Here is a 69,351-nt window from a genome sequence, read left to right on the forward strand (position 1 = left end):
CGCCTCGCCCCGCGCGCCGCTCCACCGGCCGGCCGCTGTGGGCTTGCAGGGGCCCCGAACGCCCCTCCGAGGGTACCGCGGAGCCTCGGCCCCCCGCCGCCGCGATCGCCCGCTCCCCTCCCCCATACCGGAGCAGCAGCAGCAGCAGCAGCAGGAGGCGGAGGAGGGGCCGGTGCATGCTCTCTGCACGCCCGTTGCAGCCCGCCGAGGCCCGTGCACGCCCCGCGAGCTGCCGCCGGGCCCGCGGCTGGTGCTGCCACCTCGCCCGAGACCCCCCGCCCGGCCCCGGGCGCGCCCCGAATCCGCACACGCCGCGAGCGAGCGGGCGCCGGCAACAAAGACCCGCTGCCGCAGCCGGGTCGGCTCCGGGCTCGGGGGGTGCATGCGGCGGACGGCACCCTCGAGCACCCCCCCTGGGCCGGAGCCCCGCTGCATGGCTGCCACCCCGGGGAGCGCCGGCCCCTGACGCCTGGACGCCCCCAAGGCCTGGCCCGGCGATCCGGTGAGTCCCAGGGGCCCCCGGGCAGGTGAGGTGGGGCGGCTGCACCCCACTTGCCGCCAGCACCCAACCTGGGGGACCCCTGATCTTGGGGTCCGCTGCAGGAGATCTCAGGGTGCAGTAGGGTGAGGGGAGAGAGACAGAGAGAGGGAGAGAGGGAGGTCAGCCGCATCCGAAGACCAGCACACAAAGGTAGGGGACCCCACACCCCCAAAATTTCTCCAGCAACTCCCAGGGACAGCATCATCTTGGGGGGGACACCGAGGACAGGATGGGACGGTCCTGGACCCCCTCAGCTCCAGGGAGGGAAAGGGGATGCGATGGGACTTTCGTGTCCAGGCAGGGTCCCCCCCCCCTCTTGCAAACCTTCCTGTCCCCTAACCCCCAAAACTAGGAAGTCGGCTTCCCCGGCTGGGGAGGGAGGGAGGGGGTAAGGGGCGTGGAGTGACGTCACTGCCGGCCCTCTGACGTCAAGGGCGGCTCAACTCGTCTTGACCTCCCAGGCGGTAGCCAGGGGCGGGGCCTGGGGTCCTCAGAGTGCGGGATGCTGCACCCCCAGCTGCACCCCAGCTGCCGCAGGCTGACCTAAATCCCTCCCTGTGGTGGGGGAAGGGGAGCGGCGACAGCTGTCCCTGCAGACGTGGTCCCCGGGGTCCCTCCCCACCCCGAGAACAGGTGTTTGGCTTTGCGCCTCTCCCCTGGCCGTGCCTGGGGGACCAGGCAGTCCCAGACCGGCAACTTGTTTTCAAAGGGGACCTTCCTGAGCACCCCCAGACACCCAGAGACACCCCCGGACACCCAGAGACACCCCTGGACACCCAGAGACACCCCCGGACACCCAGAGACACCCCCGGACACCCAGAGACACCCCCAGACACCCAGAGAAGAAGGCGCTGCCGGTCCCAGGGTCCCTAGAGAGAAACTCCCCCAGCCCTATCATAATGTGGGCTTCCTCTGTGGCCTGAAACGTGGGTGCTCTCCAGCCAGGGACAGTAGCAGAGGAGCTGGACTGACACGGCGTCCAAGGCCACCTGGTTCTTGAACGGCTCCCAAAATGGAACTCCTGACTACCCCCACCCGGGCTCCTTTGGGGTTCAGGGGGATGACCATCAGAGGGCAGGGCAGGCCCGCCATGCCAGGGTCCGAGTGAGGTCACCTGTGCCAGGCACCTCGGTTGACAGGGTTCGGCCGGACCCTCTCATTCCCCATCTTCCACCATCACCCCCAGCGCTGGCCCTGGTTCTGTGAAGGGGCCCCTGGGAATTGGGGGGGAACCCACCCTTGCGCTCCTTCCCAAGGGACTGCACGTCCCAAGGGTATGGGGGGAGGTACCACCAGTGCATTTCTAGGAAAAGGCCAGAGGGCTGAGCTGGTCTCCCTGGCATGGCCCAGGCTGGCATCGGGAGCGGCTGAACCTTTGAAGGTGGGCACAGTGGGCCGGACTGGCTCTCTGGTCGCCTCCCCAGGTCTCAGACTAGCCATATGGGCCCATCTGTACATACATCAGTGGTTGGTGGTCAGGGGGTGGGGGGATTTCCAGCCGAAAAAATGGTGATGCCGCCGTTTCAACACAGCTTCCAAGGGCTGGTGGGCGAGGTGGGCGAGGTGGGCAGAAGGCCTGTTTGCTGCCTCGCAAAGCGTCCCAGTTTAGAAACAAACTCGGAGCGAGCCAGAGCTCCGCAAACAAGGGGTGGAGGCCCCTCCACTCGGTATTTACACTTCCGCCGCCAAGGCTGGCAGGACCCAGAGAATCCTTCTGTTCTCTTCCCTGGGCTTGGCAGAAGCACCAGGCGCTGAGTAGGCGAGGGGGAAGGGAGCCTGCTTCCCCGGCGGGCGGCGGGGGCTCCCTGGGTCCCCGGCTGTTGATAGGGTTCCCCGGGACTCCGAGAGTGGCTGCCACCCATTTTAGGGACATTCCTGCAGAGCCGTGCCAGGCAGAGAGGTTGGGGCTCTGAACTCCTTTGACTCCGGCACCCCAGATTTCCCCAGGCCCTGGAGGGGGGGGGGGGACCCTGAGCGCTTGCCTTTCGGTCTGAGGCCCTGGGTTCCATCCCTGGCACTGCTGGCCCCGACACCCTCCTGGCTACACAGGGTGTTCTTGCAGGGTTGACAACTGGATTAGAATCCCCTTCCGATGTCCTCCCCTATACGAGGCTGTGGGGCCAGAAGAGCCACCATGGCAGACCCTGGCTTGGCTTGACCCAGGCTGGCATCCCGTTCTGCAGCAGGATGGGGGAGGAAGGAACAGACAGGCCACCCCGCTGCCCAGAAGGGTGGTCTGGTCCTGGGCAGAAGGGGGCATCGGGACGGTGGTGAGGGGCTCTGTGGGCCAGGCCCACCCAGCTCAGTGCCAGGACAGGAAGCGGATGCAAAGGCGGGCAGAGTTCTGGGCACAGGGGTGTGCCCTAGAGGCCAAGGTGCAAAGAGAGGGCAGGTGAGCAGGGGCAAAGGGCTGTTGGAAACCCCCAACCCACCCATCCAGCAACCCATGCTCAGGGATGGTGACCAGGTTGGGTGTGGGCGGGCCTCCACGCTGAGCAGACCCTCTCACAAAGCTGGCTCCTTGCTAGCCTGTAATCTTCCTCACACATCTAATTCCACATAAGCTGGCCCATCCCTTCCAAACTTTCCCAGAGGCAGTGCAGCAGAGCCCTGTAGGGGTTTGGGGGAGTGGGGTCCCCAACTCCTGCTGGAGATACTAGAGGAGGCCGCCCGGTTCAAAATTCACCATCAGGCTGTTTGACCCGGGGTGAGTGACTTGACTTCTCTGGGCTCCAGAGAGCAGGAGCTGTTCTAACACCCTAACCCTGTCCTGGGCTGAGCACACGCCACGCCAACTCCATATACGCACCTTTCTTTTATTCGGTCCTTGGGTCACACCCGACAGTGCTAAGGGGGGACTATATGGGATGCCAGGAATAGAAACTCTTCGTAGTCGCCCAGTGCCAGGCCATCGCCTTACCCACTGTGCTACTTATCAGGCCCCCATCGCAGCGCATTCTTAGGGACGCTGTTAACCACAGCCTCAAAGCAACAGCACCTTGAGCGACCTTCCCAAGACCCCTCTTGGATTCAGCTAGGGGCCCCCAAGCTTCCGTCTCTGTGGGTGCTAAGGGGTGTTTCCTAGCCCGTCATCCTCTAGGTGAATGCACCCGGAGGCCATCAGAGAAAATGGGGGAGCCATCGTGGCTTGGCTGGGGTGGGGTATTGGGGGGGGGTCCTCCCTTTGCATGCTCCAGCTCCAGCAGCTCGAGTAATTCAATCAGGAATGGATTCCTTGGGGCGCTGCATTGGGGGGGGGGGGGCAGGCGGGAAGGCCGGGGCACACAAAAGGGGCCGTTTTATTACCTCCCGTTGGCCCAGGGATTGCGGCTCTCCACGGCTCTCCCTGCCTGGGTCTGAGCTGCCTTTATTGTGTTAACCCATTTGCGTGTCAAGAGCTATTGTGAGCCTCGAGGTGGGGGGGGCGGGCTGCGGGAGGGGGTGGTGGGGACCCTCACTGGCCGGTCACCTCCGTGGGCGCCGCCCGCCGCCCTGATTGGTTGCTAAGTGATCCGCATCCAAGGTAATCACTTTTATCTCGGAAGGATGTCGACTATAATTATAAGCTACTGACATCTTCTGAAATCTGCCTAATGATTATTTTAGTCTGCGAGGGCTGAAGGTGGGGAGCTGGGGGGGATGTGCTCAGGAGGCTGGGGAGGGGGGTTGGGGGTCGGAATGCGACTGGAAGTAGGGGGGAGGGATTGCTTCCACCTGGACCCGTTTGCGTCGCTCTCTGGGAAATATCTGGGTGCTTACTGCTTGCTGGAACAAAACAGGGGGTCCAGGAAGGGAAGCTGGCTGGCATGCCTGGTCCTGGGGGTCGGTCAGGGAGGGCCATTTTCAAGATGGGGAGATGGAGGTGCTCGGGACCCAGCTATATTCTGAGGCTCCCAGACCCCCTGATTTCTGGGCTGTCCCCCACCCCCAGCACATACAGTGGAAAGCAGATAAAAATAAGAAGGTAGTTCCTGGCCAGAGCTATAGCACAGTGGGGAGGGCATTTGCCTTGTATGTGGCTGACCCAGGTTCGATCCCTGATGTCCCGTAGAGTCCCCCAAGCATCTCCAGGAATGACCCTTGAGCACAGAACCTGGAATGACCCCTGAATACTTCCAGGTATGGCTCAGGAAAAAAAAAAAAAAGAACAAAAAAGAATGACAGTTCTTGCCCAGGAAGGGTCGCTTTGTCCCCATCTCTACCACAGCCCCAGAAATGCAGGTGCTGTGATGATTTCCATTACATCAGTGAGGAAGTGATCAGAGAGGTTATGGCACTGCCTGAGGTCACACAGTTACACAGTTCTGAAGTGGCAGAAGATGGTCAGTGACTAGGAGCCCCCTGGGGGCACAGGGCAGGCAGCAAGAACAGGGACAGGGCAGCCTGGGTTCCAGCTCTGGGCAGAAGGGAAGGAGGGGAGAGAAAGAGAGAGAGTTTAATTTAGTGGGTAAGGTCCCCTGCACCCCACTTGCACCTACCCTTTGAGCCCCTCACTTGGTCTCTCGAGCCCCGCCAGGAGTGACACGCAAACCCCGAGCCACGAGTGAGCACGGAGCACCTTGGGTTGAGTATGGCCTACAAATCAACTGCAGCTAGTCTTGGGGGGCTTCCTGCCAGAGGGGGGCTTTTTCTCTGGGCCCTGAGCATTGGGTGGGACTTGGAGTCCATAGGAATGTCCCAGGCAGAGGGAGGCTGAGACTCAGGGTCATGGCTGGCAAGCATCCTGGTATGACAGTTGGGAGGCAGAGGAACACCCCCCCCCCCCCCCCCGGGCCTTGAGTGCTGAGCTAAGGACTCTCTAGGCCTAAAAGAAGAGCCTTTGAGGGGCCGGAGCTATCATGCAGAGGCAGGGCATTTGCCTTGCATGCAGTCGACCCAGGATGGATCCAGGTTCAATTCCTGGCATCCCATATGATGCCCCGAGCCTTCCAGGAGTGATTTCTGAGCACAGAGCTCAGGAGGAACCCCTGAGCGCCGCTGAGTGTGGCCCCAAAAATCAAAAACAAACAAAAGAGAAGAGCCAGTGAAAGTGGCTGGCCCAGGTATGTCCCAGGCGCCCTAAAGTCCAGTCAGGCAACTTCTGTGGGAGCATGGGTAGACACCAAACCCTGACTCCTATGCCCTGAGAGGCTTTGTGTCCCCAACAAGTCACACATGGTCTCTGGGCCTCATGTTTCTTCTCGTCCAAAGGCTGTTTCCCAGCAGACAGATGTTGGGGGTGGGGTGCCTTTGGGTGTTCAGAGTTGGCCTGGGGAGCTCGGTTGAACCCCTCAAAGCTGGTGCATGGAACCTAGCTCAGCTCCCCGCCAGGCATCCAGCATCTGTTGGGGCCGTGGGAGGCCCATCTATTGTGCAGGGGGGCTCAGGGACAAAGACCCAGGAGGTCAGGGGGTAAGGCCTAGCTGGCTGCGAACAGGTTCTCAGGGGCTGGGAATTAATGATGCAGAAATTAATGGCGCAGAGTCTGGGCCAGGGTGGTGGTGGGGCATGGAAAACCACCCTCCCCTGGAGGAGGAAGAGGGAGGCCCAGCACCAGCTGTTATCCTGGCCTCCTTGGCCAGCCCTTCAGGATCTGGCCAGAGGGTGGTACCCCGGAGGGGTGAGGATAAGATCATCCAGCCCCCCTCCACATCAGGTCGCAATGGGCACTGCCCCCCTCAACATTTGCATGACCTCAGCCCCCCATCTGTGGGGTGGACCAAGGGTCCACTTCGAAGGGCAACTGTGCAGCTTGGCCGACCCAGAGCAAAGCCACCTTCAGTACACAGGATCTGCTTTCACTCCAGTCACGGGTTCATTCAGAGACCCGCTGCACGCACGAGGCTCCGGCAGCTGTGAGACGCTCAGAGAACCAAGCCCCACTTGCTCCCATAGGTGGTTAGACATGGGGGGCGTGGGGGCCAGAGCGATAGTACAGCAGTAGGGACAGACCTGGGTTTGATCCCCAGCTTTCCATAGGGTCCCCCGAACCTGCCAGAAGCAATTTCTGAATACAGAGTGAGGAGTAATCCCTGAGTGCTGCCGGGTGTGACCCAACCTCTCCAAAAAAAGACATGGGGGTGTGGCATGCACTCCTTCCAGAAACTCACAGTATGTGGGGGTACAGTGATCCCAACCCCTGTCTCCAAAGCCTGCTAGGATGTTGAAGGTAGAAACCATTAATCCCACCTAGGGTAGCCAGAGTGGGCGACCTGGGAGAAGAGGAAGTCTCAGATATGGGCTTTGGGAGTGTGGCCCATTATTGGGGATCGTAGGACCTAGGACAGCAGCATCAGCTGGGGTCCAGATTCAGTTTCTATCCTTGGCAGTTTCATTCTTTCATCCCTCCCTCTTAGGTTCTGGGAAGGTGTGTTAAATCTGTATCTTTTTGTTTGTTGGTTTGGTTTTTGGGCCACACCTAGAGGCGTTCAGGGGTTACTCCTGGCTCTGTGCTCAAAAATCATTACTGGCAGGCTCAGGGGACCCTATGGGATGCCGGGGATCAAACCCGGGTCTATCCTGGGTCAAATGCCCTACCGCTGTGCTATCACTCCAGACCCTAAATCTGTATCTAAGTGAACTCGCAGAGGAGCTTAGGTGTGTAAAATCACTCAGGCAGGGCCATTGGACAAGGCAGATCAGTCCATGGGGACCCTGGGCTGGTGGGACTTTGGCAGGGGCAGAGGGGACATGGGTCACCCAGTGCCAGCTGCTTCGTCTGGAGCTGCATGGCCTTGAGGCATGAGCCTGCCCCCAGCTTTGTCCTCGGTAAAAAGTCAAGGCTGGCAGGTCTGGCCGCACGCTCTCGCACTTGCCCTGATGTGTCCTTGACAGACATCACCAATCAATCGCTGTCCCCGGCCCCGCCGGGCTCTTGGCCTGGCCTTGGGTTCCTGCCAGGGCTCCGAGCAGACAGCAGACATCAGTCAGCGGGGACCCATGGCTGGGGCCGCTGCCCCTCTGCCCTGCCCTGTGAGTTCTGGGCTGCGGGGTGCTGAGGGTACCAGAGCGAGGGATTCTGGGTGCTATTCTCGAAGCATCATCTGTGCTCCCAGTCTTTGCCTGCTTCTCAGTGAGGCCGGACCGTCTCGGCAGCCCTGGCTGTGCCTGTAGTGGACACGTGGGTCACTTGGCAGATGTTTTCGGTTTGGATGGTCATCAGAGCCATCGTGGAGCTCAGCTGAACACCAGGCGCTCCCAGGGACCCTTCTCCCCCATCATTCCACAGAGCGCCAGGGCCACCCCAGGCCCTCTTGGGAGAAATCTCGTCCACTTCAGGGAGGAAGAAACTGAGAGCACTCAGGCAAAGTCTGGTGATGAGCTTTCTAGTCTCAGCATCCTTGTCATAGAGCAGGGCTGAACAGAGATGTTCTGGGGGCCTTCCTGGAGGAAGTTTCACTTAAGGCTACTGAGTCTTCCTTCCCTCCCTCCTCACTCCTGACAGGCTCCAAGGATTCTATGGGATGCTGGAGATTGAATGCTGGGTTGGCCACATACAAGACAAACACTACCAGCTGTGCTATCATTCTGCATTTCCTTTCCCTTTCCTTTCCTTTCCTTTCCTTTCCTTTCCTTTCCTTTCCTTTCCTTTCCTTTCCTTTCCTTTCCTTTCCTTTCCTTTCCTTTCCTTTCCTTTTTCCTTTCCTTTCCTTTTTCCTTTCCTTTCCTTTCCTTTCCTTTCCTTTTTCCTTTCCTTTCCTTTCCTTTCCTTTCCTTTCCTTTCCTTTCCTTTCCTTTCCTTTCGTCTCCTTTCCTTTCCTTTCCTTTCCTTTCCTTTCCTTTCCTTTCCTTTCCTTTCCTTCTTTCCTTTCCTTTCCTTTCCTTTCCTTCTTTCCTTTCCTTTCCTTTTCCTTTCCTTTCCTTTCCTTTCCTTTCCTTCTTTCCTTTCCTTTCCTTTCCTTTCCATTCCTTTTCCTTTCCTTTCCTTTCCTTTCCATTCCTTTTCCTTTCCTTTCCTTTCCTTTCCATTCCTTTTCCTTTCCTTTCCTTTCCTTTTCCTTTCCCCTTTCCTTTCCTTTCCTTTCCATTCCTTTTCCTTTCCTTTTCCTTTCCTTTCCTTTCCTTTTCTTTCCTTTCCTTTCCTTTCCTTTTTCCTTTCCTTTTCCTTTCCTTTCCTTTTTCCTTTCCCTTCCTTTCCTTTCCCTTCCTTTCCTTTCCATTCCTTTTCCTTTCCTTTCCTTTCCTTTCCTTTCCTTTCCTTTCCTTTCCTTTCCTTTCCTTTCCTTTTCTTTCCTTTCCTTTCCTTTCCTTTTTCCTTTCCTTTTCCTTTCCTTTCCTTTTTCCTTTCCCTTCCTTTCCTTTCCCTTCCTTTCCTTTCCATTCCTTTCCTTTTTCCTTTCCTTTTCCTTTTCTTTCCTTTTTCCTTTCCCTTCCTTTCCTTTCCCTTCCTTTTCCTTTCCTTTCCTTTCCTTTCCTTTCCTTTCCTTTCCTCTTTTCTTCCCTTTCCTTTCTCCTTTTCTCCCTTTCCTTTCCTTTCTTCACAGTTACAAAGTTCTTCATAATTGAATTTTAATCCTTTAATGTCCAACACCCATCACCATGGTTGGGACATCCTATGCAGCATTGGGAAGACACCCAGGGTCTGGCCATGTGCAAGGCCAGCAGCACCTTATCCATCTCCTCTCTCGGGTCCTTTCTCTCCAGCCCAAGGCTGGTGGGCATCTGAGAGGCAGATCAGGGAAGGGGGTTCCTGTGGGTGGGGGAACAGAAGGAAAGGAAGCTCAGAGGCAGGCAGGCAGGCCAGATGTGTGGCAGAACATCTTAGGAACCTTTACTGGAGGACTGGTGAGTGTGTTCCCCTGCCCTGCCCGGCCACAGGAGGAGAGGGGCCAGTAGACCTGGGAGATGGGACGGGAACCAGGGAGGGAGCTAGGCTGGAATTGGGGGGGGGGGAAACAAACACCCTCTGAGCACTCTTCTGTCAGGCCCCACGTCGGCCTTCCCACGGGGCCATCCAAACTTCGCCGGTCATGCCTGGCAGGCAGCCTGGCCCCAGCGCTTAGCGGGGATAAAAGATGAAGGTTCGTGACCATTTTTTAACTCAATAGAGGAAGAGACAAGCTGCAGGCTGCCGGCCGGAGATATAATTAGTTCGCAGCGGTGGCGCTTTCTTGATTCAGCTGCTGAGAGAACAAGACAAGGATGTTCTCCCCAATTAGCAGTAACACCCAGTCGGGCCTCAATAGGTAAGATAACGAGCTATTTTTATGACTTTTCCTTCCCAGCTTGCAGGGGCGGGGGGGGGGGGGGAAAGGGGGTATCAGGGCCTTATTTCTTTTCACCGGGGAACAATTATTAGCGATCGCAGGATTCCCCAAAGCCAAACGATGCATTTGTTAATCCAAACAAGCAGGCCTCCTTGGGGTGGGGTGGGGGAGAGCAAAGTGGGCTTTGGAGTCCAGTAGTAGTAGAACAGGGGTCAGAAGGCCGGGCCTTATTCCAGAAGCTTGTGACTCCCGGACCTGGTCCCTGCCTCCGTTTCCCTTCCCACTTCTTGGAGGCAGAAGGAGTCTGGACCGCTGCCTCAAGGCTGGGGAAGGAGCCAGTTCTGCCCTTGGCATCTCCTCCTGGCACACAAACCCCCCATCAATGCTTCCTGCCAACTGGGCCAGAGGTTCCGCCTTCTCAGCTGCGAACCTGTCACCAGGGCCTCTGCGAAAGGTCCGGTGGGACCAGGCCAGGCGCTGGCCAACCCGATCCTGCCCAGGCCCATTTCTGGCAGGGGCTGAGCGATGATGAGCTAGGCTGTCTCCACCCTCAGCACCCCGCAGTCAGGGCACCCAGCCTCAGCCAAGTTTGTGCTGGCCAGCCAGGAGAAGCCTGGCCAGGCCCGGGGCATGCCCGGAGAGGTGCTGCTGTGGCATTTCCCACTGCCCCCACTGGCTCGGGCTCCGTGCCCAGACCAGGTCCTCTGGCCTCCGGGACTCCGGTGCCAGGATCGGCCCCACCTGGCCCCAAGCCCCCTCTCTGCCAGCACTCAGCCCCCATCCATCCAGGTTCTCACAACTGACAGTCGACCATGCAAAGTGGGAGTTTAATTGCAAACAGTTTTTATGGATCATGGGCCCATCTGTGCCACCATATGCAAAAGGGAAAAAAAAAATCCCCATTTAAAATTGTTCTTTCCTCCCTGCCCCACCCCCCTCTCGTGCCTAGCTGACTCTGGTAGAAGCAGTTTCCAGACAGTTTGGCTGGTTGGAGTGTAGCTGAGTTGCAGGGTTTGCCGTGGGCTTCCTGCAAGAGGGGACCTTATCATAGAAGACCCAGCTCCTGCGCTGTGACCCCTTTTGGAGCCCTGGCCAGCCCGTCGGGGATGCTGCAGGTACAGCCTCAGCAGTGAGCCCTGGGAAGGTAGAACCACGAACCAGGAGGTTCCCTGCTGCTCATTCGTGGGGACTCCCTACTTCCCCTCACCTCAGCCCACCCAAGAGCGCCTAGAAAGAGCCTTCCCAATCAGGACTAGACCAGTGGCCCTAAGTTTCCCCTCAGCCATGTCTCCTCTCCTCGACAGGCCGCTTTGGGTGGGTCTCTCTCCCCTTCTCTCCTGTGAAACGGGATAGTCACTGGCTTGTGAGGTGATTTTCTGCCCACCTGCTGCATCATCCACAGGTGGCCAAGACTTTGCTCTTCCGGGCTCCCCATCAAATGTTTGCAGAGTGAGTAGATGGACGGATAGATGGACAGATGGATGAGTAGATGGATGGAAGGATGGATGGATGGATGGATAGATGGATGGGTGGATGGGTGAATGGATGGATGGGTATATGGATGGATGGGTATATGGATGGGTGGGTAGATGGGTGGGTAGGTGGATGAGTGGATGGATGGGTGAATGGGTGGGTGGGTGAGGGAGTGGATGGATGGACAGATGGATGAATGGGTGAGGGGATGGGTGAGTGTGTGGCTATATGGATGATGGATGGGCGGGTGGATGGATGGATGCATAGATGGAGAAGTGGGAGGGGGTAGATGGATGGATGAATGGATGAGGTGAGGTATGTGAAGACCTGGGGGAAGGAATGGGACACAGGCCCTTGGCTTGCCAGAACTCCCTGTTTTTTATGTTCTTCCTGTGGGTGTTAAGAAGCCACTCTCTCCCACCCACCGGGACTGAACCCCACCTACAGAGGAGGGCACATGTGTAAGTTGGAGCATCCCGGCGACCCTCCTAAGGGGACAGGCCCCAGTCCCTGGCCACTGTCACCTGGCTAGGCTGTGGTACTGCTGGGCCCCTCCCTGGTGCCAGCTGCAGAAACGTCCCAGCCCAGCTCTGCTGCCCTTCCCTGCGGTCTTTGTGCCCCCCCCAGCCTGTCCCCACTGACTATCGAGGGCAGCAGAGGGTCAGCCAGCAGCTGGGCCCCATGTGGGGTGTCCTGGTGCCTGCGGCCCCAGACAATCCCCTGGAACAGGTGGCAGGAGAAGCAGGCTCCCCGGGGATCCGAACTGGCCAGCCCCGTGCCCAGGAGCCCAGGGCAGGCTGGAGACAGCCCAGTCCCCGCCCGCCAGTGATCACCGGCTCCCCTTGTAATCATTAAAACTATTAGAAGGAAGCGTTCGCTTGAAGCAAATGTCAGGCGCCGCATTGTGCTTTGTAAACGCTCACAATTAATGCCAATCAGGCCCGGAAAAAGCCGGCCCGAATCCTGTCTGTTTCGTCTCATTTGTCAGCGGTGCCTCGCGTCGCACATTTTCCTACAATTGCTATACACATCAAAGGGAAACTCCGCCGCCGTGTTCTGGGCGCCTGGCTGCCGTGCTCGGGCTTCGGGACTCGGTATTCGGCTGTCCCCTTGGCCATCCTGGTCAGATCAAGCGGTAGGGAGGGGGAAAGGGTGATTGTGTAATGGAAGTGGGGGGTTCTGGGGCTTCCACTCCACCCTCTGCTGTCCCCAGTCTCTACACTCTTGTCCACTGAGCTCAGGGCCTCTGTGACACAGAAAAGTCATCAAGATGCGTTTGTAAGAATTTCCAGGTGATGGGCTGGAGCGATAGCACAGCAGTAAGGTGTTTGCCTTGCATGCGACCGACCCAGGACAGACCTAGGTTTGATCCCCGGCTTCCTATATGGTCCCCCGAGCCTGCCAGGAGCAATTGCTGAACACAGAGCCAGGAGTACCCCTGAGTGCCGCTGAGTATGCCCTCCCCCAAAAGAAAATCTCCAGATGGTTAGTTGTTGCTGGAGCAATAGCACAGGGTGGGGGGTGGGGGTGGCATCTACTTACACGCAGCCAACCTGGGTTCGATCCACGGCATCCCATAGGATACCCAGAGCCTGCCCGAGTGATTCCTGAGCACAGAGCCAGAAGCAATACCTGTGCACCGCCAGGTATGACCCCCAAAACCTAAAAAAAAAAATACCTCCAGGTGCAAATTTGAAAGGCAGGGTCCAGAGGTCACCAGACTGGGCTTCAAACCCCAAGTCTGATCCAGGAACGAAGAGTCAGATTTTACCGCAATCCAGGTCCTGGTCATGGGTCGGGATGGGGTGGGGGTGGGGGCTCAGTGTTTCTCACTGTGACTTGGGGGGGGGGCTACTCAGGATTCAGTGCTCTAATTTCAGGCAGGCTCAGCAGGGCTCTGGACTATGGGCATCGGACACCTATCCGGGTGTGGCCTGGTCTCGTCCCAAGAAGGAGGCAGAGGATGAGGGGGCCAGGAAGCAAGTGTCAGAGCCAGAACAGGAGCTCCAGGCCTGGCTGGGTGTAACATGATCGGCATTATAGGGCTGAGTCAAAGCCAGGCCAAGGCCTGGGAGATACCCTCCACCCCTCCCCGAGCTGTTTCTGCCCCCCCCCCTCCCAACACCACCATGTCTCCTTGGGCCCCGTTGATGGAAGAGGAAACTGAGGTCCAGCCTGCCTGGCGATTGCCCAGCCTCGAGGTGGGCAAAGGTCCATTCCCTGCCTTCCAAGCTTCAGCCCCGCCATGACCTGGACCCCATCTCTGCCAGGGTCCTCTGAGGCCAGGCTGCCTGGCAGGACACTGGGCCTTTGTGCAGGCCGGGGCAGGCTTGGGCCTGGTGGGACGGCCTCACGGCCAGGGACAATCACTCAGCGCAGGGAAGAGAGGCCCTTTTGTGCAGCCCTCAGTGGGGGAGGGGTGCTGCCAGCTGCTCCTCGGTGTGATTGGGGTCTGTGCCACCCCCAGCCAGCCAGCCAGCCAGAGGCCTTCCCCGGCCCCACAGCCTCCTGCCACCATTATTCACCTTGTCCATGTTTCCTGGGTTCAAGATAAGCAGCCTTCCTACAGGACTACTAAGTGCTAAACCAAGGATGCTCTATGTTTTGGGGGCAGGGGGAGCCTATGCTGAGGACATGAGGGTTCCCCATCCTTGGGGCCTGAGCAATATAGAACAGCAGGGAGGACGTTTGCCTTGCACATAGCCAACCTGGGTTTGATCCCCGGCATCCCATACAGTCCCCTGAGCCTTCCAGGAGTGACTTTTTGAGTGCAGAGCCAAGAGTGAGCCCGAAACACCAACAGGTGTGGCCCCAAAACAATAACAGTCAAAAAAGAATTTCCCGTCCTCTTCCTTTGGTCATGCCCCCTCCCCTCAAGTTGGCCCTGGTGCCGCCATGGTCCCAAAACTCAGGATCTAGGCCTGCAGCTTAGGGGCCTGTGCCAGCCACCTGGTCGCCTCAGGAAGGCCATCGCTTCCAGGGGGACATGGGCATGTATCTGTCTGTGCTTCCACCCGTCCTGGCAAGGCTGTCGGGGCGCCAAGCTCAGGCCGCTCCCCGTAACCCACCCCTGAACCTCCGTCTCCTTCCCAAAAAGGGGCCGCAGGGGCTGGAGGCAGCTAAAAGAAACCAGAGAGGCCCTGTGGCCTGTGCAGCGTGCCTGGCATTACAGAGCCCTGACCACCTCTGAATGACCCAGTGATCCACAACCCTAGAGGGCCACTCCTGGAACTGGCTAGCCTGTAGGGCCGAGCACCAGCCAGGAGTCTCCGTGGTGCCTCTGCTGTGGAGGGTCAGCATGGAAAAAGTAGGGGACGGTGGGGGCCGGAGAGATAGCACAGCGGTAGGGCATTTGCCTTGTGTGCAGCCAACCCAGGATGGTCCATGGTTCAAATCCGAGCATCCCATATGATCCCCCAAGCCTGCCAGGAATGATCTCTGAGTGCAGATTCAGGAGGAGCCCCTGAGTGCCATTGGGTGTGACCCACAAAAAAAAAAAAAAAAAAAGGAGAAAAAGAAAAAGTGGAGGACAAGTGGGAATTTACCATCAGAGCTCCAGGGCTGGCGTGTGGAGCTGGGGTGTGTGAGAAGAGCCAGCTTCCTGCATCCCTGCTTGGGGAGCGGAGGGGTGCAGGGCTGGGGGGTGACCCGGAGCATGACTGCGACACAGCTGGTCTTGGGGGTGTGAGCAGGCATAGCATGTAACAGTGTGTGTGAGTGTGTGTGACCATGTGAGTACATATGTGAGCCTGTATCTGAGAACACATGTCAAAGTGAGCATGTGTGTGAGTGTGTAAGCCTGCTGCTGCCTCATTTCACAGACTAGCAGACTGAGGCACACTTTGCTGGACACTAGAGTCTCCTGGAGCCTGAGCAGGTGTTACCTGGGCACCGGAGCCCTTCCTTGGCCTCCTTCGGACACACCCTGGTCTCTGGGCAACTGTCCATGGTAGACACCCCTTTCTGAGCAGGGGAGAGGCACAGTCCCAAGTCCTAGAATATTCTGCACAGGCCCCTCAAGCTGCTGTGCTCTGCCCCTGGGCCTTCCCCTGAAGCTCCGTCCCTATCCCTGGGTGCCCCTACTCCATAGGCCAATGGTGACTCATCCTTCCCAAATTGCCCTGCCTACCTGGAACTTGGCAGCCCTCTCCTGGGCCTTGGACCTGACTCTGTGTCCTCTGCTCTGTTGAGGGCACAGAGGTCACAGGCAGGAACCAGCACAAAATGCACCAATGCCCCGAGGCCCAGGAAGCTCCCCAATACCCAGTGGGGGAACCAGGTGGAAACACACGATTGAGCACCCAGGCTGGGGGCAGGAGCCGTACCCACCAACCCTCCCTCTGGCCAGTAAAAAGGCCCCTGGAGGCTAGAGTGAGAGCACATCCATCGGGGAGGGCATTTGCCTCGAACAGTGACTGGGTGGCTGACCCAGGTTCCATCCCCGGCATCCCATAGGATCCCCCAAGCCACCCAGGAGTGATTTCCTGAGCATAGAGCCAGGAGTAAGCCTTGAGTGCTGCCAGATGTGGCCATAAAACAAAGCAAAAAGGCCCCTCAAAATGTGCCCCGAACATTCTCACTCACCCAAACTAGGTAGGGGACTCTTGGGGGCCCAGGCCAGCGAAGCACACCAGGCTGGGCCCACACGGCTCATAAGAACAGCGCCTTGCCCCTGAGCCCTTCTCCAGGGTGGCAAAGTCAGAGCCATGGGCTTCCAGGTGGCATAGTGAGCAAAGCCTGGTATTTGAGGCTCATGGGCATGGGACTTCCAAAAGCACCTAAACTCTCCCCCCCCCTTTGTTTTGGGGCCACACTGAAGGACTCGGGGCCCCTCCTGGCTGTGCAGGGAAACCTGTAGTGGCCGTGATCAGACCAGGAGCTCCAGCCCTTTCAGCCCTTTGACTCCTCTCCCTAGTGCTCTGTTGTTGTTTGTTGTTTGTTTTGTTGGTTGGTTGGCTTTGGGGTCACACCCAGCAGCACTCGGGTTTCTCCTGGCTGTGTGCTCAGAAATAACTCTTGGTGGTGTAATAGGATGCTGGGGATTGAATCTGGGTTGGCCTCGTGCAAGGCAAGCTCCATTCCTGCTGTGTTATCGTTCCAACCCCATTGGGGGAAAAATTTTTTTTTTGCTTTTTGGGTCACACCCAGTGACGCTCAGGGTTGACTCCTGGCTATGCATTCAGAAATCACTCCTGGCTTGGGGACCATATGGGATGCTGGGTAATCAAACTGTGGTCCATCCTAGGTTAGCATCTGCAAGGCAAATGCCCGACCACCTGTGCCACTGCTCTGGTCTTCCCATTGATTTATTTTTAAAAGACAGACCAGATGAAGAGGATTTTAGTGGAATTTTGGGGTTATGTTTTTGTTTATTTTTATTTTTGGCATAGACCACCAGATTATGCTTTACATAATTTTTCTTTATTTTCCCCCCCTTTTTTTGGGCCACACCCAGTGATGCCCAGGGGTTACTCTTAGCTGTACACTCAGAAATTGCTCCTGGCTTGGGGGACCATATGGGACCCCAGGGGATCAAGCCGTAGTCCGTCCTAGGTTAGTGTGTGCAAGGCTGACACCTTACCACTTGTGTCACCTCTCTGGCCCCTATTTTCCGTTATTTTTTTTTTTTTTTGTGGTTTTTGGGTCACACCCGGCAGTGGTCAGGGGTTACTCCTGGCTCCATGCTCAGAAATTGCTCCTGGCAGGCACGGGGGACCCTATGGGACGCCGGGATTCGAACCGATGACCTTCTGCATGAAAGGCAAACGCCTTACCTCCATGCTATCTCTCCGGCCCCTATTTTCCGTTATTTTAATGCCACGGCAAACTAGGCAAAGAAAAGATGCTCGTGGGCAGGATCGTGCTCTTCAGGATCTTCTTCGGGAGGCCTGGTTTGAGGCTGGGGGGATGCCTCCCTCCCGGCCAACATTCCCAGCCAGCCAGCCAGCAAGAACCCCCAGAAGCCAGTCACGTGCCCCTGGGGACCCCCGCCCCCCAGCAGCTGCCGCCTCCGCAGCCGGAGGCAGGAGGCAGAGCCCAGCCCCATGAGGGTACCACCCAAATAGCTATAATCAGCAGCCTCGCCAAGACTTCAAACTCACCCAATTATCCTGCAAGAGAAAAAAACACAAAATGAAAACAAATTAACATGTTTGCATAGAAGCTGCAGCAGCAACAGGCTCAGCGCGCATGCCCGGGCTCGGCTCCCGGTCGCCGTTGCCAGCCCCACCTGGCACTGCCAGGCCAGGACCCATGGCACTGGGCAGCTCCCCAAACCTGGCGGGGCCCCTCCTTCCTCACTGCATTTGTGTGGCTTTCCTTTGGATGGTGGTGGTGGTGGTGGTGGTGGTGGTGGTGGTGGTGGTGGTGGTGGTGGTGGTGGTGGTGGTGGTGGTGGTGGTGGTAAAGCAGGCTACAGCTAGGAGTTCCTCCTGGCTCGCGCTCAGAAATCACTCTTCTTTTTTTTATTATTTTCTTTTTTGTTTTTTTTGGGGGGGAAGACCACACCCGCAGCCATCAGGGGTTACTCCCACTCAGAAGTCACTCCTGGCAGGCTCAGGGGATCAGATGGGATGCTGGAAATCGAACCACTGCCTGTACTGAGTCGGCTGCATGCAAGGCAAAGGCCCTACCACTGTGCTGTCTCTCCGGCCTCTCAGAAATCACTCTTGGCGGTGCTTGGGGGACCCTTTGGGATGTTGGGAATCGAACCCAGATTGGCCGTGTGCAAGGTAAACATCCTTCCCGCTGGACTATGGAGCCAGTCCTGCACCTGCTTTTCTTTTTTTTTTTTTTTTTTTTTAATAAATTTTTTTTTTATGTTTAGGGGGCCATACTTGGTGGCGCTCAGGGGCTTCTCTTGACTCTGTACTCAGGAATCACTCCATGTAGACTGGGGAATCGTATGGGATGCCGGGGATCGAACCCAAGTTTGTCCTGGGCCAGCCACATGCAAGGCAAGCGTGCTATCGCTCTGTACCCTGCTTTTCATTTCTTGCTTCTCTCTCTCTCTCTCCCCAGCAAAGCCTTTGGTTTTTTTTTGTTTGTTTGTTTGTTTGTTTTTGTTTTTGCCAATATTCAGCCCCGTCTCTCTGGACTCCCTTTTCCTCAGCTGTGAGGCCTGTCCTTAGCCTCATAATCTGACTTTTGGAGCCTTGTAGGTGGCAGTATGGGGACTTCAGTGGCTACTGTGCTGGACAAGCTGACCTTGGTGGAGGTGGGCAGTCCCTGCAGCTGGGAGACCCCCTATGGCCAGTGGAGACAGTGGGTTCACTCCATTTGTCTCCGGTGGCATCACTCTTTCTGCAGCCTGTAGTGCCTGCTGGCAAGGGCCAGGAGGCCACTAGGAGAGGTATCCCACTGTCCATCCCAGGGGTGGCCGGTCCTGAGGAGCACTGGCTGCCTACTCAGAACCCCATGGTGCTTAACACATCCTGACTTTGCGTCCAGTCTCCTCCTTGTGAATGATGCTGGTGAGGTCATATCCCAAGATGTAGAAGTCACTGGTGAGATTGGATCTCATAAAGAAGCATCCGCCAGTCACTTTGGCTTGTTTTTTTGTTTGTTTGTTTGTTTTTGGGCCATACCCGGTGGCACTCAGAGGTTACTCCTGGCTGGCCCTGTGCTCAGAAATCGCTCCTGGCAGGCTCAGGGGACCATATAGGATGCCAGGAATCAAACCCAGGTCTGTCCAGGTCGGCCGTGTGCAAGGCAAATGCCCTACCGCTGTGCTATCTCTCCAGCCCCATGCCAGCCACTTTGGGAGAATAACTTAGCTTTTTGTAAGTGGGAAATGGATATTTATATTGGGAGAGAATAAGGTGTGGACTCTGTCAGCCAATCGGATTGGATGTGAGAAGGCGTTCAAAGGGGGTGGGTGATTCTGTATTTATGGAAGTAAGGTGTGTGTTCTGGGTGTTAAAACAGGGTGTGTGCTGGGACTGGAGAGATAGCATGGAGATAGGGCATTTGTTTTGAATGCAGAAGGATGGTGGTTCAAATCTCAGCGTCCCATTTGGTCCCCTGAGCCAGCCAGGAGCCATTTCTGAGCGTAGAGCCAGGAGGAACCCCTGAGCGCTGCTGGGTGTGACCCAAAAACAAAAAACAGTGTGTGTCTAAGGTGATCAGCTATACCTCCTTATGGTCTGGACAAACCTCTGTCCCCTGGAGAACAGCAGGGTGGGTTGGGGCAGGAAAGGATGCAGGTGTGGCCTGAGGACTGGTCAGGATGGACTCACGGGGTCCCAGTATATCATCCCGGACCCCGTGTCACTTCCAGAACATTCACCACCCTTCCCCTGCACTTCCAGACTTGGCTTCAAGCCCCAGCCCTGACACATAGACAGGCATGTAGGGCTCTAGGCATCCTGGTGTCCACTGCGCAGAGGGAGTGGTTTGGTGGAGGAGGTAAACTGAGGCAGGACAGGCCCCAAGGCAGGTGGCAGAGCTGAGTCTTCGTCCAGGCCAGGGGCAGGTGAGTGTTTGCTGAGCAGCTGCTAAGTGGCTGCATGGTCCCCCCTGGGAAAGTCCAGCAGCTGCTCTGGGGTGAGGGAGACCATCAGGGAGGCTCAGGAGATTGGGAAGTTCCAGCGGTGCCACCCCTGTGACCCCCTTTTAGGACGAAGTGAGCAGCAGTTCCAAGGCCCTGGTGAAGCTGTGAAGAGTAGGGGCATGGGCCTTCTCCCATCTACACCTTTGAGGCTCAGAGGTCCAGAAGTTCCAGAAGCTCAGGTCCCTTCTCTCCCCGTTTCAAAGTGGGCATGAAGCATTGTCCACCTTTCAGGATTGGGGCGCAATCAGGTTAGATAATGAAAATGCAGCCGTTTCTCATGCTCCAGAGCTGTGAGTTCTGGGGTTCCCAGCAGGAACCAGCTTCCCGGTTGTGACATTTGTGGGAGAAGGAAGAGGCAAGGGGCCGCTGCTGACCTGTGGCGCAAATGCCTGTGCCAGGTGAGTTGGAGCCGTAGGGCTAGCTCTTGGCCGGCCCAGCATCCTGGGTCACGGAACCTTCCCGATGCGCCTGGCATTGTCCATGATGAGCCAGACTGGGGCAGCCGTCACAAGGCCCCCGCACACGCTTGATTCCGTCTCTCCCGCATCAGATCATTTGTAACCGTCACCAGGCAGGCGCGCCCGGCGCTGATTCAATCTCCGCTTTGTGCTGTCACAACCGTTTTTTCTGGGCTGGGCTGATTTTGAAAGGAGACCCGTCCTCTGCTCGCTCTCTAGGAGCGGGGGGATGGGGTGTCTGTGTGTATCTGTGAGCACATCCCCCATATATGCACACGTAGCCTCACATACATACACACAATACTCCACCTCTAGGCACCAAAACTCGGATTTAGAATGAGGCAGGATTCAGGGGGTGAGGAGGGGTGGAGAGCCACACCCCACCCTTCCCCAGCCCCCCTACACACAAAAACATTAGAATCTTTGCCCAGGCGGGAAGATGGATGCTAAGGGAGCATCAGTAAGAATCCAGAGCAGAAGTGACGGGGCAAGACAACAGGAGTGATAGGACAGTGGTCCCAGTGAAGGAGGTCGACTCAGATCCAGTGGCTACGGAGTCCCTCCAGGAGGAGGTGACATTTTGGTTGATGTCAGAGCAAGAGGCAGAACTGGCCCAGAGTGCTCGCTTCGGCAGCACATATACTAAAATTGGAACGATACAGAGAAGATTAGCATGGCCCCTGCGCAAGGATGACACGCAAATTCGTGAAGCGTTCCATATTTTTGTTATTTGAAATGGAAAAAAAAAAAAAAAGAACTGGCCCAGAAGAGCTCCTTTGCCCCCCCCCCCCAAAACTGAAGGAAGACGCCCCCTGGATGTATAAGAGCCGCCACCAGCGATGTCAAGGACTGGATTTGAGGGGAGGGCAGAGGCCATTCTTGGCAAGGCTCGGGGTACCTTGCCTGGCTCTGTCTAGGGTGGGGAGCCATATTTGGTGCTAGAATTCGAACCATGATCGTGGTTACAGCCTCCTGCAAGGTAGGTAGGTGCCTTCCCCTCTGTGCTCTTCTCTCCACCCCTCATTTCTGGATCTTTTAGGATTTGACTTCTGAACTTTCTGTGTGCAGAAATCGCTTCTGGCAGGCTTAGGGGACCCCATGGGATGCCAGAGATAGAACCCGGGTTAGCCGCATGCAAGGCAAACGTCCCCCTGCTGTGCTATCACTCAGGTCCCTCATTTCTGGAGATTTTGACTGGTTGAAGTGATGCTTTTTGGCGATCTGGTTCTGGTGGAAAAATGTTTCAGGAGGTGGAAGAGATGTAGGGAAAACCCTCACATGAAGATGAGCCTCATTCTCTGGGCGGGGGAGCCTGGCATTGCCCACCAGCACCCATGGTGCCATCATTCACCCCATTAAGAGACTATTTTTATTTCATTTTAGGCCACACACAGCGATGCTCAGCACTTACTCCTACTCTGTGCTCAGGAATCACTCCTGATGGTGCTTGGGGACCTTATGGGATGCTAGGGATCGAACCCAGGTCAACCATGTGCAAGGCAAATGCCCTCCCTACTCCAAACCTCAAGAGTCGCTTTTGGGGGCCGGAGAGATAGCACAGCGGTGTTTGCCTTGCAAGCAGCCAACCAGGACCTAAGGTGGTTGGTTCGAATCCCGGCATCCCATATGGTCCCCCGTGCCTGCCAGGAGCTATTTCTGAGCAGATAGCCAGGAGTAACCCCTGAGCACAGCCAGTATGGCCCAAAAACAAAAACAAAACAAAAAAAAAGTCCAAAGGGGCCCGGAGAGATAGCACAGCGGCGTTTGCCTTGCAAACAGCTGATCTAGGACCAAAGGTGGTTGGTTCGAATCCCGGTGTCCCATATGGTCCCCCGTTCCTGCCAGGAGCCATTTCTGAGCAGACAGCCAGGAGTAACCCCTGAGCATCGCCGGGTGTGGCCCAAAAAACCAAAAAAAAAAAAAAAGTCCAAAGACAAAATAATGAAAATAAAGTAAAAATTTTTTAAAAAAAGAGTGGCTTTTGGGGAGTATTTTTTCAGTCTTCCTCTGAATTCCCCTCCAACCCACCAGCCCCTTTTCTTAGCCACTAGAATCAAGATATTCCCAAGGAAAGTGGGGGTCCTGCCCCGTGGCCCCTGGATGGCAGCACCTGTGGCTGGCCTCACAGTTGGGGAGTTCCAGCCAACCACTACCTCTGCAGCTGCTCCAGGTTCTCGGTGCTGGGTCCACAGTCCTGCCTGACTCCTTCCTTCCCCCTGGCTTCTCCCAGCTCTGTCCCCTCAACCTCTCCATGACATCCACTCACGCTACCAGGCTTGGTAGCTACAGGTGACTGCTGTCACTAGGGGCCTCTGACTTCAGGGCCTAGAACTCAGGACTGTCTTCCACATGGCTACCCTCTCCTTGTGATCGCACAGGCCAGGGAGGGCCGCCCCACCCTGACTTAAAGTCTCCCATGCTCCCACAGTTTACCCCAGGACCGCCCCTCCCGCCCCACACACAGTAGTTGCTTAATTCACCCCTCTGACTTGGAATTTCCCCCAGCCCCATCTCCAGGCCCAGCTGGGAGCTGGCCATGGTGCTGACGGCGCCCGGCAAGTGGTCCAGGGCATCCCATAGCTCAGCTCAGCCTTCCTTCATTCCTGCAATTGTCAGGGTGCTATCCCTCGCTGGTCAGCACTCTGGGGGGCGGTCTCTCTTAAGCTGAGAATTCATGGGTGTGTGGTTTTTCTCCAGTACCTGCTCCGTTTCTGGGAGGTTTTGGAGGAAACGGCTTCAGGAGATAGTTAAGTCCAAGCTAGCCAGCTGGAGGGGGGTGGGCAGGGCCCAGGGTGCCTCCACTGTTTATTCTGCTGCCTGAGACTTGTATCCATTTGGGGGAACCTCTCCTAAGACCCCGAAATTACCAGCATGTCTAGTTCCAAGCACAGACAAGATGCTAGGAACGGTAAACCAGGATTCAATGGGGGGAGGGAGGGTCACTGACTGCCCACCTGCCAGCCCCGCCAGGCCATGTCTACTCTATGGCCAGATCTGCTTTGCAGAGACCCTGCTGGCCCAGGCCACAGAACTGGCACTGGAGAGGTCGCCTGTAAATGCCGGAGAAGGGAGAAGGGACTATCCTTAGGAGAAAAAAGCCAGAAAACCCCACTCCCCGCCTCCTCTTCAGTGCTGCAATGGGAAATACTTCTCACGCACCCCCTTACCCACTGCTGGGGCCCCACGCCAGTTTAATCAGCAGGGCCCTGTGCCAGGAAGATTCCAGAGTTTGAGAGATCGGGAGACGGGTTAAAGAGAATCAGGCGGCCTCCTCCATGCTAATGTAATCTCTAACCAGATCTGCCTAGCTGCAGCTCAAATTGCTTTTTAGATTAACATTTAATTATTAACAGGGTCCCCTGGAAGGCCTCTGGGCTCGAGAACAGGGATGGGGGGATTGGAAGGAGCGGGAGGAGGGGGCTGGGTTTCTACTCTGGCTACCTCCTGAAGAGACAAAACTGAGGGGGGCCGGTGGAGGGAGACAGCAGGAAGCAGGGGAGAAGGTGCGGGAGATGGCAGGGCTGAGAGACAGCTGGAGAAGGGACAGGATAGGTGGAAATGGAGGATGGGCTTGGGGAGCCCCGCATGACGGAGCACTGAGCACCCCTGCCCTCTGGGCCCAAAGCCTGCTATAGGCCTCCCTTCTGGGCCTTCCCCTGAGCTTGCTGTGGCCAGTGATGGGATCCCAGGATCAGTGGAACCAGGACTGACCCAGCTCTGCAGGCTCCCCTCTGCACCCCAATTTCCACTCACTCTTCCCATCTTTGGTGGTCCAGAGATTTGGAATCCAGTTAGGGGTGAGGTGTGTCGTGGGCGGGTTCCTGCCCCTTCCCAGAGACATTTGACAGGGTCTTCTTTCTCGCAGAGGGAGCCCCAATTGGCTGCTTGGGAGTTTCTGGGACCCTCAGCTTTGTCTTTTCCCCAGGAGTCAGGGCCTGCATTATGGGTGGTGGGTGGAGGGCTTCTCACCTGTCTTTGCACCCCTAGTGCCCTGAACTGGGCCCAGGCATCAGGGATGTAGTGAGGAATTTTAATTAGCCTCAAATACAAGGACAAGTATCCTTGTCTCTCTGGGAGCTAGGAAGTTTCCTCCACAACCTTCCCTTCTTTGGCCCTGAGAGGGGAGGTCAGAAGGGGTAGAAACTCCGCAGTCTTGCCCTGCCGTGAAACCCTGAGAGCAACACACTATCCTACCCAGAGCTTCTGGAAATTATGGAGCTGGTATGAAAAGTCAGGAGAACCTATTTTTGGGCTGGGCAGGCTTGGGAAGTAGATATTGCACCTGGCTAAAGGTCCTTCTCTTTATTTTTATTTTTTGAGGTAAAAAATGGGTTTTGTGCTCACTTTGGCAGCACATATACTAACATTCGAACGATACAGAGAAGATTACCATGGCCCCTGTGCAAGGATGACACGCAAAAAATGGGTTTTATGGGGCCACAGTGGTAGCACAGTGGTAGGGCGTTTGCCTTGCACGCTGATGGACCTGGTTTGATCCCCAGCGTCACATATGGTTCTCTGAGCCAGGAGTTGAGCACCACTGGGTGTGGCCCCCCAAAAAGCCCAAAAACAAACAACAAAAAATGGGGTTTGGGGAGGTGCTGAGGAAGGGATGTGTGTGAGAGAGAGTGAGTGAGAGAGAGAGAGAGAAATAATATGCTCAAAAAGAGCTGCTCCTACAAAGGCAGAGAGCCCAGTCTATAGCCCAGTATGCGAGTAGGAAGTCACAACTCAGAGGGGAGGGATGGGTGGCAAACACATGGGCACTGTGGACCTGGGCAGGACGTGTGCCTGCAGGTTTCTTCCTGGCAAGACATTCCTCTGGGTTTTTGTCCTTCGTCCAGTGCCAGTGGGCTGGCTCCCTACAGATGCTCAGGGTGATTTGGCTGCTTGAATGAGTGGATGGGTGGGTAGGTGGGTGGAAGGAGAGAAAGAAGATGGGTGAGCAGGTGGGTGGGTGGATGGATGGATGGATGAATGGATGAGTGGGTGTGTGGGTACAAAGAGTGAATGGATGGCTGAATGGTTGTGTGGATGGATGGATGGGTGTGAGTAGGTAGGCAGGTAGATGAGTGAATGTTTGAATCAAAGACACTCACTGAGGCCAGAATGATAGCACTGTAGGGTGCTTGACTTGCACAGAACTGTTGCATTAAGCCCATAGGATGGACTTGGATGGTGGATGGAGGCCTTTCTCTGCCATCCCAGGCCATGTGGCTCCATTCCCCATTAACCGGCAGGTCTGGAGGTTCATGAAAGTGACAGGTATTGAACTCACTCACAGGCAGGCTTCCAGAGAGATAACATCTTTATTGCCCTGGCCAACTGATGTGGCTGCTAACCATTTACACATGCCATTCTTAGCTAGCTAGCCCTGCGTCTTCTTTCATCCATGTCTCTTCCAACCTCCATCCTGGCCAAAGACCAAAAGCCTCTAATCCCCTGGGTCGAAGCCTTATCTCACCTTTTCCCAGACCCCTCCCAGGAAATGGGAGGGTTCTAGCAGGTAAAGATAATGTAATATTCGCTTCCCAAGACCCCTCCCAGAAATGGGTGGGTCTCAGGTAGATACACCTAAATCCAGGGTGGAGTTACACACAACAACCTACCCAGGTTCAATTCCCAGCATCCCATATGGTTCTCCACTGACAGGAGTAACCCCTGGCTACTTCCCAGTGTGGCCCCAAAACAAAACAAACAAAAAAGACATTTATTCACTCGAATAAAGTCCATAGCAACCAGACTTTATTCATCTGAGTATCAATCTGTCATTCCTGGATGCTGATGGGAGGGATACCTGGCTTCCTGGGGGACCCCTGGTCACTCATCTCATCTCCCTCTGCGATGCCAACCCTGTCTGGCATTGAACCAAAGTAGATATGGACAGTGTGTTTTTGTTTATTGTTTCTGAGTCACACCAGGCTGTACTCGGGTTCCTCCTGGCTCTGTGCTCAGAATCACTCCTGGCATGCTCGGGGGACCATATGGGATGCTGGGGATTGAACCTGGGTCTGTCCTGGGTTGGCCGTTTGCGAGACAAATGCCCTACCGCTGTGTTATCACTCCAGCCCCTGATCTGGGCAGTGTCAAGAAGCCAGCAGACACGGAATTGGGAATTCCCATACAAGAGAGCTCTGGTGGGGCTATAGAGTGTAGGACTGGGAGTGTGGGGTGGCATCCCCAAGCCTGAGGGGGGCAGCTGAGAGCCGGTCACCTGCTGCAAATCCTTTACCCTCTGGTCCCTAGTTGTGGTCAGGGTAGGTGGGTGGGCGCTGAAACGGGCTGGAAATGGAGGCCAACAATGAGCATAACTAGACAGACATGCTACAGGGCGCACAGGCCTCACCTCCAAAGGAACGTTCCACAGACACTCCTGCTCTTATCTGTACCAACGAAGATGCAGGCGGCCTTACCTCTGCACTGTCCTCTGCATGCCTGGTCCAGACAGGGACAGGGGAGATGACGAGCAGCAGGCTGGGCCCAGAGGGGTGGTGGTGGAAATCAAGACAGAATCAAGACAGTCTCGTTTTTCCTTTCTTCTGTGCTCCCGCACCCTGAAGCACACGCTGGAAAGTTCCTTCTTTTCTCTCCCTCCGCTGTCACATTTTCTTTATCTAAATCCACAGCTCTGAAAGGGCATATCGACACGGGGGACCTTCTCCTCTGGGTGCTTCCAAGATAAGCCATCTTATCGGACCCCATGTCAGGGAGAGTACCAGAGCATCCTAATCAAGCATGTGTCCCCACCCCCTTTTTCTTTATTATAAAAGCCACAAAAGAGACTTCTGAACAGCCCGATGTGAAGACAGGGTTTCAGTATGAGCTGCTTTTCCAGGACGGTCCCAGCATGGTAGAGGTGAGGCTGGGGTCTTTACTGCAGAGAGGGTAATGACGGGCAGAAGGGGGGCAGGCTGAGGTCATGGGGAAACCAGGGGTGCTGTGGACACCTGCCCCAGCACTCTCTGAGCTGGCCACGTGGCCTGCAGCAGGAGACTTGACCTCTCTGGGCCTCCATCGCCTCCTCCACAATGAGCGATTCTTTGGTCTCAGCCGTCATTCAGCGCCTGTTCATGAACTTCCTCCAGGCTTGGGGAGAAGCGGCCCATGCCAGTGGGGGTTTCAGGACCATTCTGTCTTGGGGTGACTCGTGCCACTAAGAGGGGCTGCACAGAAGCAATGAGGTGGAGGTGAGAAAGAGCACAGGATGGAGCAGTGGTGTCAGGGGGGGCAGGCTCGCCTGGGGGGGGGGAGGCTCTATTTCGAGTTCATCGAGGATCTGCAGGCCCAGGAGGGTCCCACCTTGTATCACTGAGGCTGTTGGGGTGATCCCTCCTTGAGCCGGCCTCTCCTCCTCTCCTGAAAAGTTCTTTCTCTCCTGTGGGCTCTGAGGGGGGTCCTGCCTGCCAGTCCTCTAGAAAGGAATGTGCGCGCGCGTGTGTGTGTGTGTGTGTGTGTGTGTGTGTGTGTGTGTGTGTGTGTGTGTGTGTGTGTGTGTGTCTAAGGATCCCCTTACCTTAAGGGTAAGCTGTGGCCAAAGTGCGTGTCCCATATGATCTGAGCAGTAGCACAGCAGGGAGGGAGTTTGCCTTGCACACAGCCTATCCAGGTTTGATCCCCGGCATCTCTGAGCCCACCAGGAGTGATCCCTGAGAGCAGAGCCAGGAATAACCTGTGAATACTGCTGGGAGTGGCTAAAAAGAAAGAAAAGGAAATGCATGAGGTAAGGCCAGAGTGGTAGCACAGTGGTAGGGCATTTGCCTTACACATGGCTGGCCCAGGACAATCCCCGGCATCCCATAGGGTCCCCCAAGCCTGCCAAGAGCAATTTCTTTTTTTTTTTTTTTGGTTTTTGGGCCACACCCAACGATGCTCAGAGGTTACTCCTGGCCGTCTGCTCAGAAATAGCTCCTGGCAGGCACGGGGGACCCTATGGGACACCAGGATTGGAACCAACCACCTTTGGTCCTGGATCAGCTGCTTGCAAGGCAAATGCCACTGTGCTATTTCTCCAGGCCCACCAGGAGCAATTTCTGAGCGCAGAGCCAGGAGGAACCCCTGAGTGCCATCGGGTGTGCCCCCCCCAAAAAAAGAAAAGAAACAGATGAAGTGGAGTTGGTACTAGGGAGGAGATGAGAGAATTGGCCACAAGCCTTTATTCCCTGTGCTTGCTAAGGACCCCACAATGGTGCATGTCCCCGGAATCAGTGTGGGCTTGTGCAGGTCAGGGGTGCTCGGGGCTGGGTCACATGGTATAGTAGAGGCCAGGGCACAGCCCAAGTGCCCAGAAAGGGGCCCGTGAGCAAAAACAGGCCTGGGGGGGGCCCCTTCACCTCGCATCCTAGGAGATGGCCCCACCCCCAGCATGCCTGGAGTTGACCCCCGAGGGAAGGCCCCCCAGGGACCTGCTCGCTTGTGTCCACAGTCAAGGGCTTTTGTTGCGTTGACGAGCCCCCTTTTCCTTTCCATCCCAAAGAGGATCATTTCTTTTTTTTTTTTTTTTTTTTTTTTTTTTGTGGTTTTTGGGTCACACCCGGCAGCGCTCAGGGGTTACTCCTGGCTTCATGCTCAGAAATCGCTCCTGGCAGGCACGGGGGACCACATGGGACGCCGGGATTCGAACCGATGACCTTCTGCATGAAAGGCAAACGCCTTACCTCCATGCTATCACTCCGGCCCCAAGAGGATCATCTCTACCTGACAGAACCAACGGCAGGTTTTAGACTCACCAGAAACCAAAGCAGGGAAAGTGGATTTTTCAGGAATTTTTTAAACTTTTTTTTTTAATTGCATCACAGTGTTAAGACTAGAAAATGGAGGTGGAGGGCTGAGAACCCCCCTCCTCCCCCCACCCGTCCCCCACTTTCTCACTCCCTTCTCTCTCTCACTCTCTCGCTCGCGCTCTTTTGAGACAGTAATAGGAGAAAATTGGTTTTGAAACTGAATAAAAGTCCCTTTCAGAGTAAATCATTTCTTTCAGGCTACCTTTGCTGAGAGTAAAATGGGGCATAATGAACGGTGGGGTAGCGATTGTCTTTCATTTACCGAGTGCGGCCGGGACCGACGTGAGGCCGCCGCCGTCTCGGGAAATACAAGATTGGAATAATTGCGCGGTAACAAGGAGCTTGTTGTGAAATTAGTATCTTAAGAAAGTAGTGGGGGAAAAAGGCTTTTCCTCATGAATACTTCATTATTAGAAGAAAGCGGCAGAATTTAGGACTCCAGACACCTGTTTAGTATTAAATAACTTCCCTTTCTTCTCCTTCAACGCCACCCCCCACCTCCCTCCTATATATATATATATTTTTTGAAACCAACGTGAAGATGGAGCGAGGATGGATTTGACTTAGTCTGGCTGCATGGTGGGGAGATTGGGGACCTGGGACCCCAGGCTGGGGGGACATCATAGCATCCTTGACTGAGTCCGCCGGGAAGGAAAGGGCCTAGCTGGGAATACACCAAACCCCCAAACAAGACTGCAGAGAAATTGGACTTTCAGATATGGGGTGGCTGGGTGGTAAGTGAGAGAACGGGGACCTACCAACAGCCACTCCCTAGCTGTGATCCCCCAAGGGTACCTCACTGACCTGCAGTGGGGTACCCCAAACTTACCATGTTCGGACACAGACCTCAAACAGTAACCAAACACCCCGGTCTGGACTTGGGGTGTAGCCATCAAGGCCAGGTTTAACAGGGGTCAGGGCTGGTATACCCCATTTTCTTCCTCCCAGAGATGCCAGCCTAGACATCTCTCCTCTCCCTCTGGTGTGTGTACAGGTGTAGGGGCTTTGTGACAATCAGGCCCTTTGAGAAACTGAAACATGGGGCCAGAGAGATAGCACAGCGGCATTTGCCTTGCAAGCAGCCTATCCAGGACCTAAGGTGATTGGTTCGAATCCCAGCATCCCATATGGTCCCCTGTGCCTGCCAGGAGCTATTTCTGAGCAGACAGCCAGGAGTAACCTCTGAGCACCGCCAGGTGTGGCCCAAAAACCAAAAAAAAAAAAAAAAAAAAAAAAAAGAAAAGAAAAGAAACTGAAACATGGGGCCAGAGTGATAGCACAGCGGGGAGGGCGTTTCCCTTGCACACAGCTGACTTGCATTCAATCCCCGGCATCCCATATGGTCCCCCGAGCCTTCCAGAAGTGATTCCTGTGCACAGAGCCAGGAGTAAATTCTGAGTGCTGCCAAATAAATTAAATAAAAAATTAAATAATAAATTATCCCAAAATAAATTAAATAGTGGACCATAAGGAGCCAGAGTGATAGCACAGTGGAATGGGCATTGGCCTTGCACACAGCCTTAGTTGGATCCCCAGCACCCCATAGGGTCTCCTCAGCCCTGCCAGGAGTGATCTCTGAGCCTACAGAAGGGTCCAGGGGCTCAACTTGGTGTATCCAATCCCAGGTCCTGATCTAAGCCTGGCACCCCAGAGAACAAGATCCTTCCTTCCTGGGTGCCCTGGGGCTCTCTACCTGACTCCCCAACTTTGCAGGCTGACAGCTTTGGAGTTCAGTAGGCGGTGGGGGTGGTGATCATGCCGAAGCTGCTGGTGAGGATGCCCAGTTTGAGGGCGGGAGGGTGTGTGTGGCCCTGCTTATGACGTGCTCGTGACAAACGCCCCCCTCTCCACCCCACAGGAACCCCGGATCAAAGCGTACCCCGAGTAGCCATAGCCGCACCCCTGATCAGCCATGCTGGCCTGTGTGCAGAGGACCCAGAACCCGGCGGGTCAGCACCTGGCCTGCCCGAGCAAGAGCCTAGAGCTGCGCAAGTGTGAGTACCCTGCCCCTCTCCCCTGCCCCCCCCCAGAGGGGACCCTCCAGGACCCCCTGCCCGCACCCTGCTTGCAGCCTCCTCCACGGGCTGTCCACTCCCTGTGCTGGCCGACTCCCCCTTGCACCTCTCTGCCCTCTCCAGCACCCACACTTGACCAATCCTCTCTCTCTCCACCATGTGTGTGGGGCAGCTTGTCCCCTGCATTCCTGGACAATGGACAATGTCTGGCGGCCATAGGTGCTGGGGTTGGAGGCTGGTCAGGCACGACAGTCACATCAAGGCAGAAGCCAGGGCTAGTTGGTGTACTATCTCCCTGGCCCTAGGGTTTATTCATTTATTTTTTTGATATGTGATCTTACATAGTTGGTTGCTTAGGGCAAGATACTTCCTTGGTTGGGTTTTGTTCTATTTTGGGGTTTTGTTTTTGTTTTCGGCCACACCTGGTGGTGCTCAGAGGACCGTAAGGAATGCAGGGAATGGAAACAGGGTTGGCTGTTTGCAGGCACATGCCATCCACTGTACTCTCTCTGCAGCCCCCTCAGGTGGTTTATGATTTACCTGGTGTAAATTATTAGGGCAGTATCAATGTGGCTCTTATTATAAGGCATTTTTTCTAACCCTAACGACTTCATTGAAATAGAATTCCTGTCCTATAGAACCCACTGTTTGTATGCAATCCTATGGTTGGTCACATATTTATAGAAATTTGCACCATTTCCAGGCGATTCTAGAACAGCTGACTTCAAGAAAGAGTCCATGTGTACAGAATCATCCCTTCAGCTCGTTGCTCCTTTTTTCTCTGTAGATTCTTCTATTTTCTTTTTTTTTTTTTTTTTTTTTTTTTTTGGTTTTTGGGCCACACCCGGTAACGCTCAGGGGTTACTCCTGGCTATGCGCTCAGAAGTCGCTCCTGGCTTGGGGGACCATATGGGACGCCGGGGGATCGAACCGCGGTCCGTCTCCTAGGCTAGCGCAGATAAGGCAGGCACCTTACCTCCAGCGCCACCGCCCGGCCCCAGATTCTTCTATTTTCTTTCTGTTATTTTGTTTGTTGTTTTTTTTTTTGTTTTGTTTTGTTTTGGGGCCACACCTGGCAGTGACACTCAGGGCCCTGTGCTCAGAAATAGTTCCTGGCAGGCTCAGGGGACCATATTGGATGCCAGGGATCGAACCCAGATCCGTCCTGGTTGGCAGCGTGCAAGGCAAATGCCCTCCTGCTGTGCTCTCACTTTGGCCCCGATTCCTCTATTTTTATAAATTTTATGATCTTTTGTGACTCGAGTCTTTCATTCATCATAACATTTCCAAGGTCCACCCATGTATTCTCTATATCTTCTTCTTCTTCTTCTTCTTCTTCTTCTTCTTCTTCTTCTTCTTCTTCTTCTTCTTCTTCTTCTTTTTTTTTTTAGTATTTCGGGCCACACCCGTTTGACGCTCAGGGGTTACTCCTGGCTAAGCGCTCAGAAATTATCCCTGGCTTGGGGAGACCCTATGGGACGCCGGGGGATTGAACCGTGGTCCTTCCTTGGCTAGCGCTTGCAAGGCAGACACCTTACCTCTAGCGCCACCTCACCGGCCCCTTATTCTTTATATCTTCTATAATAGTTATACTTTAATCTTTTTGTCAAGCTGTGTCTAGAAAATTTCATTTTGTGCAGGTTTTCAAATTCATTTGCATGTAACTGAATAGAACAATTCAGTTATTGTAAATTTCTCCAGCCATATTTTTCTCTTTTTTATGTTTTCTTTCAGCCCTATTTCTTTAAGTCTCTATTTTGTGCTGTTTCACTTATTTGTCTTTCTTGATATTCCTCTTTTTACCAAAAATTTATTCTTGGGATTTATTTAATAGCAATTACCCTTTTCCAATTCATTAATTTATTATGCTACTATCTTGGTTAAAATCTTCCTGTTTTATTTTTAAGTTCTTGAGTTAGAGGCTTAAATCTTTACACTGACAAAGGAAAATAAAAGCAGAAAGTGAAGGTTCTTTATTTCTTTTTTTAGTTTTTGGGCCACACCCGGTGGTGCTCAGGGGTTACTCCTGGCTGTCTGCTCAGAAACAGCTCCTGGCAGGCACAGGGGACCCTATGGGACACCGGGATTCGAACCAACCACCTTTGGTCCTGGATCGGCTGCTTGCAAGGCAAACACTGTGTGCTATCTCTCCGGGCCCAAGGTTCTTTATTTCTGCTCCCTGTTTTAGCTATCTCCTAGATTCTCTGATCTACAGTCGTGCATTACCGCTATTTTCTAGATAGCCTATAATTTCAGTGTGGATTTCTTTGATCTAACAGAGTTCTCTCCATTCAACCAGGTAGTAGGTCTTTTTTTTTTTTTCTTCCCCTGGTTGATGATATTATGATCAGAGCATGTCGCCTTTCTGAGGTTTTTGTTTTGTTTCATTTTGTTGTTTGAACTTCAGTGAAGTTCAGAAAAACGAGTGATATAATCTCTGGTGATTTTGTGAGTGTGATGTTTCTGAGGCTTGGGAAGCAAAGACTGTTGGCAGAATTCAGATAGCTGTTCTGTCCTTCCCACCAGAACCCCAGACCCAAGCCACTGGCCACAGCAGCCAGAACCCCTGCCGACATTTCTGGTGGTGCTGGCAAGGCCACTAACAAAATACGGAAGCAGCAAAGTCATTTAAAATGCCAATAAAATATTAAAAAAAAAAAAAAAAAAAGAGCCAACCTCTGGCTGCGCTGAGGATTCAATTACGTGCTGTTTCTGCATGCAGCCTGGGTCTGTGATGGATCACTAGGGTGCCCTGCCTGGAAGTGCATCATGGAAGACCAGCCCTGGCCAGTTCAACAGATAAACTGTGTTAGGATTCAATCCTGTTAGGATTCAATGGGAGAAAAGTGCTCTTAGCAACCTGGAAATCACGCCTCCTCTAGCCAAGTGAGCAGAGGAAGAGAATGTCCCAAATGTTTTCCACACCTCTGGCCAAACCAGCAGTAAGGCAGAGAAAGGGGGTAAGAGCAGCAGTACAGCGGGCAGGGTGCTAGCCTGGCACAGGGCTGACCTGGCTTCAGTTCCCAGCATCCCATAGAGCCCCAAATACTGCCAGGAGTACACCCTGAGTGCAGAGCCAGGAGGAAGCCCTAAGCACCACCAGGTGTGGCTCCCAATAGACAACAACAAAGCAAAACGTGGAAAAGTCCAGAAGGAATAAAACTGCCCGGAACTAAGAGAATAGACTTTGTGGGGAGGTGGGGGGGGTCCACACCTGGCAGCACTCAGGGATTATTCCTGGCTCTGCGTTTAGAAGTCACTCCTGGCAGGCTCAGGGGACCCTATGGGATGCCAGGATTTGAACCACTGTCCGTCCTGTGTTGGCACAATGCAAGGCAAACGTCTTACCACTGTGCTATCGCTTTGGCCCAAGAGAATAGACGTGAAGACTTGGGAAGGTTTCAGGCATGGTTGGTGTCTCTGCGAGAGAAAGCGACCGATATTTTGGGGTGAAGCACAAGCATCGCCCTCAAGGGCCCTGGGTTTGATCTCCAGAACCACGTGTTATTTTTTTTCCCACTCTCCACCCCCAGCACCACTGGTTAAGACCCAAAAACAAGGGGCCCAGTAGAAGACTCTACAGTCTTCTACTTGCTCTGCTGAATAGTAGGAGCATGGCTGTGTTCTAATAAAACTTTATTGATCGAGGGGCTGGAGAGATAGCATGGAGGTAAGGCGTTTGCCTTTCATTCAGGAGGTCATCAGTTCGAATCCCGGTGTCCCATATGGTCCCCCGTGCTTGCCAGGAGCAATTTCTGAGCCTGGAGCCAGGAATAACCCCTGAGCACTGCCGGGTGTGACCCCAAAAAAAAAAAAAACTTTATTGATCGAACAACATCATTTACATGACTGTTTGTCCTGCGTGCTGTAAGGCGGTACAGCTTACTGGCTCCCACTCTGTGCCAGGAACAAAGGGAAAGATGTTAAGCGTCATGTTGAAGCTGCCACCAGAGACAAATATACTTGGCCAAAGTTTTTCTTGTTTAAGCCCAAAGCCATGTCACGCCACCACTGCCCATATCCAGGATGTTGTTTGGTTTTGTTTGTTCGATTTTGGTTTTTTTGGACTACACGGTGGATCCCGCAGTGTCCAGGGGTTACTCCAGGCTCTGAGCTCAGGAATCACTCCCTGCAGGCTCAGGGGACCCTATGGGATGCCGGAGATCAAACTTGGGTTAGCTGTGTGCAAAAACATATGCCCTACCCACTGTGCTGTCACTCTGGATCCCCAGGATGTTATTTTATCATCCCAAAGAGACATCAACACCATGAATAGTCTCCCATCATTCCTGTTGTCACCCGACCATCACTGACAACAATCTCTCTAGATTGATCTGGAAATTTTTTTTTTTTGTGGTTTTTGGGTCACACCCGGCAGTGCTCAGAGATTATTCCTGGCTCCAGGCTCAGAAATTGTTCCTGGCAGGCACGGGGGACCATATGGGATGCCGGGATTTGAACCGATGACCTCCTGCATTAAAGGCAAACGCCTTACCTCCATGCTATCTCTCCGGCCCCTGATCTGGAAATTTCATATAGATAGAAAATACTGGGCCTGAGAGGGCCAGAGTGATATAGCACAGCGGTAGGGCGTTTGCCTTGCACGCAGCAGATTCAGGATGGACCTGGGTTTAATCCTCAGCGTCCCATATGGTCCCCCGAGCCTGCCAGGAGAGATTTCTGAGTGCATAGCCAGGAGTAACCCCTGAGCATCATCTAGTGTGGCCCAAAAACAAACAAACAAACAAAATACTGGGTCTGAGAGATTGCTCAGTGGGCCAAGCACACGCTTCACATGTAGGAGGCCTGGGTTCATTCCCCAACACTACATGGTCCCCCATCCCCTGGTACCACCAGACACAGCCCCCTGAAAGTGTGCCCCAAGAAAGAAATAGTGCCATCCTCTGTGGCTGGTAGCTGGCTTCTTCCCCTGGTACTGTTTTCCCGGCTCATTTGCTGAGGTGCAGGCAGGATAAAACACCAGAAAGTCAAAGACAAAAAGGTCAAGACAAGGGGTCAGAGAGATGTCTCAGGGCGTCCCTTTGGGTGACCCCCTCTTAGAAGCCATCAGGAAGCTGTGGCAGTCTCAGCCACCCCCAGCGAGCATGGGCACCTGAAACCACCTGCATCCCAGCCTCACTGGGCTCAGGCAGTGGGCACCCCGCACCCCTGCCCAGGTCTCCCCGCACCCAGAGGCCGAGGCCCAGAACAGCTGCTGTGCGGCCCTCCCCTCGGCAGCCCCATTAGGGACCGTGCCCAGGCCACCAGCTAATTACTGTCACATTAATTGAGCATTCAGGAGGCAGCCACCTTCAAGGGCACCGTGTCAGTGGGAAGGAGAGGCGGCTGCCAAGGCCGTTGGGAACACACACACACACACACACACACACACACACACACACACACACACACACACACACACACACACACACACACACACACACCAGAGCCTAATATGAGAACACACACATTCACACACCTGTTGTACACACATCCTCCCATGCACACACCCCACACCCCAATTTCCACACCCACGTCGTAGCCTATGACGACTCCCCCACCCCCCCAGGACAAGGCACACAGCTTCACAGCCTCTGCTTGGGAAGCGAAATGACGTATCCTTTCACCTTTGCCTTCTCCCCTCCTTGGGGACAGCTCCTCCTAAACTCTGATTCAATTGTTTCCATTGTGTTTTGGGGCCACACCCCAGGTAACTCCTGGCTCTGTGCTCAGAAATTAGGCTCTGGGGACCTTATGGGGTGTCTGGGTTCGAACCTGGATTGGCTGTGTGCAAGACAAATGCCCTCCCCACTGTGCTATCCCTCCAGCCCCCTAAGCTCCTGTCTAATCACAAAGCTGAGGCCCAGCAAGTGATTGGTCCCAGGCCAAGGGACCAACCAGTAGGAACCTGGATTCGACTCTGAAGTCCCCACAAAAATTCACCCGCACCCTGGAGCTCAGGATGGTTCCCTACTGGGAAAGCGAGGCCCTGTTCAGGACTCACTCGAGGACTGAGGATGGATGGAGTCAGCCTGGAGTTGCCGCCACAGGCCTGTCTGCTCTGCCCCAGCGCCCAGCTCGCTAGAGTTATGCCCACCCGCCCCCCACCCTGCCGCCCCGTGCTAGCATTAAATCCCACTCGAGGGCTGCTTTTAATTGGTCTAATACCCTCATTAATAACCACATCTATTAGCGCACCTGAAAGGCCCATAACGTTAACTTAATAGCACTCTGGTTCTTCCAGCCCTCAGTTCCCGACATGGCCTGAGCAGGCCGTCAGAGGGGGCCAGAGACAGGGGCTGGGACAAGCAGGGCCTTGTTTTTGCAGTTCAGTCTGCCCTCCATGGCAGCATGCTCCCCAAGATCCTGCTGCCCTGCCCCCCACAGCCTTATCCTTAGACCTCAAGTACACCCGTCCAGTCCAGGAGCAAGCTATGTCGGCTGTGTAGGTACCACACAAAGGCCACCAGGACTGGGGGGAACTTCCAGCCGAGATCTGGAGGGCCAAGCCACAGGTGAGGAGAGCCCCCTCGTCACTCTCCCAGCACTTGCTGCAACATGGAGAGGTCCCCCAAAACCAGAGTCCTCACTCTCAGTCAGAGAGCCCGAAACTTTCTACCAAACCCAAGACAAGAGGGAACAGATGGACACAGGCCAGATGATGGGGTGACCTGGTACTCTGCACTCATGAACCACTCCTTTCAGGCTTAGGGGACCCTAAGAGAAGAGGAGATGGAACCTGGGTGGGCTGTGTTCCGGACAAGTGCCCTCCCCCGCTGTGCTGTCCCTCCAGCCCCCCAGTGGGGTTCTGGCTGCATCTCTGGGCTAGGTCGCCTCTGACTTCAGGGCAGCGTGCAGGGACAGTAGGGATCCAACAGTCGGCCACAGTCTGCCTGTCCATTCAGCACCACCACCAACCACGTAGCAATTCCTGGAGCCGATTGCAGCGTTTTCCAGCCCAAGGACTTTCCAGGCTTTTGCAGCGAGATACCCACTGCCACCCTCTGCCCCTAAGTTTTTCCACTCTCTGCTCCCACACACGGGAGTGGCAGCAGGAATCGGGCACCCCTGGGCAGAACCTGAACTTGTCTCTGCTTCTAAAAGAGCCTCAGGGCAGGTGGCACCTCCGTGGGCACCCACTGCCCACGCCGGGCCCGGCCACCGAGCGGGACACCAGGCGGTCCCCCGTTCCCGCCCGAATAGCAACCAGGACCGGGCATCGCTCCTTTTTCCGCCTCTTCCTAAGGTTTTAAACACCTAATTTATTCCATCCATTAGATAGATTTTGTAGATTTAATCATTTTCACAGTTGGTGGCTCATTGGATACTCAAGATAAACTCCAAATGAAAGTATAATGGTGAGGACAAATGAGTCTTCACACCACAATGGCAGAAACTTGCTTGGGAAGAGAGTTTCCAAGGAACAGAAATACATACAGATATAATTTTTCCCCCAGCAGCCGCTTTTGCTGACGATCGTAGGTTACCACAGTTAATTTCGCCAGTTTTGTTCATCTGTAAAATTGCATAAAAGTGACATTTTTGTGCTCATTATAGCAACTGCTGATTTATAGCTGGTGGATGAAGAGCCGGAGCCTTTTTTGTGGGACTCTCCGAGCGATGCTAAGTGCCCATGAAATTGCTTGTATAATGTAGTTTAAATCCAATCTCAGAGAAAGATTCCCCCCTCGGCCAAAGTGACATTTCCATTCTCCACACCGAGTTTATTTTAGGCCACTTAGGAGGGGGGCGGCCCCCAGGAAGGGTCGGGCAGGGTCAGGAGGAGACACTCCGGCTGCCCATATCAGAGCCCTGGACCTCACGGGGTGCCTGCAGTTGCCCACTTCACTCCTGCCCTGGTTTCCAGCTGCACAGCAATGGCTAGAGTGGCCGGGCCGGCCCTCACACTCTCCCTGACCTCTCAGCAGCATCCATGACCTTGACCCCCAGAAGCCAGGAGCACTCCCTGCCCTCATGGTGCCACCCGATCTCCAGGCATCACCCAGTCACTCTCCTGCCACTCCTCCGGGCTCCCGCTCTGCCCATCCGTCAGGCCCCGCCTCCACCTTCTCCCTGGGGCGGTCTCTGCAGGGTTGGGGGAAAACTGGTGGGAAGGGGCAGAGCTCCCCCACCATGGGTGGCCTGCCACCCCAGAACCAGCCCTGACCCTTTTGTCCCACTAGCAAGGCTGCTACTTCCACTCCATACCTCAGTGCCACCCCGACCAGCTGCCCCATTTGGAAGGTGCATAGACTGGGCTCAGCACAGGGAGATATGGAAGAAGATGAAGAGGTCATGTGGTGTCTGTACACTCCCTGGTTCCTTCGTGAGCCCCCCACCTCTGTGAGCCCTCCAGCACCATCCCGCAGACATAGCTCAGCCGTGACCCCCTCCAGTGCCAGCTCAGGCCTACCTAGGCAAGCACCCTGCCCAGCCCCACTACCACCACCCACGCTCAGCAGAACCCCACCGAGGTCTGTCAGCCCTGATCCCAGGGTCTCCCCTGCCTCCTCAGCCTGTTTGGATGGGAAGAGGGGACCAACGTTTCCTGTGGGCAGCAGCCAAGTGTGCCCTCGAAGGGTGGGGCAGGGCTGAAACACTGGGTAGTCAGGCCCCCTCCAATCAGGACAGCCAAGGGCTGGGGTTTGGGACTAAGATTGGGCAGAGAGACAGGGCAGGGCTTTGACTTTTGTGTTTTATTTTTGGTTTTGGTTTTGGTTTTTGGTTTTTGGGCCACACCCGTTTGACGCTCAGGGGTTACTCCTGGCTATGCGCTCAGAAATCGCCCCTGGCTTGGGGGGACCATATGGGACACCAGGGGATCGAAACTCGGTCCGTCCTACGCTAGAGCTTGCAAGGCAGACACCTTACCGCTAGTGCCACCTTCCCAGTCCCTACTTGTGTGTTTTAAGGAGGGGCCACACCCTCCTTCGCCGTTGATGCTCAGGGGCTGCCTTTGGCTCTGCACTCAGGAATTACTCCTGGTGGTCCTCAGGGAGCACTGTGAGTGCTAGCTACTCAACCCGGGTTGGCTGCATGGAAAGCAAATGCCTTTCCCACTGTGTTAGTCTCTTAAGGGCCCAGTACAGAGGTTAAGATGGATGCACATGACCCACATTTAATCCCTAGTACCCCACATATCCCCTGAGCCTGCCAGGAGTGATCTCAGAGTACAGTGTCAGGAGTGAGTGCTAAGCCCAGAGCTGGGAGTGAGCCATCAGCACTGAGCCCGGAGTGAGCCTGAGCACGGTTGGGTGTTGCCCAAAACAACACCAACAACAAAAAGACAAGCAGCAGAGTTCACTTTTGCATGGGTGAGGCTGATTCCATTCCTGGCATGGACTGACACCCCACACACACACCCCAAGCATCACCAGTTGTGGAAAATTAATTTTTTCAAATTAGGGGACTGGAGAGAATGCAACAGGAGTGCATGCTCTGCATGTAAGAGGCCCGGGTAGGACCCCTTGTGCTGCCCACAGTGACCCCGAGCAGAGAATCCTTGAGCACACTATTTGCATGTGGCGCCGGGGACAGATAAAACAATAAAGAGTTTGGAGACAGAGCAGCAGCACAGCAGGGCGGGCCTTTGCTTTGCATGTGACTGACCTGGGTTGGATCCCCGCCATCCCATAGGGTCCCCAAGCCTGCCAGCAGTGATTCCTGAGTGCAGAGCCAGGAGGAACCCCTGAGCAGCTCTGAGTGTGGCCCCAAAAACAAACAGGGTTTGGGAGGAGGCAGAGAGTTGAGAGAAGCCTCCAGGCCCTCACCGGCCCGTGTCCCCTCAGGTGAGGCCGTGGTCAGCTCCATGCACTCCTCCCGCTACCCCAGCCCGGCCGAGCTGGACGCCTACGCCGAGAAGGTGGCCAACAGCCCGCTGTCCATCAAGATCTTCCCCACCAACATTCGGGTGCCGCAGCACAAGCACCTGGGCCGCACGGTCAACGGCTATGACACCAGTGGCCAGCGCTACGTCCCCTACCCGCCGCACGCCGCCGGCTACCAGGGCCTGCTGGCCATCGTCAAGGCCGCCGTCTCCTCCTCCACCTCCATCTCCTCCTCCGCTTCTTCCTCCTCCATTTCCTCCTCCTCCTCCTCTTCCTCCTCCGGCTCCGGTGTGGCCGCACCTGCTGGGCCCGCCAAAAGCGTGCTCAAGAACCCCGAGGGCAAGCGGACCAAGCTGTCCCCCGCCGCCGTGCAGGTGGGCGTCGCACCCTACCCAGCGCCCAGCGCCCTGGGGCCCTTGGCCTACCCCAAGCCCCCCGAGGCGCCCGCCCCACCACCCGCGGCCACCGCCACGGCCACCGTCATCCCCCTGCCCGGCCGGGGCCTGCCCCTGCCCCCTTCCAACCTGCCACCCATCCACAGCATCCTTTACCAGCTCAACCAGCAATGCCAGGCGCCGGGGGCCACCTCTGCCGCCTGCCAGGCTGTGGCCGTGCCCCACCCGAGCCCGGCCAAGCACGGCCCGGTGCCCAGCTTCCCGGGCATGGCCTACACGGCCGGTGCCGGCCTCCCCGACTGCCGGAAGGGCCCTGAGCCGGCCTTGACGTTGGCCGCCAAGCCGGCCAGCTATGTGGACGGGGGCCTGGATTACCTGCTGTGGCCGCAGAAGCCGCCTCCGCCGCCCCCCCAGCCGCTGAGGGGCTACAGCGGGGGCGCCTCGGTGACCAACAAGTCCCCCGAGGCCTGTGGGGGACGTGGGTACGAGCGGGCCGCAGGCTCGCCCCTCAATTGCGGGATGGGGCTTCCTGCTGGCTTCGCGGTGGGCCAGTACTTTGCGGCCCCCTGGAACAGCGTGCTGGTGACCCCCACCAGCGACTGCTACAACCCGGCCACGGCAGTGGCCGTGGGGGACCTGGGGGCAGCGGCCCGGGAGCTGGCGGGGCCTCCCGCCGACACCTGCTCAGCACTGCCCAGCAAAAGTGCTTATGGCACGTCGGCGCTCAGCAGCAGCCTCCAGTCGCTCGAGTATCTCATCAACGACATCCGGCCACCCTGCATCAAGGAGCAGATGCTGGGCAAGGGCTACGAGACGGTGGCCGTGCCCCGGCTGCTCGACCACCAGCACGCCCACATCCGCCTGCCTGTCTACAGATAAGGCCCACGGGCGGGTGCACGGACGGACAGATGCACGGACAGACGGACAGACAGGAGGGACGTGCCCTGCCTGCCTGCCTGTCCCGTCAGTGCCCACAGGGAATCTGGGCCTGCCGCCGGCCATTGGCTCCGGCTCGGGGGATAGTGAGGTGACCTCGGCCACTTGGCCCCTGGCCACCCTGCCCTCCTTTTTCAGGGGGTTTCCTGGACACGGGGAGAGCTGGGGCCACTCACTGGCCTCCACGCAGCCTCATCCCAGCCAGATGGGGTAGGGAGAGAGACGCCTTCTTTCACGAAGGTTCCTTCTGGGGCTGCGTGCATGTGACGGTCTGGAGTCAGGGTGGTCAAGGGGCTAGAGGGCGTCCCCTTTTCCTCACCCCCAGGCTCAGAGGCAGGGGCAGAGCACCCCCATAGGAAGCAGCCCAGCTCTATTGATGGCTGACACAGAGGGAGTAACCCTCCTTCTGCCCTTCCTCCTCTGGACTCCCGGCCCCCCCCGCCAGCCCTGTCCTTCCAGAACAGAATCACACCCCCCAACTGTCTGCCCCAAACCCCAGACTACCCCACCCCGCTCACCTCACAGGGCTGCTGACACCTTTGTGCTGCCTCCCAGGACACACTGGCCATTTACCACAGCAAATTTCCGGATCTGAAGGAAGGGGGCGCCATTTTCTCCTATTGGCACAAAGGCACCGAGGGGGGGGACTCCAGGCCTGCCACCTTTGACCCCGGTCAGAGGGACCCTCCCTGTCCTCTTTTTGTTATTGTTGTTTTGGGGGGGAACCTGGGAGGTCTCCCAGGGGACAGTGGAGGTTTCAGGCCCAAGCCGTCTCCTGCAAGCTTCCCCCTCATAGGGAGGCAGGCAGGACCCTCCCCTTGCATCGACACCCCACCCCACCCTGCCCTGCCCCCTGGCGCCCGACAGCAGTATGGTACTGTATCTCCAAGGCCTGTTCCAGCACTAAGTGCATTTACAAATCTCTGAGAATGTTTTTTTTTATACTAAAATTGACCATTATATTCTACTGTGAGAAGTGCAGGTTGGCACTAGATTGTTTTAAACGCTAAGAGAAAGAAAAAGAGGAAACGCAGATGGCGTCTGAGCTGTGGGGTTCTTCTTGGGCGCTGGTCTCCCTCAGGCTTGCTTCTTCCACCCCGAATCAGGGATGGGGGACATCCCACGGGCACCCCCAGGGTCACCCTTCGCTGGCATCTCCAACCCTCCTTGTGCTATATGGGGGAACTGTCACCTCCCATGGTGACAGGGAACTTGTCCTTCCAGGTGGCTGAGGTGGTGGCCTGGGGCTTGTGTGTGTCTGTTCTGGGCCATTCAGTTTTTAGGTGTTCCGTGCCAGGCTCAAGAAAGGCAGAAGACAGGACTAGGGACTGGGCAGGACCACCCCTGGGTCCCCCACTGGGGCCCTTGCAGAAGACTCTAGGGGTTCCTGCCCAGGAAACTCGGCACTGAGCTAACCCTCCTGGTAGCTCCCCTCTGTAGCCGAGTCCTCAACCCCCAATCCCAGGGCATTGGAGGGATGCAGCTCTGGAAGCAAACGCTGACACAGGAAATAATCTACACAGGAGCCTTCCGCTCCTAGGAAGCAGACAGCTCAGTGATGGAAAAAATCAAAGCTGCAAGCCGTTGCAACTTTGGTTTTTCCCTGAGACCCCGGGGTCTTTATTGGGGAGCACCAGACCACACCCTGGGATGGAGAACAGGTGGGCTAAGGCACCAAACCAAAGGGCACTTCCATCCAAAGCTCCTTCTGACTGACCAGTGAATAACAAGCATGTCCTGAATAGGATGGAACCTGGTTAATCCAACACACACCCAAAAAAAAAAAAAAAAACCAAAAAAAACTTGCCCCACAGCTGCGCATGGAGGAGGGAGCTGAGGAGAAAGACAGAGGCCGAGAGGTGCGGGCCTCCCACACACACATTTACCACACAACAGGAGGTTGTCTTGGCTTCCCTGGTTTGGTGCCCAGGTTGGCCTCCTCCTGCCTCTTCTCCCTGGGGCTGGGGGAATTCCAGAGCCCCCCCCCCAATGGATGCTGGTGTCCCCTCTCTGCCGGGGGCAGTAGCAGGTGTTCTGAGGTCTGGACAAACAAAGCCCCTCATGGTGGAACCCTGACCCCCCCTCCCAGCACCTGGCAGCCCTCAGCCAGGGCCTGAGGACCTGCTGGACTCAGGCCTAAAGGTTCCCTCAGTGTGCCAGAGTCTACAGCCTTGGGCAGAAAGTAGAGGGACCCCAGAGGGCAGGAGAGGTGTCTGGTTGGGGGCGGCTGAGAAAGTGGGAAGTTCCGGATGCAGAAATGGGGGACAGGACTGAATGGGATCAGCATCTCACTTTGTCCTTGTGTGATTCTCCTTGGCAGTACTTAAGGGTCTGGGAGCCCTCCTGTCAGACCCAGTAGTTCCATACTCAGCCCCCACAGTGCAAGGGGGTCCCCAGCAGAACCCCAGTGGAGACTGAGGGGCCACGTAGTGCCAGGGTAGAACCAGGGTCCTCATGACCAGACCTGACCTCACATCACAGAGCCCCTCAACTTCCCCACTGGAGTGTGAGAACAACCCACTGGTACAGGCGGTTAAGAGAGAGCGTGCAGACCCCAGCAATGGTACAGCAGGGAGGGTGTTTGCCTTGCATGCTGCCGACCAAGGTTCGATCCCTGGCATCCCATAGGTTCCCCCGAGCTGCCAGGAGTGATTCCAGACCACAGAACCAGGAGTAACATCTGGGTGCCACCAGATGTGGCCCAAAAACCACAAGCCCAAGACCAGGGTACAACGGCATTGGCTGCTGAACACTGAGTCTTTGCTCCCTACGAAGCAACACACCACCACCACCTAGCTCCAGCTGTCCAGGACCCACACCTGGCTGCCAAGCCTTTGTACCAGGTGGCAGTGGCAGAGGGAAAGCACCCCTCAGAGCTACTGCATCATTTTTTCTTTAGCCCACACCCAGCAGTGTTCCAGTCTCTCCTGGAGGGCTCAGTGGACCCTATGGGTTGCCAGGTCTGAACCCAGGTCAGCCTTGTACTAGGCAAGTGCCCTCCCCGCTGGACTATGGATCCAGAGTTGCCACTTCTTCAATTGCACTGAAGGTGGGGGGGCATCGGGGGAACCCCACCTTTCCAGGTGACCCTGTTTCAGAACTTGAGGCTCTCTCTGTAACTCGTCCACCTTAGCAGGAAAGGGGAGACACCCTGAGTCCCCCAAACTTGCAACAGCCCGACTCCTGGCTTTTGTAGGACTCAGTGCCCACTGGGTCCCGTGTTTCTGGGCCACACAGCTTGCACTGCGCATGCTCATCAGGGCTCTCTCCAAGAAGGGTCCGGGCATGGGGTGGAAGGGGGGCAGGTGGGTGTGAGGGCAAGGTAGGAGGCAGGAAGACTGTGTCATCTCGGGGTACCCATGAGGCCTCCCCGAGACTGGTTCCAGGTCTGCCTGAGGGCAAGAGAAGAGGTGAAGAGTGGCCCCAGGGTGCATAATCGGGGACAGGGCTGGTGAACCTTGGTAGAGGGACCCACTGCGTGTGGCTCGTGTGGCTCAGCGGGAGAAGCTTGGGCCCTCGGTGGGAGGCCTGCCTGCAGCAACACACACACACACACACACATATACATACATCACATATAGCACAAGTACAAACATGCATATTCATACATGTCCATTAAGCTCACACACATTCATGTGCTTATCCACCCATACTCACGCACACAGATGCACACGTGAGCTCACAAACACAGTCGCACACAGGGGGCGAGGTGAACCCCTTCCCTACTAACTTTGATGCCCCGTGGGTTTGTGGGACTGCAGCCCTGATGTGGCCCCTTAGTGAGTCTGGGGCCCCCTGGGACACACGTGACCTTCTGAACTGCCTACCCCTGCCCTGGGAGACCAGCCCGAGGTCACCAAACTCAGCGGCAGAGCTTGTGGTCCCTCCGAGGGTGCCAAGACCAAGACCAGCTCCCGAGAAGACGCCCAATAAAGTGAACGTTTGTTGAGTCTCCTAGTTCAGCTGATTTGCTCCAAAGACTGAGAGACCCTCCCCTCTTCCCCCACTCCTTCACTAGAGATGGGAAATCTCGCAGGAAAGACCCTTTCTGCTTCTTATTTTCCCCTTAGTTGTTGGGTCACTTTTTTTTGTTTTTGTTTTTGTTTTTGTTTTTGTTTTTGGGCCACACCCGGCGGTGCTCAGGGGTTACTCCTGGTTGTCTGCTCAGAAATAGCTCCTGGCAGGCAAGGGGGAACCTATGGGACACCGAGATTCGAACCAACCACCTTTGGTCCTGGATCGACTGCTTGCAAGGCAAACGCCACTGTGCTATCTCTCTGGGCCCGTTGGGTCACTTCTAACAGTGCTCGGGGCTCACTCCTGGCTGGCATGGAGGACTGACCCAATGGGATGGCAGAGGGCCCGGAGACATAGCACAGTGGCGTTTGCCTTGCAAGCAGCTGATCCAGGACCAAAGGTGGTTGGTTCGAATCCCGGTGTCCCATAGGGTCCCCCGTGCCTGCCAGGAGCTATTTCTGAGCAGACAGCCGGAGTAACCCCTGAGCACCACCAGGTGTGGCCCCCCCAAAAAAATGGGGTGGCAGGGATTGAACCCAGGTTGGTTGGTTGTTTGCCAGGTGAGCTTCTTCTCCGCTGTACTGTCACTCCATCCTTTCCAATCCTGTTTTCTTTCATCTAGTGGTTTCTCTACTTTTGGGGGGGATTTGGTTTCTCTCTAGCCACACCCCAAGTTTCAGAGACACTGAGCCCAACTGTATGGGCTTCAGTTTGGAAAAGTCCATCGAGCCCACTCAGGCCTCAGTTGCCCAAGTTGTAAAACTAGGTTGTTTGGGCCAGTATGTGGCTGAGGAAGGGGCTGGAGTCCAGCGGGTCACGGCGGGTCCCCACTTCTTAAGTGGTCTTTTTCGCCCTGTCAGACGAGGCCCAAAGCAGAGCTAAGGATGAGGTTCCATGCTGGAGGGAAGGATGCAGGCATAACACTCCATGTTCCATCCCTGACACTGCTCCAAAAAAGACGGGGTGTGGCCAAAAGGAAAGGAAAAGGAGCCCGACACCCAGCAGCAACCCCTTAGGCAGGTTGCTTAGGCCCTTGTATTTGAACATCAGAAGCATGCGCTCATGAGCTTAGGACACCCCAGCGATGAAGCTAGGCTTCCTTTTCTTCTTGAAGTTTCTGAGTCTTAGATACAACTCCCAGATCGAGGGATTGAGTTGTGGGGTGTCAACCCCACCTGCCACAGGTTTTAGCCCTGGTGTGACGGCACCGCCCTCTGCTGGCCAATCCCTGGCATTAGCTGCCCTGCCCTACTCAAGCCACAAGTGGAGCCTCAGGACATAGTGGGGTGCAAATAAAAACTGGGGACAGAGAGTTAGAAGGGGGTACCTTGGAAGATTTGGGAGCCTTTCAGCTGGGATCCGGGGGCCTGGATCTGAGTCCTAGCGCCACCCAACCTCTGTCCTCTCCTGTTGGAAGCCATTGCGTCCTGTGGCCTTGGAGGAAAGGAAATTTGTACACGCTTTGGGAAAGACCCAAAAGAGTTTAAAAAGAGCCTGCGAGATCTCGGAGGGAGAAAACTCAGGCTCCATGCTCAGGAATCTGGGATCCATCCCAGTACTGCCCAGATCCTGGAGTGGACCCCAAGCACCAAGCTGGGAGTAGCCCCTACACACCCCTCAACACAATTTGTGGCCCCAAACCACACAAAACAAAGAATGGAGAGAATTTTGACAGGGTGCTGGAAGGCCCCCCACATACAAAGAGCCCCATGGCTTCTGACCATCACCAGATGAGGCAGAGCCAGGAGTAAGCCCTGAGCACCACTGGGTGTGCCCCTGAAAAAAGAGGTGTTTGGGGCTGGAGTGACAATACAGCAGGTAAGGTGTTTGCTTTCCTCACGCCAAACCCAGGATTGATCCCCAGCACCCCATATGGTTCCCCCAAGCCGTCCAGGAAAGACCCCTGAGTGCAGAGTCAAAAGTATGGCCCAGAATACCAGGCACGGCCCAGAAACACACAGTTGCAATAAAAAATTTCCCACAGTACAAGCGAGAGAGAGAGAGAGATGCTTGGCTCTCAGGCAAATGCTTTTGCCAAAAAGTCAAAAATTAATCAATTACTGAATGAACAGAGACAATGCGTATTTAATGCCCCTTCTGAACAACCCAAATGATCGGAAATCCTTGGTCCCTGGGTGAGGAGAAGACCATGAACTACCTACAGCCACGTTTTATCGGGAGATGTCAGAAGCTCGCGTTGACGGAGATGAGCAGAACGGTTGAAATGGCTTTTGATTTGAGGGGGAGAGAAAAAGCAAAAGCAAGCTACATTCATCTAAAACAATAATAACAGCTAATAATAACAGGGCATGTAAGAATGAAGTATTCCTAGGCAGAAGAGGTAATTGTTCAATTTAGATCCCAGAGTTTCAGGGACTGTCTTTCCTGATGGGGCCCTTTGTTTTTCTCTCCAGTAGCTCTAATTATTTCCCAGTAGTGCTTTAAAGTTGGGCTGCGAAAAGCCCTCCTGTCAGATATGACATACAAGCGCTTTATCGTTATTAAAGACACGCGCACGTAAGAAGAAAGCCGCGTCACTGCCACAGCGAGGGGGTTTGTGCCAGGGAGGGGGTGCTAAGTGGGGGCTGACAACCTCAGGAGCTCAGGCAAAACGGCAGGTGACAGCAGGGTGTTCCGTGACGAGTCTGGGACTGACCCTCAGGGGGTCACCAGATGAGTCGTAGGCACTGCTCACCAACCGAGTGCTCTGGGCAAAACATCTTCGCCGACCCAAGCCTCAGTTTCTCCTTCCAAAGGAAGTGGTGGGTCTCCTCACAGGCTGGGGTCTCCCCTAGTCTCCACTTTCTTCTCTTATCTTACCCTTTTGTATTGTTTTGGGGCCACACCCGGTCTTTGGTGCTCAGGGGTTACTCCTAGCTCTGTACTCAGAAATCAGGCTCGAGGGACCTATAGAATGCCGGGGATCAAACCCCGGTCACCCACATGCAGGGCAACGCCCTCCCCATTGTGCTATCATTCTGGCCTTTATTGTGGTACTTATATCCATTCGCTAGTGCTACAAATTCAAAGCCTTTACTTCCCTCTCAATCCCCCACCCCAAATCACCAAATCTTGGTGGCAGACAGAAATACCACTTTCTGGGGCTGGAGTGGTAGCACATAGTAGGGCATTTGCCTTGCACACGGCTGACCCAGGATGGACCCGGGTTTAATCCCCAGCATCCCATATGGTCCTCTGAGCCAGGAGTGATTTCTGAGTACAGAGCCAAGAGTAACCCCTGGTTTTGGTGTGGCCAAAAACAAACAAACAAACAAACAAACAAAAACTATCACTTTCAGGGGCCAGAGCGATAGCACAGCGGGAAGGGTGTTTGCTTTGCATGCAGTCTACTCAGGTTCAATCTCTGGCATCCCATATGGTATCCCGAGCCTGCCAGGAGTGATCCCTGAATGCTGAGCCAGGAGGCACCTCTGAGCGCCACTGGGGGGGGGGTGCCCAAAAACAAACCAAAAAAGTAAGTATGGCTTTTATGCGCCTTTGGAGGTTCTTCTGGGCTCCCCAAGAATGCTTAGCACCATATCAAGGCCTTCAGCCTCCTGCCGGCAAATCACTCACAGCCCATTGGTGGACACATCACTGGGTACTCAGTACCAGACTACTTGGGACCCCGCAGACAAAGCAGAGTTAGAAGCCAAGCAAAGGGGGAAGAGTGAGATTTGGGTCTGCTGTCCAATGGGAAGGAGTATCTCCCCCTTCAGGGTAAGCCCACTCTAGCTCCGCATTTTAGAGGTTCTGAGCCTCAGGCTTTTTTCTACTGAGTGTTGGGGCACCTGAGAGAAAGTTCAAGCAGTTGAACACATGCCTGGGAGCGCACTGGGTTGGCTCCCAGCTCCCCATGCTCTCCCAACACTATCACGATGCTGGGCCCAAGCTACAGGCTGAGTGTCTCTCTTCACTCATAAGTATAAATATGTGGGGCCAGAGCGGTGGCACAAGCCATAAGGCATCTGCCTTGCGCTCGCTATCCTAGAAAGGACCGAGGTTCGATTCCCCCACGTCCCATATGATCCTCCAAGCCAGGAACAATTTCTGAGCACATAGCCAGAAGTAACCCCTGAGCGTCACTGGGTGAGGTCGGAAAAAAAAAAAAGGATAAATATGTATAACCTGACATTACGGGGAGAGGTTGGGTCACAACCAGTGGTGCTCAGGGCCCATTCCTGGCTCTGCGTTCAGGGATCACTTCTGATGATGCTCAGGGAATCATATAGGGTTCTGGAAATCATAGAAAAATTAGCCACCTTCAAGGTAAGAACCCTACCTGTTGTATTATTTCCCCTAACCTGAATAATTGTTTGTTTGTTGTAGGATTTGCTTTGCAGCAATGCTCAGGGGTTACTCCTGGCTCTGCACTCAGAAATCACTCTTGGCAGGCTCGGGGAAGCCGTATGAGAAGCTGGGAATCCAACCTGTGTCAGTCACGTACAAGGCAAACACCCTCCCGGCTGTGTTATAGCTCTGGCCCCCTGGATTTATTTATTTTTGCTAGGGAGATAACTCACATATAGCACCTGCCTAGCATATCTCTTTAGTCCCTGGCCCTGCAGGAAAACATTAAATAAAGTGATTTCATGTCCAAAGTGTCACCTGAAAATTCTTGGGCTGGTATAAGTCGTACCCCACACTTTGAAGATTCCTGGAACTGCTGTTTTAAAAGTCTTACTGAAACAAACATTTCAGTAACTCAAAAACATTTTTTATTTTAAATTCCAATACCTTGAAAGTATTTTAAATGTCCCTAGAGGGACCAGAGCAATAGTACAGCAGGTAGGGTGTTTGCCTTGCACAAGACCATCCCAGATTTGATCCCTGGATTCCAAAAGGTCCCTGATCTTTCACCCAAAAATGCCCTGGAACAAGTTTTTTTGTTTGTTTGTTTGGCTGGTTGGTTGGTTGGTTGGTTGGTTGGTTGGTTTTTATGTCACACCGGTGGCGCTCAGGGGTTATACTCCTGGCTGGCTTGGAGGATCATGTGGGACGCCAGAATTTGAACCACCATCCGTCCTGGATCAGCTGCATGCAAGACAAACGCCCTACCCACTGTGATATCACTCCAGCCCCTGGAACGGTTATTTTTTTTTTTTTGGAACGGTTATTTTTTACTTATATCCAATGCTTGGTCTATCAAAATTTTAGAAAACTAGTAAAAAGCTACTAATATTTAGCTAATAGCTGTACACTACATCAACCCCTGCCCTGTGTAAACTGACTCAGATCCAAGAAGGGCACCAGCTTTGAGAAGGCCCTAGCTGCCTATACCTTTATGGGAGGGCCTTGCAAAGACAAACACCCTCATTTATAGTGATTTAGTTGTTTTTGTTTTAATTAAGGCACCGGGGAAATGATTCAACAGGCTGAAACTTACCCCTGCATGTAGGAGCCCAGGATTTGATCCCCAACCCCACATGGTCCCCTCAGAACCTTCCCAAATGATCTCCAGAATTAAAGGGTGTTGATTCGAGGTGGAAAATAATAAATGAGGGCTTTAAGCATTCACTTTGATGAGTGGCACACACACACACACACACACACACACACACACACACAATCCCAGGTGAAATCACCTGTGTGGCTGTATCAATGGTGGCTCCTGTGCCTGGAGGGAAAAGACAACCTGGCCTTGTGCCTAATTCACAGCGGTGTGAAGGAGCCCTTGAGAGGCAGGCCCTGACTTCAACAGCCCCCCAGGCTTGGGACTGCTTGATCTGAGTCAAGTAGTCAGTCCTTTTCTTTCCAACCCTTTTCCTTTGGTGTTCTTGCTGCCTCCAGCCTACTCCTGTCATGTCAGGGATGGGACCCCAGCTGCCTCGCCTCCTCATGTTCCCCAGCCCCATTATTTTCTTTCTCGGTGTCTCTTATGACCTGCTGCCGGAATATCTAACTTTAGGGAGGCCACAGCCACAATCCTCTTGGCTGAAAGGGCCCTGGAGTCACCCTGGCCACTTGACAAGGGGAAACCAAGGCTTTTCGGCTGACCATGAACATATCCAGAAGGCTTAGCGTGGCTGGGCACTATGCAGCAACGAGATTGGCTCAGGCATGGCATGTGACCACACCTGTCCTCTCAGAATTGCTGCTGAGGATACTGGAACACTGTTGATTTGGGGGACCACCCCCTCCACCCTTGTCTCTGTCTGAGACAAGCTGGCACTGTGGATGAACCAAGAGGAAAGACTCATCCCCTGGAAGGAGACATGGAGGGACATGGGTTGGGAACAGAGAGATAGACCATCAGTCAGTAGGGTGTTTGCTTCACACACTGCTTCAACCCTGGTTCGAGGCCTATATGGTCCCCAAGCTCTACCAGCAGTGATCCTTGAGCACAGAGGCAGTAAGTCCTAAACACCACCAGGTGCCCCAAAATAAACAAAATAATCCAAATCGGGGTCCAGAGTGATAGCACAGCTGGAAGGGCATTTGACCCCATAGGGTCCCCCGAGCCTGCCAGAAGTCATTTCTTTCTTTTTTTTTTTTTTTTTTTTTTATTTTTTTTGGGGGGTGAAACCCATCAGCACTCAGGGATTACTCCTGGCTCTATGCTCAGAGATCGTTCCTGGCAGGCTCAGGGGACCATATGGGATGCCGGGATTCGAACCACCGTCCTTCTGCATGCAAGGCAAATGCCTTACCTCCATGCTATCTCTCTGGCCCAGGAGCAATTTCTGAATGCTGAGTCAAGAGTAATCCCTGAACACTACCAGGTGTGACCCCAGAACCAAGAAAATAGCCAGCAAAGCCATGGGAAGTTTGGAAGTCCTGGGCCTCTCTCAAGGGAATACCATTAGCCTCTCATTGCTGGGGTCTCACCCTGAAGTCTCACCCAGGATCCACAGATCCCCAGGTGCTGGGCCTGCCTTTTTCAGGAGCCTTATCTGCCCCCCCAGAACCACTCTCCACAGCATTCCCCCCCCCCCACTATCACTTCCCCAACACTCCAGAATCACCTGACTCAGTCTCCTCCTCCTCCCTCTCCTCACTTTCCTCTGTCACCCATTCCATCTCCCCATCATCAAATGAACCTTTATTAGGGTAACCACTTAGCCCCTCAACGAAACAGCATACACAGCCCCACCTGCACAAGCCCCTCAGCACAACCAAGTGGGGATGTGGGGTGTGGGGGGCCCCTCCGGGATCAGCTGATTTCCAAATGGGGGAGCAATAAATAAAGGTGAGGTAGGGTCGCACCCCACCCCCAAGCGCCGCAACCCTGAGTGGACCTTAGGAGACTCCACAGGAGTGAGACAGGCCCAAGCAGGGGCAGAGGGTCCTGGGGCCTCTGGGCATCTGCATCTGGCCCTCACCTCTGGGGGCTGGAGGAGAGTGTGGGGACTGAGAGGTACCCCTGAAATGCAAGTGGACTAGACATGGGTGGGGAAGCGGTGGGCTGCCCCTCACTCCGTCCTAGAGGGGCGCATCGTCAGTCCTCCACTTGGGGGGGAAATTCTGCCTGTGGCCATCGCAGCTGGGGCTCCCCACGGTGTCCAGGGGCACCACCACCTCATCCGGGCTGCAGTTCTTGTTCAGTTCCACCACACGAGGCACCACGGACGACCAGCGATCTGCAGAGAGTGGCATAGGGGGCGGTGGAGTGAGGGGGGCACGAGGGGGTGATGAGAGCTGCTGGGACCAGAGCCTCCTCAGGAAGTCTTGGACCCTCCTCAGGGAAACTCCTCAAGGAACCTCAGACCCTCCAGGGCGAGTCACAGCCTCCCCCACAGGAATCCAAAAAGGTGTGAATGTGCCCATTTTAGAGAAGTAGAAATGGGAGCTGAGAGAGATCAAGTGGATCGCCTCAGTGCACCCTGGAACAAAGAGAAGACTCAGAACTCAAGCCCAGCTCCTCGTGTCCCCGTCCTCTCCTCTCAAGTTCTCAGTGGGGGAAGTGGGGCCGAAGCACCAGCCCCTTCTACAGACACAGCAGGTCAGAGCTGAGGCTGGGCCAGTGCAGCCCCCCATGTCCTTACTCCCATCTCCCACTCCCGCTCACCCCTCCGGAGGCGGCCCACGGTGTGCGAGAGGCCGTAGTACTGATACGTCTCGTTCTTGCCCGGGTCCTCATTAATGATGCCCAGGTTCTGGTTCCAGTGAGACCAGTTCATCTCATCCACCCTGGCAGGGTCACAACAGGGGGGGTCAGGAGGGTGCCCCCACAGCCCCCTGACAATTTGCCATGCAGCCACCCATCAAGCTGGGAATATAGTCTGAGCAACACAAGCGTGTCCCAACCCCTACATCAACCACTCTGGACCCCCATAAACAACCTCAGTTCACTCTGGTACTCCTGTCCTCCACCCCAGTGACTCAACTCCAGCCTCTTCCGGACACTTCTTAGAAATGTCACGGGGTCAGAGGACAACAGTGGCCTTGCACATCCCTGGACTCCATCCCCGTGCATCCCATAGGGTCCCCGAGAGCCCTCTAGGGGTGACTCCTGAGTGCAGAGCCAGGAGAGAAGTCCTGAGCACTGCCAGATGTGGCCCCCAAACCAAGAAAATTGGGATCACACATCACAGTTTCGAGGTTCACTTTGGGAGATTGGTTCTGCCCTGTAGCCCATTTTCCGGCCATGTGTGAGCTGCTTACCTGAAGCACCACCGGCGGTCTGGGGTGCCATCCGAGCTCTTGCCCACGGTCACCATCTCCCCGGAGCGGAAGGCCTTCCTCAGGAACACGGGGAAAGAGCGCTCGATGTCCAGGATGGTGGTGGCCCACTGTGAGGGGAGATACTTGTGAGCCTCTGGCCTCACTCACCCCCTCAGTACAAATACCCCCAGCCCAGCAGAGGGGCAGACTCAGGGACTTGAGCACCCCTGGAAGCTTCATAGGAGCACCAAGGATGTGACACAGAGCAGAGAGCCTGCAGCATTGAGGCACCTGAGAGGACGTGGCCACCCCCTCTCCTGTCCCTGCCACCAATGTACCAGAGCCCAGCAGGCTGGCGACCACTTTGTCAGGCTTCCAGCTTCTTTTTCTTTTTCTTTTTTCTTTTTGGGTCACACCCAGCAACACTCAGGGGTTACTCCTAGCTCTAGGCTCAGAAATCGCTCCTGGCAGACTCAGGGAACCATATGGGATGCCAGGATTCTAACCACTGTCCTGCATGCAAGGCAAGCACCCTACCTCCATGCTATCTCTCCAGCCCCTGGACTTCCAGCTTCTAACAAAGGTCAGCACCTGCTCTCATCCCAGACTGTTTTATGTTTGAATTCTGCCTAACTACTCCCTGTGGTGACAGCTCAGGCAGAGGGGCCCTGGGGAGCCACATTTTGTGAGCTGGACCAGGAGACCAGTCAAAGGCTGTGGGATAGGAAGTGTTCCGCATCTCCATCCTCTATCCCCCCATTCTCCCACACCCACACACCCAGTATCTAAGCAGCCTGGGAAATAGTCCTCAAGTCTTATTTTCCAGGGGCTAGAGTGATAGCTTAGTGGTAGGGTGTTTGCCTTGCACATGGTCAACCCGGGACTGACCCTGGTTCAATCTCCGGCATCCCACATGGTCCCCTGAGGCTGCCAAGAGCGATTTCTAAGCTCAGAGCTAGGAGTAACCCTTGAGTGCCACCGAGTGTGGCCCCAAAAAACACACCCCTCCCCCCAAAAAAAAGACCTGTTTTCCAGGGTCAGAGTGATTTCTAGCATTTTTCCTTGCATACGACTGACCCAGATTCCATTCCTGGCACCCCAGATGGTTCCCGAGTCCTCATCAGGAGTGATTTCTAAGTACAGAGCCAGGGGTTAGCCTGAGCACTGTCAGGAGTGATGCCAAGTGCAGAGCCAGGAGAAAGACCCAAATACCACTATAGGAGAAATCCCTGAGCACAGCCAGGAGTGATCCCTGAGGGCAGAGCCAGGAGTGATTCCTGAGTCTAGGGCCAGGAGTCAACCCCAAGCACCAACCAAGAGTGATCCTGAAGTACAAAGCCAAAACCCAGCCCTGAGCACCACCAGGAGGGATCCCCCCAAGTGCAGGGTCAGGAGGACTCAGCCCTGAGCACATGAGCTGTCTCCCAAACTCAAAACCAAATGACCCATTTCCCAGACAAAAAGAGAGAGGCTGGAAGAGGAGATGGGGATGGCCCAGAGGAGACAGTTTGAGGACGGAGGTGCCAGACTCAGGGCTTGGGGACAGTCAGGAGGGCAGTGGGCCCCTCACCTGCAGCTTCCAGATGTGCTTGCTCTCCTTGGACACCTGGCCCACCGTCTCACCCATGAGGGCGATGAGCATGTTGAGCAGAAGCACAAAGGTGAGGATGATGTAGGTGACAAGCAGGATGATGAAGACCGCGGGATACTTGGTGCTGCTGAGCATCTCCAGGTCGCCCATGCCGATGGTCAGCTTGAAGAGGTCCAGGAGGAAGGCGCTGAAGGTCTCACTGTCGCGGCACGACGGGTAGGTGGGAATCGTGCAGTTGGTGTGGTCCGCGTTGCACACCTTCATGTTGGCGCACGGGTTCAGCAGGGAGACCAGAGCTGGGGGTGGGGGGTGGGACGAAGAGCGTGGAGTATGAGACACACTGCCCAGTGGGTAGGACTTTCCCCACTTTATGGAGGGGACAGCAGAGGTCAGGGGCAGGCCCTGGCTCCTGTGCCTGGACGGACAATGTATGCGAGGTGGCCCTCCCCTGGGCACCGCAGGACCCATCATCTACCTTTGTGGACAGACACAGTGGTTCAGTTTTCTCACACCTGGTCCTTTCCCCAGCAGCCTAAACCTCTAAAGGCCCCTGACATTCTTATTTTTTATTTATTTATTTTTATTTTTTTGTTTTTTGGGGGTCACACCCGGCGGTGCTCAGAGATTACTCCTGGCTGTCTGCTCAGAAATAGCTCCTGGCAGGCACGGGGGACCATATGGGACACCGGGATTCGAACCAACCACCTTTGGTCCTGGATCGGCTGCTTGCAAGGCAAACACCGCTGTGCTATATCTCCGGGCCCGGCCCCTGACATTCTGATGCCAAGGAAAACTCATTTGGAGGCAGTTAATGTAGAGGTGTAGAGCTTTTGAATTTGTTTTTTGTTCTTTTGCGGGGCTTCTGGGGCCACACCCATCAGTGCTCAGGGGTTACTCCTGGTTCTATGCTCAGAAATCACTCCTGGCAGGCTCAGAGGACCATATAGGATGCTGGGAATCAAACCTGGGTAGGCTGTGTGCAAGGCAAATGCCCTACCTGCTGTGTTATCACTCTGGCCCCATTGGGTTTATTTTTGTTTGTGGAAGATAAATTAAATCCCATTCCTCCATCTCCCCTTTTGAGGAAGACATTGGTAATAATATCCGGAGTAAATAATCCACACAGACAAAAGATTCAGGGACCAAAGGTTCAGCAAAGAGAGTCTTTTGTCAGTCTGAAGCCAGCTCCAAAAAGCAAACCGAACCAGTCATCAGCTCTGGCAAAAAAAAAGCCCCTTACGCCTCTCCAACAAGCTATTTTATTCTTTCCTTAATCGCCCCCACCTAGAAGATCCAGCTGGGACGACAGGCAAAAAACATTCTTATAGCATATACTGCAATTGAGTGGTGCTCAGGGCTTACTCATGGCTCAGGAGTCACTCCTGGTGGGGCTCAGGGGGACACCCAGGGTGCTGGATTAAACCCAGACCACTTGCATGCAAGGCACTCACTCTGCGTGCCGTACTATTTCTCCAAGCCCCTGTGTGGACACAGGAACAAGAGCCAATGGGGAGTGTGGGAAGCTGGGGTTCTCTAGCATGCATGGTCCCGAGCTCTGTCAAAAGTGATCCCCAGGGGCCGGGCGGTGGCGCTGGAGCTAAGGTGCCTGCCTTGCCTGCGCACGGACCGCGGTTCGATCCCCCGGCGTCCCATATGGTCCCCCAAGAAGCCAGGAGCAACTTCTGAGCGCATAGCCAGGAGTAACCCCTGAGCGTCACAGGGTGTGGCCCAAAAAAAACCAAAAAAAAAAAAAAAAAGTGATCCCCAGGGGCCAGAGAGAGGTCACAGCGAAAGGGTATTTGCCCTGCATGCAGAAGGATGGTGGTTTGAATCCTGGGAGCCCGTATAGCCCCCCGAGCCTGCCAGAGGTGATTTCTGAGCCCAGAGTCAGAAGTAATCCCTGAGCGCTGCCAGGTGGGAGGGAAGGAAGGAAAGGAAGGAAAGGAAAGAAGGAAGGAAGGAAGGAAGGAAGGAAGGAAGGAAGGAAGGAAGGAAGGAAGGAAGGAAGGAAGGAAGGAAGGAAGGGAGGGAGGGAGGGAGGGAGGGAGGGAGGGAGGGAGAGAGGGAGGGAGGGAGGGAGGGACGGAGGGAGGGAGGAGAAGGAAGGAAGAAAAAGAGTGATCCCCAAGCACTGAGCTGGGGATATTTCCCAAGCACCACCAGGTAGAATAAAAAAAATATTTAAAAAAAAAAAAGGAAAGTTAAGTTACAAAGACCTGGACCAGGAGCCAGAGCACCGCCAGGTATGACTTAAAAAACAATAAATGGGGCTGGAGAGATAGCACGAAGGTAGAGCGTTTGCCTTGCATGCAGAAAGATGGTGGTTCGAATCCTGGCATCCCATATGGTTCTCCGAGCCTGCCAGGAGCGATTTCTGAGCCTAGAGCCAGGAGTAACTCCTGAGTGTTGCCGGGTGTGGACCCCCACCCCAAGAAAAAAAGAATGCAAGAAAGGGGCCAGAGAGATAGCATGGAGGTAGGGTGTTTGCCTTGCATGCAGAAGGATAGTGGTTCGAATCCAGACATCCAATATGTCCCCGAGCCTGCCAGGAGTGATTTCTGGTGTAGAGCCAGGAGTTATCCCTGAGTGCTGCCAGGTGTGACCCATAAACCAAAACAACAACAAGCAACAAACAAAAAATAAAATAAATAAAAAATGAAAAAAAAAGACCTGGGCCAGAAATCTAGCAGACTTCCACATGGATGAGCCCAAGCTAGCTGGGGGCCACGTGAAAGAGGAAAACATTATCCGGCCCAGAGAGTCCTAGCCAGACTAGTTAGCTGGCAGCCACTGGCTGGGCAGAGATGCCAGCCAAGTCTTGGGGCCTGGGATGTAGCTCAGTTGGCAAAGCACAGGCCTCGCAGGACCCTGGTGGCCCCCAAGCACTGCTGGATGTGACCTCACTCTGTCAGGCCTCCAAAATGAATGTAAAGTCAAGAAAAATGAGAGGAGCCAAGGCTGGCCCTGGTTAGCGAAATCCAGCTGTCTCCTAGACTTATTAACAAACATCACTGAGTCCCGTTAGGCCAAGAGACCCTCCGTTCTCTTGCCAACGATGACGCGAATGCACCAGTTTTACTGTGCCTGAGTTCGCGGCCTTAGATGGGCAACCTGGCCTTTCTCATTCTCAGTTTCCGTCTCTAGACAGGGAAGATAAAAGGCAATGACCATCTCGTATGAGAGTACTCAGGAATGTGGCCATGGACACTGCACTGACCCTCCCTCCTGCATATGTGCTTTGGGTCCAACCCCTCGCACCACCCCGCCCGGCCCAGCCTGGCCCCCAGAACTCACCTGAGGCATAGCCGATCATGAAGAGCAAATAGACCAGCAGGAAGCGGAAAAGGTCCTTGAAGAGAATCTGATGACCCCGGCAGAGTTACGGAGGCAAAGAGGAGAGAGACACACGGTGGAGGAACTTTACCACCCACCCAACCCTTCCACCACTGGGACCCCCATCCACATGCCCCACACATCGGTACTGACTGTTGGTTCCCCACCTCCCCAAGACCATAGTCCTGAGTGTCCCTCGCTACCTTTTGGATCATGATGCTGTAGGTCCCCGTCAACTTCAGCCCGCGAGTAAAGTAAAGAGCATTCATCCAGCCCAGGACCAAGGCAAAGACCATGACGGCCAGGTAAGCTTCGATGCCCGCCAGGTAGAGGGCGGCCGAGACAATCACCAGCACTGAATAGATGAAGCTAAGGGGTATCGGGAGGGGCAGAAGGAAGAGATACATCCCCTGGTTGGTTGTCACCAGGCAACCAGCACACCCTGGATTCTCTGGCTCCCTGGCATCCCGTCAATCCAGAACACTCAATCACCAATCACTGTGTATGCTTTGGCCCTGAAATCCACCCAGACCTCAAGGGTTGCCCGTTGGTGGAGACCTGGGGTGGCTGAGAGAGTGGCCTTGTTCCCCAGCTGCAGCTACTCTGCAGACATAACTAATCAAACAATCGCTTCTCTCCCGAGGACAGCCATAACTTCAAGATGTTGGAGCTTCTCAAACGTGCACTCTGGGCAGACATCAACCTCCACCAGCCCTGGGAAAGGCTGTGTCTTCTATACACTCCTTGCCCAGTGGCTAGAATCTTGGTAAAAGACTCTGTGGCTCAACACTGGCTTTGTCCTGCTGGCTAGAGGCTATTGCTATCTGTCTGCGTTGGGTGAATTCACTCCTAACATAAGGACTCGAACCTCTGCCTGCCTCCCAGTTTGGATGTGGATTAGTCCAAACCCACCACCTTTCTCATACACAGCAGTGCCCCCACATACCCCCAACTCACTAGAGCAGTTGGAAGGAGCCATCGATGAACAGAGAATTCACACCCGGGCACTTCTTCATAAACAAGTCTTTGATCTGGAAGCAGAGGACATCCCTGAGCATGGGAGCAGGGAGGAGGGGAAGAGAGAGAAGGAGGATGGTGGAGAAGAGAGGGAGCAAGATGAACAGATAACAGGGGGCCTGGGGATGGCTCAAAGGGTCAGGGGTGAAGGGGGCTCCACCTCTGGCACCATACGATCCCAGGATCCCAGGGGGTAACCTCCAACCTCCAAACACGGAGTAGTCCCGGGCACCAGAAATCAGACGAGAGAGAAGGCAAGAGAGAGAAGACAACCAAGGGGTCTGTTAGGAGAGAGCAGAGGAAAACATGGCACTGGAGAAGGTGGGAGAGAGATGGGGCGCAGGAGGAGGTGAAGAGAAGTGAAGGACTGACTGACTTCCAAAGTGGGGAAGATGAGGAGGGGGAGGGTGGGTGGAGAGAGGAATTGGGGAGGAGGGAGAGGACTGAAGGGAAGGTAGGGAGGAGGGGAGGGAGATTGGGAGGATGGAGAGGGCAGATGGGGAGGAGGGGAGAGTGGTTTGAGGAGGAAGAAGGGAGGCAGCGGGGCCTGATGCTCACGTTGTTGAAGAAGAACAGGACGCCAGTGAGGAGCGTGATGATCTCGCCCGCCAGCCTGAGGTAGTCCACAGTGGTGCGGTAGGGGTAGGGGGGCTGCAGCACACGGACGCCAGGTGAGCCCCCGTCCAGGCCCGGAAGCCTCCCCCTGCCCAATCCCCCTCCTCTTCCTGCCCACCTTCTCCTGACTCCTCCCGGAACATCTGGCCCAGAGCCTCCTCCTCCCTCTCACTCCTCCCATCCTCATGATTCTTGGGGCGTCAGGCCTCAGCCCTGCTTCCCAGCCCTGCCCTGCCAGGCGCGCCACGCACGGTGCCTTCGAGGGGCTGGTAGTAGGCAGTGAGTGTGAAGATGACCATGGCACACAGGTAGGAGACCACATTGATGTAGAAGGACACGGCCCCAAACTTGCGCCACTTGTCCCGCAGCAGCTCGTTGATGGGCTCCACGGCCAGCATTTCATGGCGGTTCTGCAGGTGGGTGCAGGGACGGAGTCACCCAAGCTGGCCCCAACTCTCCCCGGAACTTCCCTCTCAGCGTGCCCGAGGGTGCAGCACAACTGGCTGAATTCAGAGCCTCGGCCCACCCCAAACCCTGGGCCAGCCTTCCAGGCTCCACCCAATTCTGCCTCCGTCTACCTCCCTAGCAGAGGCAGAACCGAGTTGGAACCCTCAACTCCCTTTCCTTCTCTGGCAGTAAAACAACCTTGATGCCTTACAAGCCACACCATTCCGGGGCTACGAATCCAGAAATTTTGATTCAAGCGGCAGATTTGGAAAACTCAGCCCAAGAACGACACATAATTTGACTGATGGTGATTTTTCCCCCATTCTGAAGCCGAGGCAGACATCAATAATGGAGCCCCGAGCAATTAGTTCTACACACACACACACACACACACACACACACACACACACACACACACACACACCCCATCTCTAAATCTATGTCCAGGCTCATGAAGCGGGACTAGAAGACTCCCCCCCTGTCCTTTTCAAGACCTAAGTCTTCTCCTAACTGTGGGCTGAGGGATGACACGCTGTAGAGCTAGCTGTTCCTGTTTCTTACTCCCTCCCATTCGAGGCAGAAATGAGCCCAAATGATCAAGCCCTTGGCCAGAGAGATAGCATGGAGGTAAGGCATTTGCCTTGCATACAGAAGGACTGTGGTTCAAGTCCCGGCATCCCATATGGTCCCCTGAGCCTGCCAGGAGTGATTTCGAAGCATAATTCCAGGAATAACCCCCTGAGCGCTGCCAGGTGTGACCCAAAAACAAACAAACAAAAACCAAATGATCAAGCCCCCAGGAATTAGAACTTGGTTCATTAGAATGTGGCGCATTCCAGGCAGTCATACTTAGTGCAGAGGGGAGCATTTAATGGCACGGAACCTGCTCAGGACCCGGGCAAAGTGAGCACCAAAGAGCTTTCAAAACTTCCGGCCAGGGCCTGGAGAGATAGCACAGCAAACGTTTGCCTTGCAAGCAGCCGATCCAGGACCAAAGGTGGTTGATTCGAATCCCGGTGTCCCATAGGGTCCCCCGTGCCTGCCAGGAGCTGTTTCTGAGCAGACAGCCAGGAGTAACCCCTGAGCACTGCCGGGTGTGGCCCAAAACCCAAAAAAAAAAAATTCCGACCAGCACAACGGACAGCAGCCGAGGCCCAGCTCTGAACCAAGTCCATTCGCTCTCCCAGAAGCCAACAAGCGGCAGAGGAACAGGACTTCCTTTATGCCCATGTTCCCAAAAAAGAAAGCTGGGCTCAGAGAGGCTGGGGAAGTGGTCCTGAGCTGTACAGTATGCCAAAGAGAGAGCCAAGATGCCAGCCAAGTACAGCTTTGAAACCTTCCCCTATGGGGCAGGAGAGATAACATGGAGGTAAGGACTTTCATGCAGAAGGACGGTGGTTCGAATCCCGGCATCCCACATGGTCCCCTGAGCCTGCCAGGGGCGATTTCTGAGCATAGAGCCAGGAGGAACCCCTGAGCGCTGCCGGGTGTGACCCAAAAACTAAAAAAAGAAAAAAGAAAAAGAAACCTGCCCCTGTGGTTCGGTTCTCCACCCCCAGTGAGGGCGCTCTTCTAGGCATTCCATGAGCACTTTCTTTCGTGTGCTCTTGTTACTTCTTGGTAATGTTTGGGGGCTACTTCTCCCAGCTTGGGGTGGGGGTCCCTCCCCTCGAAAGTGTCAGGGTTTGAACCCCAGACTCACACATGCCAAGCATGTGCTCCAGTCCAGGGAAACATGGCCCCAGCCCCTGGACACTTCTGTTTCTGCGCTGCCTCCGGGAACTCTGCTTTGAGCACACACACAGGGTGCCCCTGCCGCCCGAGGGGATTGGCCTGTTTTGGCCTGGGGCCCTGGTGTCCGGGTCCAAAGGAGACCCCAGGGAGGTGCCCACCTCGATCTTGCTGTTGTACACCAGGATCTCCAGCACCGAGGCCTCCTCCCCACACGTGTCCAGCGAGGAGAGGTCGTAGAGAGACGAGTACACGGGCCCGTAGGCCCAGTCCTTGAACTTGCGGGACAAGTGTCGCGTGTCCTCGTCTGTCACCTCCCGGCGGATGATGTGCTGGAAGATCTGTATGCAAGAAAGAGGGAGGCAGGGGGGTCCTGGGAGCCGCTTAGTTCCTCAAGATGGATCCCAGGGAGCAGGAAGCAGAACATGAGGGGACTGTTTACTGGCACCTTCTGTGCCCCAGACCTTCCTCTCCCATACCCGATCGAGTTCTAGTTCTCAGTGAGGTGAAGACATTGTCAGGGACTCCCCTAAGGGGGACCCCTGGCAGCTCACAATGGAAGCCAGGGTGCAGCTTAACCTCTGACACTCAGGCAGGCCCCCAACACACACACACACACACACACTCACAAAAACACTCACTCAAATGTACATATATACTCATACACACACTCAAACATACACCCACTGCCCCTAAGAACTCCCCAGCCCCACTGTCAGCTGTGTCCAGGCTGTGTGAGTCCCGTCCTTGGCTCTGAGCACAGACAACGGAGGGGAGGAGCAGGTGAGGGGCTGAACGGGACCCCGGGGCTGGAGACATTCTCAGTGAAAAGCCTGAGCGCAGACTTTACACACAAGAGACCCACCAAGCTGAGTCCCTGGGGCCGCGTGACCCCCCAGAACACCATCAGGAGATCCTCAAGCAAAGAGCCGGGAGCAGCCCTCCAGCACAGAAGGACAGAGCCAGCCCGGCGGGTGACAGACCCCCAGGAGCCATGGCCCTGGGATAGCCACCGCTTGTCGGGGAACAACCGAGCCTCCGGTGGGTGGGAGGGGGAAGGACCTCAGGAAGGAGGAGCTGTGTCAGGTTGGGGCACTGACACAGCAGGTTCCACCCCAGCATGCCCAGTCTCCTTAGCACCCCAGGAGTGAGTCCTGAGCCAGAGCCAGGGAAGCCCTGAGCACCCCTCGGGGTGGCCCCGAACAAAGCAAGACATGAGTTTGTCGTTTGGACTCTTGGAGGACACCAGGGGTTCCCGTGTCAGGCCACCCACACGGGGTGACACGACAGGCAGGGGGCCATGCCCGAGTCTGTGTATGGAATGGGACCACACAGCCCCTGTGTGTCTGCGTGTACACCCTTGAGTTTATGTGCGTACCTGTGGACTGTGTGCGAGCATGGACAGACACATCCATACATGTGTGTCTGTGTGTTTGTTCATGTGGGTATGCAGCCCTGAGTCCATCCTCCTATCCCAGATCCTACGTGTCTGTGCCTCCATGTGCTTGTCCTTGTGTGTTTGTAGCTGAGTCCACGCGTGTGTCCCTGCTCCCGCTGCCACGCATCCCTCCCTCCGTGTGCCGGCCGGCTCACCCCGATCTTGCCGGTCTTGGCGGCCATCATGAGCGGGGACAGCCCGTCGTTGTTGAGCACCGTCTCCAGGTTGCTGTCGGGGAAGAGGCGCGCGCACTTGAGCAGCAGCAGGTCGTACATCTTGGTGACGAACTTGGTGTTCTCGCGCGTGTTGTCGGCGATGGCCACCAGCGCGTGCAGCACCGTGTTGCCGCGGGAGTCCTGGCGCCGCATGTCGGCCTTCTTGTGCGGGTTCTCCGTCAGGTAGTTGACGATGTGCGGCTGGTTGGTGCAGGCAGCCAGCGACAGGGGCAGCTCCCCTGCGGACACGGGGCATGGACAGGACACAGTGAAACGAACGAATGGTGTCAGGGCAGCCGAGAGTGGCCAGGGGCACGGGTCATGTGTTTTGGAGGTAGGTCCTCTGAGGGACTCTGCCCTGGACCCCAAATCTATGGAGGTGTCTTGCTTGAAACGGGGGTGAACTCTTTCACAGGTCCAACTGCAACCACCTGGGCATGCTGGGGCGCATTTCACTGTATCATCATGACAGGTCTTCAGCCAATCCTTTTGTTCAGGCAATAGCTGGCATCACTTGTGAACCTTTATTTTGGTTTGGTTCGGGCAGGGGACACTCTCGGCACTGCTCAGGGAATACTCCTGGCTCTGTGCTCAGATGTCACTCCTGGCAAGGTTCAGGGGATCTAGCAGGGTACTAAAGATGCTAAGGATCCAACCCAGGTTCACCATGTGCAAGACAAGCTTCCTGCCCGCTCCACTGTACGATCCCTGTGACCCTGACTCCCTGAAACTTTCGTTTTTCTAAATTTTTTTTCTTTTAAAATCACCATTTTTTTTGTTGATTTGGGTTTTTCAGGAGTTTTGTTTGGGGGCCACACCCGGCAGTGCTCAGGGGTTCCTCTTGGCTATGTGCTCAGAAATCGCTCCTGGCAGGCTTGGGAAACCGTATGAGATGCTGGGGGATCAAACCCAGGTCTGTCCCGGGTTGTCTGCTTGCGAGGCAAACGCCCTGTTGCTGTGCTATCACTCCGACCCCGAGTTGATCTGTTTGGTTTGGGGCCACACTTGGTGATTCTCAGGAGTTGCTCCTGACTCTGCACTCAGAAATCATTCCTGGTGGTGCTCAGGGAACCATATCCCTTCTGTCCCGGCCGTGGATCTTTCTCGCAAACGGTACCAGCACACACGGTATAATGATTATTTGCTGAAATATGGCAAAGTCAGGTAAAAGGAAGCACAGGATACAGTACAGGCCCTGAGAACCCACCACAACCCCAGGAGAGCTCCTGCCCCCCACAGGAAGATGTGGAGCAAGGGCTGTGAGGGACAGAGAGGGGTGGGGCACTTGACCCCTGAACGCAGGGCCTAGAGGGCAGGAGGACTGTAGGCCAGGGCCGAGGAGGGGCCTGTGGTCTGTCTGGCTCCCAGTACTCCCAGTGCTGGGAGGTGTCGCCCCCAAAACCCCTCCTCACCAAAGTAAAAGTAGCCCCCCTCATCCTTGGGCTGGAAGAAGCGGCCGCGGGCCTGGGCGTGGACGTCAGCCCCCTGCGTCACCAGAAGTTCCACGTAATGTTTGCAGCGACGCTCAATGGCGATGTGCAGGGCCGTCTGACCTAGGATGGCAGAGACAGTCACGTCAGGGGCCCTTTGGCCCCCAGGCAGTGGGGTGTAGGACCCACAAACGGGATGAGGCTGGGTATAGAACCTTAGAATTTGTGCGGAATTTTTTTTTTCAGGATGACATACTCAGTGGCATTCAGGGATTACACCTGGCTCTGTGGTCAGGGATCACAGTGCTTGGGGGACTATATGGGATGCCTGGGATAGAACCCAAGTCGGCTGCTTGTACAAGGTAAATGCCTCCCTGCTGTGCTATCGTTCTGGCCCTGAATCTTAAAACTTGGACTAGGGCACAGGAGGTGGGCCCTGAGCCTTTTGGTGTTGATGTACTGTTCTCCTCCACCCCTGTCTGCAATCCAACATTCTACAGAGAGAGAGCCCAGCACCTTAGGAAGTCAATCAGTCGGCAGGACCCAGTGTGTATTTGTGTGTGTGTGTGTGTGTGTGTGTGTGTGTGTGTGTGTGTGTGTGTGTGTGTGTGAGATCAAAATCAGATTAGTTCACCTACAGGCTAAATTCATAGCCCCTCATTCCCAGGCACATGCTGGCACGTGTGTGTGTGTGTGTGTGTGTGTGTGTGTGCGCGCGCGCGCGCGCGCGCTGAAGTTCCCTGACCAATCAGACAAGCGAGGATGCAGCCTCATTACCAGTCCCTGCTTCCCCAGGCCCCCAGGCCCCAGGCCCCACCTCGGTAGTAGATGTCCCGAAAGGGCGAGTTGATGAACTCCCGCATGTTGCCGGTGCGCTCGGCGATGTCCAGGAGGACCGGGATGGTGTCGTTGCGGCCGTGATTCAGGTTCAGCAGCGCCTTGGGCAGACACGTCTTTCCCGTAGACGGCTCTGGGGGAGCGAGTGGGACTGTCAGTGCCAGGGCTTGTAAGTTTCATGTAAGTTTCATAGTCAATTTCAGGAGCTGGGGAGGTGTGGCCGCCAGCCAAAGATTCCATTGGTCGCTTAAAATGTCATTTACATGATTACAGCCAATCAGGATCCGGTAACGGCTAAGGGGCGGGGACAAGTTCTCTATATAAAGGCTTGGGTCGAGGGTTTTAGGCCGGGCAGATAGTGTCCAAGGCTGTAAGCGAGCTGGCAGACAGCAACGAAACGACCTAGTTCTGCAGATGTTGAATGGGCAGCGCCTTCAGGAAGCAGACAGAGAGCAGGACACAGCAGCAGCAGCAGTAGCAGCAAGATCAGGAGTTGTGAGAGGGGCACCAGGATGTGAGACTGGCAGGCAGGCAGGCAGGCAGGCAGGCAGGCAGACAGCGGACCTGAGGCTAGAAGAGCCATGCAGGAGGCAGAAGAGCAGCGATCCCGAGCGGGCCTTGGTGCTGTGATTCCGGGTTCCTGCTCCCGTGGCTGCTGCGGCTGCAGAGACAGACCGATTGCTAAATGCAAAGCAGTTGCTGTGAGTCACGCTGGCCCGTGGGTTACTCAGACATTGTCCCTGTGGACCCAGAGGGGACCTGGTACCCTCTGCACATGGGCCTGGCCTGGTCTTTTCCACAGCGACTTGCCAGACTTGACAGGAGCTTCTGAGAGCCAGGCAGAGCCTGGTTTCAACAAGAGAATCCTCTCACCAGTGCCACCGGCAACAAGGATAGGGCTCCCTAGAGGGGATCTGAGGGACCATATGCACCCCAGTGGATGGACCACGACCTATGGACCAGTTGCACGGGGGAAATAGACCCAGATAGGGCTTTGGGGAAGTTCTGCTTGGCAGCAAGGATGGTGAAGGGGCATCCACAAACATCACCCCCTTATCAGCTTCCTCACTATGTCAGTCTCTCTCGGGCCCTTCACACACCCCACCAACACTTGCTTATTTATGGTCTCTCTGTGGCTTTCTTTCCTTGGTATGAATTTTGATGGGGACACAAGTTAATTTATAGTTTGAAAATCATTCTCGGGGCCGGAGAGATAGCATGGAGGTATCACCTTGCAAGGTATTTGCCTTGCATGCAGAAGGACGGTGGTTCGAATCCCGGCATCCCATATGATCGGTGGTTCGAATCCCGGCATCCCATATGATCCCCCGAGCCTGCCAGGAGCGATTTCTGAGCATAGAGCCAGGATTAACCCCTGAGTGCTGCCGGATGTGACCCAAAAACCAAAAAAAAAAAAATCATTCTCAACCCTTCCAACCATCTTCACCCTCTCACCACCATCAGGTAGTATTTTTTCTGGGGAGGGGAGTTATTTGGGGGGCACAACCAACAGTGTGCAGATGTTGTTCCTGGCTCTGTGCTCATAAATCACTCCTGGCAGCTCAGGGGACCCTATAGGATGCTGGGGATCAAACCTGATTTGGTGAGTTGTATGCAAGCCAAATACACTCCCCCTGTGCTATCACTCCAGCTCCCAGCTATTTCTTTCCCGGGTATTGTTGTTGTTTTGTTGATTGTTTGTGGGCCATGCCCAGCTGAGCTCAGAGCTTATTCCTGGCCCCATGCTCAAGGGTGCTCCAGGCAGTGCACAGAGACCCTTTGCAGCCTTAAACACTGAAGTGGAGATGGCTGTGAGCAAGACAAGTACCCCAAACCCCATGCTAGGGCTCTGGCCCCCAGGGCAGCTCTTTCTATTTTCCTTGTTTTCCCTTCGGGCCACACCTGACTGTGCTCA

General features: G+C 55.2%; 2 protein-coding genes, 1 non-coding gene and 1 pseudogene across 3 annotated transcripts in view; 3 read left to right on the top strand and 1 right to left on the bottom strand.

Moving 5' to 3' along the window:
• The first annotated feature begins 20,826 nt into the window (after positions 1–20,826).
• LOC126003011 (U6 spliceosomal RNA) lies at positions 20,827–20,933 on the top strand. Its single transcript, XR_007493558.1, has one exon. It is a non-coding gene; the product is annotated as a U6 spliceosomal RNA (small nuclear RNA).
• Positions 20,934–24,544: 3,611 nt separating this feature from the next.
• Positions 24,545–24,641, top strand: LOC126002306 (uncharacterized; annotated as a pseudogene).
• A 6,206-nt stretch (positions 24,642–30,847) lies between these two features.
• FAM222A (family with sequence similarity 222 member A) lies at positions 30,848–42,878 on the top strand. Its single transcript, XM_049767822.1, has 2 exons — positions 30,848–30,982; positions 40,792–42,878. Exons 1-2 carry the CDS (start codon positions 30,901–30,903, stop codon positions 42,102–42,104), a joined length of 1,395 nt encoding a protein of 464 aa, XP_049623779.1. The 5' UTR covers positions 30,848–30,900; the 3' UTR covers positions 42,105–42,878.
• Positions 42,879–53,332: 10,454 nt separating this feature from the next.
• TRPV4 (transient receptor potential cation channel subfamily V member 4) overlaps positions 53,333–69,351 on the bottom strand; it is a 20,217-nt gene continuing 4,198 nt past the window's right edge. The window contains exons 3-15 of the mRNA XM_049767883.1: positions 67,417–67,569; positions 66,582–66,722; positions 65,110–65,408; positions 63,678–63,857; positions 61,590–61,748; positions 61,282–61,374; positions 60,664–60,737; positions 59,910–60,075; positions 59,668–59,734; positions 56,353–56,669; positions 54,783–54,910; positions 54,187–54,308; positions 53,333–53,758 (exon numbers count right to left, since the gene is read on the bottom strand). Of these exons, the coding sequence (XP_049623840.1) occupies positions 53,601–53,758; positions 54,187–54,308; positions 54,783–54,910; positions 56,353–56,669; positions 59,668–59,734; positions 59,910–60,075; positions 60,664–60,737; positions 61,282–61,374; positions 61,590–61,748; positions 63,678–63,857; positions 65,110–65,408; positions 66,582–66,722; positions 67,417–67,569 (2,057 nt within the window). The 3' untranslated portion in view covers positions 53,333–53,600. The remainder of the gene's footprint in view (positions 53,759–54,186; positions 54,309–54,782; positions 54,911–56,352; positions 56,670–59,667; positions 59,735–59,909; positions 60,076–60,663; positions 60,738–61,281; positions 61,375–61,589; positions 61,749–63,677; positions 63,858–65,109; positions 65,409–66,581; positions 66,723–67,416; positions 67,570–69,351) is intronic.

This window comes from Suncus etruscus, chromosome 2 (assembly GCF_024139225.1).
Source record: "Suncus etruscus isolate mSunEtr1 chromosome 2, mSunEtr1.pri.cur, whole genome shotgun sequence".
Taxonomy (NCBI): domain Eukaryota; kingdom Metazoa; phylum Chordata; class Mammalia; order Eulipotyphla; family Soricidae; genus Suncus; species Suncus etruscus.

What these genes read in the sequence shown, in the direction of transcription:
- FAM222A (XM_049767822.1), top strand. Translation starts at nt 30,901, where the DNA reads ATGCTGGCCTGTGTGCAGAGGACCCAGAACCCGGCGGGTCAGCACCTG. An exon ending in GAGCCTAGAGCTGCGCAAGT is followed by an intron (nt 30,983 to 40,791) that starts GTGAGTACCCTG and finishes GTGTCCCCTCAG; the next exon opens with GTGAGGCCGTGGTCAGCTCC.